General features: G+C 44.9%; 1 pseudogene; it reads right to left on the bottom strand.

The window, feature by feature from the left end:
• Positions 1–17,915: 17,915 nt before the first annotated feature.
• Positions 17,916–50,301, bottom strand: LOC122928763 (annotated as a pseudogene).
• Between the last annotated feature and the right edge of the window lie 21,788 nt (positions 50,302–72,089).

Below are 72,089 nucleotides of genomic sequence, written 5' to 3'. Positions count from 1 at the left end.
CCCTGATGTAGTATATGGCCAAAAAATAAACAGACTATTGCTGGTTAAATGCACTTGGTGTGACAGCTTCACCCTGATGTAGGCTTTAGCCAAAAAACAACCACACCATTGAGGGTTAAATGCACTTGGTCGCAGCTTGTGCTGGCGCACCACAAGACACAAAATGGCCGCCGATCACCCCAGAAAAAAGTGAATGACAAACGGTCTGGGCAGCCTAAAAACAGTGAGCAATTGAGGATCAGCAGCTCAATGATCCACAGCTGCAGATCGATCACTGGATGGAGTCTTTTGAAGGAGTTAATCACTGCCTAATCTTGCAGCTGCAACCTCTCCCTACGCTGATCAGAGCAGAGTGACGGGCGGCGCTATGTGACTCCAGCTTAAATAGAGGCTGGGTCACATGGTGCTCTGGCCAATCACAGCCATGCCAATAGTAGGCATGGCTGTGACGGCCTCTTGGGGCAAGTAGTATGACGCTTGTTGATTGGCTGCTTTGCAGCCTTTCAAAAAGCGCCAAGAAAGCGACGAACACCGAACCCGAACCTGGACTTTTACGAAAATGTCCGGGTTCGGGTCCGTGTCACGGACACCCCAAAATTCGGTACGAACCCGAACTATACAGTTTGGGTTCGCTCATCCCTAATCATGGGCTTTGGACTTGTCCATAAAGTAAGCAGCTCTGGAATGAGGTAGGACTTAGTGGGACTTTGGTAGGAATGAGATATGATCAGGATTTTATAGGGAGTCGAAGTTACCCCGAAACTCTTTATATTTCATTTTGAGGGTGAGGAGAGTAACAAGATCTCTTCCTGGCCTATTTCATTCGATTTGTATGGTAGTTAAAAGATACAGATGTGTCATCGCTACCGCTCCCTTATTTCGCAATTCGTTACTAACTAAACGCGATTTTTATCTCCCACAGTCTATCAATACACACCAATGCCAGTAGATGGCGGTATTGAGTTAAAGTTAATTGTATCTCTATTTTCCATTAAATTTTGTGCAACACCTAAAGGGTTAACAAAGTTTGTAAAATCAGTTTTGAATACTTTGAGGGGTGCAGTTTCTTAGATGGGGTCACTTTTTTGGAGTTTCTACTCTAGGGGTGCATCAGGGGGGCTTCAAATGGGATATGGTGTAAATAAACCAGTCCAGCAAAATCTGCCTTCCAAAAACCATACGGAGCACCTTTCACTCTACGCCCTACTGTGTGCCCGTACAGTAGTTTACGGCCACATATGGGGTGTTTCTGTAAACGGCAGAGTCAGGGCAATAAAGATACAGTCTTGTTTGGCTGTTAACCCTTGCTTTGTTAGTGGAAAAAATGGGTTAAAATGGAAAATTAGGCAAAAAAATGAAATTCTCAAATTTCATCCCCATTTGCCAATAACTACTGTGCAACACCTAAAGGGTTAACAAAGTTTGTAAAATCAGTTTTGAATACCTTGAGGGGTGTAGTTTATAGAATGGGGTCATTTTGGGGCGGTTTCTATAATGTAAGCCTCACAAAGTGACTTCAGACCTGAACTGGTCCCTAAAAATTGGGTTTTTGTAAATTTCTGAAAAGTTTCAAGATTTGCTTCTAAACTTCTAAGCCTTGTAACATCCCCAAAATATAAAATATCATTCCCAAAATGATGCAAACATGAAGTAGACATATGGGGAATGTAAAGTCATCACAATTTTTGAGCGTATTACTATGTATTACAGAAGTAGAAAAACTGAAACTTTGAAATTTGGTAATTTTTCAAAATTTTTGGTAAATTTGGTATTTTTTTTATGCAAAAAAATAACTTTTTTTTACTTCATTTTACCAGTGTCATGAAGTACAATATGTGACGAAAAAACAATCTCAGAATGGCCTGGATAAGTCAAAGCGTTTTAAAGTTATGAGCACTTAAAGTGACTGGTCAGATTTGCAAAAAATGGCCAAGTCCTTAAGGTGAAATAGGGCTGAGTCCTTAAGGGGTTAATCCACTTGATCGCGCAGCCGGCTTCTCTTCTGTCTTCTTCTTTGCTGTGTGCAGGAAAAGGACCTGTGGTGATGTCACTCCGGTCATCACATGATCCATCTCCATGGTAAAAGATCATGTGACGGACCATGTGATGAGCGCAGTGACGTCACCACATTTCCTTTTCCTGCACACAGCAAAGAAGACGACAGAAGAGAAGACGGGCTGCGCGATCAAGTGGATTAAGGTGAGAAATTATTTTTTTATTAATTTTTAACCCCTCCAGCTCTATTTTTCACCCCGCTAGCTGTTCACCAGAGTGCTTTTAATACTGGGGAGGAAGGGAGGGGGGGGGGGGGTCCGCACTGGCCACCAATGCTTTTAATACTGGGGAGGGAGGGAGGGGGGGCCGCACTGCCACCAATCGTTTTAATACTGGGGAGGGAGGGCCGCACTGGCCACCAATGCTTTTAATACTGGGAAGGTAGGGAGGGGGGGGTGCACTGGCCACCAATTCTTTTAATACTGGGGAGAGAGGGGGTCTGGCCCCTGCTGCCTGGCAGCACCCGATCAGGGGGCTGAGATCCACACAATTAACCTCTAAGGTGCGGCACCTGAGGGGTTAATTGTGCGGATCACAGCCCCCTGTAAGAGATCGGATGCTGCCAGGCAGCAGGGGGCAGTCATGTGCACAGTTCTTAGTATATTCTAACTTGAAGCGTCCCCATCACTATGGGAATGCCTCCGTGTTAGAATATACTGTCGGATCTGAGTAAAATTTTTATTTTATTTTTTAACCCCTCCAGCGCTATTGTATTATGCATTCTGTATTCAGAATGCTATTATTTTCCCTTATAACCATGTTATAAGGGAAAATAATAATGATCGGGTCTCCATCCCGATCATCTCCTAGCAACCGTGCGTGAAAATCGCACCGCATCCGCACTTGCTCGCGGATGCTTGCGATTTTCACGCAGCCCCATTCATTTCTATGGGCCTGCATTGCGTGAAAAACGCACAATATAGAGCATGCTGCGATTTTCACGCAACGCACAAGTGATGCGTGAAAATCACCGCTCATGTGCACAGCCCCATAGAAATGAACGGGTCCGGATTCAGTGCGGGTGCAATGCGGTCACCTCACGCATTGCACCCGCGCGGAATACTCGCCCGTGTGAACTCAGCCTTAATGTAATGTCCACATATAAATATTGGCATGGCTTAGGTTCAGAGTGTATCTACTGTATTTATATATATTGCTGGCAATCACGGATCTTGTGTAGTGGTTATCTGCTCACTACAGTACTATTATATGGTAGTAATAAAATGTGCAATTGTATTTTTCTATTTTTTTGTTATCTTTTTCTATGTTTTTTTTTAAATAAGGATACAGGGATTTTAGTGATTTTATGCACAGTAAATTATTAAAAAAATAAATTGATTAATATTTTATATACAGAGCCGACCATCGATCCTATATTTAAATATATGCAAAAGGGTAGGCACAGTACTTTCTTATTTAATCTGTTTTGTCCATAGTGATAGAGCCAACATTACAATAAAAGATGGACACTTTACTTTCAGTGAGTCCGCGATCTCGAGATAACACCTGGTGTTATCAAAATCCAATCCACTTGTACAGTCACAGATCTAAAGACACACTGCACACTAATAGAGCGGTGTATACAGATCTACAATAGAATGGTGGATACAGATACAGTACTGTATATAATAGAGCGGTGTATACAGATACAGTACTGTATATAATAGAGCGGTGTATACAGATCTACAATAGAATGGTGGATACAGATACAGTGCTGTATATAATAGAGCGGTGGATACAGATCTACAATAGAATGGTGGATACAGATACAGTGCTGTATATAATAGAGCGGTGGATACAGATCTACAATAGAATGGTGGATACAGATACAGTGCTGTATATAATAGAGCGGTGGATACAGATCTACAATAGAATGGTGGATACAGATACAGTGCTGTATATAATAGAGCGGTGGATACAGATCTACAATAGAATGGTGGATACAGATACAGTACTGTATATAATAGAGCGGTGGATACAGATCTACAATAGAATGGTGGATACAGATACAGTGCTGTATATAATAGAGCGGTGGATACAGATCTACAATAGAATGGTGGATACAGATACAGTACTGTATATAATGGAGCGGTGTATACAGATATATAATGGAGCGGTGTATACAGATATATAATGGAGCGGTGTATACAGATATATAATGGAGCGGTGTATACAGATATATAATGGAGCGGTGTACAGTATACAGATATATAATGGAGCGGTGTATACAGATATATAATGGAGCGGTGTATACAGATATATAATGGAGCGGTGTACAGTATACAGATATATAATGGAGCGGTGTATACAGATATATAATGGAGCGGTGTATACAGATATATAATGGAGCGGTGTACAGTATACAGATATATAATGGAGCGGTGTATACAGATATTTAATGGAGCGGTGTATACAGATATATAATGGAGCGGTGTACAGTATACAGATATATAATGGAGCGGTGTATACAGATATATAATGGAGCGGTGTATACAGATATATAATGGAGCGGTGTATACAGATATATAATGGAGCGGTATACAGATATATAATGGAGCGGTGTATACAGATATATAATGGAGCGGTGTATACAGATATATAATGGAGCGGTGTATACAGATATATAATGGAGCGGTGTATACAGATATATAATGGAGCGGTGTATACAGATATATAATGGAGCGGTGTACAGTATACAGATATATAATGTAATGGATACAGAGTATTTATTAGCTGTGTTCCTATAGTGGCTGAATGTTAATACTGTATCGAAAAACAACGTGTACAGTACGGATACATTTGTATTTAGCAAAGCCTTTTGATTATTTCCTCCTTGAGGGCAGCCCCCCCCCCCCCTATTCTTGCTATTCTTAATGTTGGATCTCTTTCTTCACAATTGTGCAGTGGAAACCTAATATGAATTATGATGTTAATACTGACACCGTTAAACAAATAATATTGTTACATGAAAACCAAAAATAAATAAATACTACTCCATATTATAGCCTAAACTGTGCCTTTTTAGACTGGGTTAATGCGGTAATAGCAATCACTATTGTGCCGTAATAATCTACATCAATCTATCTGTCTACCTGATTAATGCAGTATCATCGCAGGATCACAGTGGCAGTAGTATAGTAATAAATCAATACAGCTGCAGCGCTGGGTACCTTTTAAAATACACCAAAAGTTAACAGGCAAAAATAGACCAATATATACAGCGTTGCTGCTATATTGATTATTATTTATAAATATATTTATATAAATTTACATATAGTATAATTAGTATAATATTGTATAATTATTTTCTCCATGATCCATATGAGGTATGGTGATTTAGATAGTGTATTGTACGGTATAATGGACATATAGAGATATAGATAGATAACCTCTGTATTATTAAATAATTATACAATATTACACTAATTATACTATATGTAAATGTATATATAATATAAATATATAAAATGTATATATAAATATATTTATAAATAATAATCAATATAGCAGCAACACTGTATATATTGGTCTATTTTTGCCTGTAAACTTCTGGTGGATTTTAAAACGTACCCAGCGCTGCAGCTGTATGGATTTATTTTTGGTTTTTATGTAACAATATTATTTGTTTAACGGTGTCAGTGATAACATCATCATTCATATTAGGTTTCCACTGCACAATTGTGGAGAAAGAGATCCAACATTAAGAATAGCATTATACACTGAAAGGATATAAAAAACTGATGAAAGAAATAATATAGATAGTTTTCTTCAAGTATGTCAGATACACAATCTTATTACTTAAAATTGGGACACTTTTTTTTTAAAAATAACTTTATTAATTTTCTTTAAACAAAAAAACAATATACAAATATAAAAAAGAGGAGTCATAGCACATATAAATTTCCTTTACATTTCTTAGTACATTTCTTAGTACTTGCCCACGATTATATGCAAACTAGCAGGGTTCTAACACAGAACGATAAGTTAATGGATCAATCAACATATAACAACCGTATCAGACAAACCTCTCCCCCCCTCTCCCCACCCTACTATGCCTGGCCTGGCACGGGTGCCGCAAAGGCGGCGGGCGACTCACACCCCAGCTTCAAGTATATCATAGGTCAATATATGAAACAAATTATTTTTAACCTACTGCCGCTGTACGTGAAATCCTCCAATTCTAGATATTATTAACGGCTTATTACCCAAACAATTTAACAACCAGTTAACCAATTACTCAATTAATTAGTTATAGGTAATCAATTCCACTCCGATTACACATCCTTCAATTATAACGGATATTTCTCCCCTCTCTACACTTCATAAGCTCGAATTCTTTTACTCTAGACATTACGTTTTCCCACTCTTGTCTTGTGGGGGCTCTATCTTTCACCCATTTCCTAAGGATTATTACCTTGGCCAATAAAAGACCCTTCAACCAGCAAATCTGCTCACTTTTTGATGTTTTATGTTTAAATTCGGGTGGAAAAAGTCCAAGTATAGCTACTTGAATTGTTAAGGGGGGACTATTTCCAATTATTGCCTCCAACCCCTGAAATATACTATGCCAAAAGATCTTAATAACTGGACAGTCCCACAGCATATGAACATAGCCAGCTTCGGTGAAAGAGCACTTCAAGCAGCAGAATTATTTTCCCTTTTTACCATAGATTTTGAGTAAAAGACTCGGGGTGAAATATAATCAATGTACTATTTTAAATTGTGTCAACCGGTGTTGTCGTGAGAGGGAGGCCTTCTTAATATTATGGTATATTTCCCGCCATTGAAGTGGGTTACATTCCCCTATATCCGCTTTCCATTTATCAATACTTTTAAATTTAATAACATCACTTAGTTCCTCTAGTAATCTCCTATAAATTTGTGAAACCCTAACTTTTTTCCCCACTGAATTATAACAAAAAATAAAAATCGCTGAGTACCTAGTGTTTGAGAAGTTTTATTGTACGTATATGCTAATGCATGTTTTAGTTGATTATATCTATAGTGTTTTAACGCGGTGATTGGTGTCTCATGAAATATTTCCCCTATTAATTTAATTTTTCCCTATGTGCATATATGTGACAACATCGTGATCCCTCTCCGAGTCCAGTAATCATCATCATTTAGAGCTAAAAACTCTGTTAAAGAGGGATTATCCCATAACGGGGTAAATTCCAAGACATATGTGACCTGTGAGAGGGCCTTTATTTTATTCCACACCTTCTGTAACATTAGACCAATAGGGCAGGTACATTCCTCACGTCCCAAAATACCAGATTCCAGTGTGTTAAATATATTCTGTATAGGCCGCTGTTGTTGTCCAGCAAGATAGGATATTAATAGACCACCCCCGTATTAATACACCACTGCAATTGTGAACTTAGATAATACCCTTGGAAGTATGGGAGGCCAAGGCCACCTTTTATTTCAGCCAAGCAGAGATATCGTAACTTAATGCGGACCCTTTTCCTGCCCCATATCAGATCGTTAATCAATCTATCAATCAAGTTGAAAACACTGTCTTCGATCCAGACGGGGCAGGAACTGGCCACAGTATAATATCCAAGGCAATAGAATCATTTTAATCAATGCAATTCTATTAATCTGTGAGAGCGGCAATCTTTGCCAAACCCTAGCCTTCTCCTTACTTTATTCACTAAGGGAAGTAATATTTAATTTATTATATTCCTAAGTTGAGCTACCAATCTTTATCCCGAAATATTCCAAGTGATCTAGTGGGGAGATGATCTTAACCTTTAAATCATTTTGAGGGGGTACACGGTTCAGAGGGAGGAGGACGGATTTAGACCAGTTTATTTCATACCCGGCAACCTGGCCAAACTCCTATTATTTGCATGACACGTGGGACACTTCTCCATCCAACATTCAAATAAAGCAATACATCATCCGCATATAAACTGATCTTGTCCTCCGCCCCCCTTCCCCCGAATCCCACAATGCTCTGCTCAGCTCGAATTCTACATACAAGCGGTTCCATGAAGATTGCGAAAAGAAGTGGGGAAAGTGGACAGCCCTGCCGTGTCCCACGCTGTAGACAGACAGCGGGGGAAATCACCCTATTGATATTGATTCTAGCCACTGGTCCATTGTATAGCATTTTAACCCAACCAATAAATTTTTGAACCAGGTTCATCTTATACATGATCCGCCAGAGAAAGGGCCACTCCACCCTGTCGAAAGCCTTCACGGCATCCAGAGACAGGATGGAGCGGTCCTCTCCCCCCCCCCCATCTGCACATTCAAAAAGGTTCTTCGTACATTGGTTAAACCCTGTCTGATCTGTATGGACTAGGCCGGTTATTACCTTTTTTAACCTATTTGCGAGGGCTTTAGCAATTATCTTATAATCTGCATTGAGCAGGCATATAGGTCGATAGGCCTCTACTTTATTTCCATCCTTCCCCTTCTTCAAAATCAGTGTAATAATTGCCTCAATTAAAGACGGGGGCAACTTTCCACAGTTACTGGATTCATTCAGAACTTGCAATAACCCGGTAGAAGGACCCCCGCATGGCTCTTGTATATACCAAACGGAAGCCCATCTGACCCGGGGACCGAGGAGCCACGAACTCCCTTTATGACCTCCTGTAGCTCCCCCAAAGAAAAGGGGGAGCTCAGGAGAGCCGAATCCAGCTCAGACAGTGCTGGAATCTTAATTTGTTCCAGAAAATCTTCTATGCTAGTCCCCGTGTCATCCAGTTCAGAGCGATAGAGATTATTGAATTATTTTATAAATTCTCCCTCAATTTCCATTGCTTTTTCCAATATCCGACCGTCACATGTTTGAATTTGTCTGATCTTTTGGGGGACCTTTTGATTAGATATTATAGAGACAAGTAATTTACCTGGGGTACCTCCTTCACAAAAATGTTCATAACCTTGGAAAAATTATTGATTCTGTGCTTTTTTCCTCATAAAATTTGTATAGAGGTCCTTAGCAGATTTTAATTTAGTCCGCGTGTTCTCATCGTTATTTATTCTAATCCTCCCCTCCAAATACGCGACCTTTTCTTCCAAACTTTTTTCCTCTTTAAAGAACTCTGTTCTTTTCTTTTTTATTTTACCATAGTATAACCCACGCGTATATGCCTTCATTGCATCCCACACAAAGTGGATATGCGTTGTACCAATGTTTTCTTGCCAGAATTGTGCGAGTTCCTTATTTATTCTCTCTGTGTCATTAATTATAGTTAACCAGTGAGCGTTCAATCTAAACGGTCTGGCAATGGCGGATTGTCGCCCGATCTTCATAGCCAGTAGAATCGGTGAATGATCCGAGATTCCATGAATCTCGTATTTCATTTTCAAGGTTGAATCGAGCATCTCGCTATTGGCCAGGGCAATATCAATTCTGGACATAGCATTGTATGTTTTACTGAAACAGGAAAACACTTGCTTGTTACCATACAGCCATCGCCAGACATCTTTTAACCCTGTCTCCTCACAAAACCCTCGAAATAGGGAGTGCTTTCCCTGGTTATGTTTCCCTACGGTAGATATTCTATCTAACTCAGAGTCTAATACACAGTTAAAGTCTCTGCATATTAACACCAGGCACCGCTCTCTATTATACATAAAAGTCATCAACTGGTTAAGAACTGTCATAGCGAATGGAGGGGGGATGTATAAAAAAGCTAGAACACACTTCCTACCATTCCATCGGGCATAGAGAAAAACAAATCTCCCATCTCTGTCAATCGACTGTTCCAGTGGGTTGAAGTCAACGTTCCTATGGACGTATATACTAATCCCACGGGAATATGTAGAGAATCCGGAGTGGAACTGATGGCCCGCCCATTTCTTCATCAAATATTCTGGTGGTGCATGTGTTTCCAAAAGAGCAACTATTGCGGGGAGATGTCGAATAATCAGGTCAAAAACTATAACCCGTTTTGTTCTATCCCCTAAGCCGCGTACATTCCATGTTATTACTTTATCGTTCATTATGTTATAGAGCTATAGGAGAGTCGTCCACCGCCCCCTAATAACACCCGTAGCCAGGCCCATTCCCACCCACCCCAAACCCACTCCCCCAAACTGGTTCACTGGTGTGTAGAACCCTGTCAACCTCTTCCATTACGCCCACCCGCCAATTGGCACCCTCCCCCCCATCCCCCACCCCGCCACCATTACCCCCGTAGACCTACTGCAACATCAAGTGCTATTTCTCCACGGAGTCCAAGGGCATCTCTGACTTTCTCAAAGAAAAGCACAGTGTCCTTATAGACCACTCTTAATTTCGCGGGGTACATCATTGAGTACTTGATATTTATCTCCCGCAGTCTTTTCTTAATGTCATAGTACTCCCTACGCTTATTTTGGGTATCCCTAGAGAAGTCTGGGTATATCTGTATCATATTTCCATTATATTGAATCTCCTGCAATTCCATCTTGCGCCTAAGCACCCAGTCTCTATCACTTGAGCATAATATTCTCCCGCTGGAGTTTTTTTTAAAGGGAATTCTGTGGGCGCGCTCCACACAAAACATGGTTGAGTCCCCCCCAGTTCCCAGTACTTGTATTAACCATTTTTGTAAAAATCCAGCGGGGCTTTCCCCCTCTACACCTTCAGGGAAGCCCACCACTCTCAAGTTATTCCTACGCGCTCTATCCTCCATGTCTGTCAATTTCATACTGACCGTCCTACTTTCCTTATCTAAGTCGTCTGTCATCTTGGCCATTTGTCTCAGTTTTATTTCCAGCTCAGCCAGTCCGACTTCAACATGTTGAATACTCCCCCGAATTTTATTCATGTCATCTCTGATTAGGATAATGTCCGTCTGTAGGGCCTTCACAGTAGTTGCAATATCTTTCACTGAGTGATTCGTGGTCTGGACTACCCCCAATATGTCCACCAATTTACTATCTATAAAATCCAATCTATCTACATCAGCTTCCCACGCCTTATGGGTTATCTGCTCCACCAACAATGGCGGATCCCTCAAGCCTTCTGCCAACTCCATCGCTTTTTTTCCCCCTCTGGGTTTGGAAGTTGGTGATTTCAGATATTTCTCCATTCGGGCTTGAGGACTACTCCCCCCCCCCAGTTTTGGGTGATCCAGTACCCACCGATTTTCTACTATACTTTGGCGGCATAATGTTATTTTATGTCGCCAATTGGTGGTATCCTGAGGTCGCACAACCAAGAGTAAAACAGCTCTTTCTCTCCCTTTCCCAACTAGAATTCCCAGAGCGACCACAGGGTACCCCCAGGAACGTATCAGCGTGCAACAACACAACACAAAATACTATAGCCACCCAAAAAAAAAAAAACATAAAGCAACGCCCAGGCGCCTCCTGTAGACAATTTGCAACAATATAGAAAAACCAGTGGTTATAGAAAAACCAGTGATCACCCCGATGACCAATAGAGACAATAATTACATAAACAATAATCATAGAGGTGGCCACTCATCATCCGGAATAACAGAATAACAGTATAACTTATGTATAACAGTCAATTAGTTGCTTAGTTGAATTATATATTGGTTCCACATTAGTTTCTCCGGACCTTTCAGGAGGGTGAGTGTGTATAGGGAACTGATATGATGATACCCCCACAACGCACAGCAACTCTCCCCCAGTTCAACCAGACCACCTGACATTAAAACTCTGGGTAATCAGTCAGAGTAAAGCGGTCTATTGGTGGGTAGTAGTCTATATTATCTGGAGGCTATTGTGCACCCGAGTAACCAGTATGAGCAGTTAATGGGTTAACGTCAATTATATTAGTCTCCACAACATCAAATATTTTCCCATATTGTCCGGAGGCAACTATTCACCCCAGATATCCAGTATAAGCAATTGCTATTTTAGCATCACTTATTTTGGTCTCCACCTCGTCACCAATGATGGATCATAAATGGTGTATCTTGGCCAAGTTCTGCGGAGGGTCCAGGGGGCCAATATATACACTCACCTAAAGAATTATTAGGAACACCTGTTCTATTTCTCATTAATGCGATTATCTAGTAAACCAATGACATGGCAGTTGCTTTAATGCATGTAGGGTTGTGGTCCTGGTCAAGACAATCTCCTGAACTCCAAACTGAATGTCAGAATAGGAAAGAAAGGTGGGCTAGAACAGCAGAAGACCCCACCGGGTACCACTCATCTCCACTACAAATAGGAAAAAGAGGCTACAATTTGCACGAGCTCACCAAAATTGGACTGTGGAAGACTGGAAAAATGTTGCCTGGTCTGATGAGTCTCGATTTCTGTTGAGACATTCAAATGGTAGAGTCCGAATTTGGCGTAAACAGAATGAGAACATGTATCCATCATGCCTTGTTACCACTGTGCAGGCTGGTGGTGGTGGTGTAATGGTGTGGGGGAGGTTTTCTGGGCACACTTTAGGCCCCTTAGTGCCAATTGGCCATAGTTTAAATGCCACGGGTTACCTGAGCATTGTTTCTGACCATGTCCATCCCTTCATGACCACCATGTACCCATCCTCTGATGGCTACTTCCAGCAGGATAATGCACCAGGTCACAAAGATCGAATCATTTCAAATTGGATTCTTGAACATGACAATGAGTTCACTGTACTAAAATGGCCCCCACAGTCACCAGATCTCAACCCAATAGAGCATCTTTGGGATGTGGTGGAACGGGAGCTTTGTGCCCTGGATGTGCATCCCTCAAGTCTCCATCAACTGCAAGATGCTATCCTATCAATATGGGCCAACATTTCTAAAGAATGCTATCAGCACCTTGTGGAATCAATGCCACGTAGAATTAAGGCAGTTCTGAAGGCAAAAGAGGGTCCAACACCGTATTAGTATGGTGTTCCTAATAATTCTTTAGGTGAGTGTATATTGAAAGCAGGGGATAACATAAGAAATCCTACCTACTCCCCCCCCTATCAGACCGGAATCAATATGTTATCTGCGCCCCACAAAACCACCAGCTACACCAGGCCCCGTATCCAGAACTTCGTAGAATAGGGTTAAATAACTGCCGGGTGGGCCAATAGAACGTGTTAGAACGTATTAGTCAAGTGTTAACAACATCCGTGGGCAATTCCCATTCTCACCAATCTTCAGCAAGCCGGCCAAGAACAGATGGGCAGCGTCTATCAGGCGGTAAAGGGTCTTAACATCCAGCCTTTGGGAGGCGACGCTGGAGGGGCACTTGACAGCATAATGGTAGTTCTAAGCTTTCACCTGTTGGGCGAATACAATGTAGTTGCAGTCACTTTGGGAGGGGGACGGGGGTGTGATGGCTTATGGGGTCCCGCTTCTCCATTGGCATCCCATCCACTGTGATGAAGCCCGCATCCTTCAAACCCCCAGCTCGCTTACTTCCCTCCTGGTCCTCACACGGTGCCGCTGTTTATTTGAGCCTCTGCCCGGTCCCCGCTATGTACGCGATGTCCACTCCGAGAGCACTCTCGTCCAGCTGCCCAACCAACCGGCACTCCGCACTCACGTCTCCCGGGCAAATCCTCTCAGCCGGCAGTATTTGCACAGCAACCGCCGAACTCAGGTGGAGAGCGAGACCGGAGAACCAAGCGGGCAAAGGAAGCGGCGGGGGAGGGGGGGGGGGTGGAGGTGCCCAGGCGGGCGTGCGGCACACCTACGCAACTACGCCGTCACGTCATGCCGCATTGCTGTCCACTCTATAGTGCGAAATTGGGACATTATCTAATAACTTTCTTATTCCCTAAACACTGAAGGTATTTAGATGCAAATTGCGATTCATGCTAATGCCGCTCTTCATTATCACATGTTTGGCTATTTGTGAACAAGTGAGGGAGTCTGTTTAACACTATATGGTGTTACTTTACACCCTCAGTATGGCTACAATAGGATCTAATACAGACAAGCAGTGGAGCCAACACACAAAAACCCTATACAACCCCATACATATCTTGGGATCGCGGACTCACTGAAAGTAAAGTGTCCATCTTTTATTGTAATGTTGGCTCTATCACTATGGACAAAACTGATTAAATAAGAAAGCTATTGTCCTGAGTTTAGTTAATAAACACGTACTCCACCAGAAGCGCAGTGAAAGGCACCAGCAGTGAAAGGGTCTCCAGCAGGAAAATAACCTGCACTACTGACTGTAGTTCCATGCGCCACCTGGTGTTCACAAACCAACATTGCTCCCTGAATTTTCTCAATGGCTATTTACGCGATTCGGGTTTGCTAAATGAATTGGAAATCGCTCTGCGCTGCCGCGATTCTGAAGGGAGCGCTAGCGATGCTATATCTGTATATACTGCAAATATGGTTACAAAAAGAAATGCCAACAATACATAAAGAGCAATAAAAAAAACGATTTCATATGGAACGCTCAGACATAATGAAATCCAAGCATAGACACACACACAGACTCTCTCAACAGTGGAAATGCTTTATTATCACATATATGTCCGACACAGAAATACAGAACATAATGCAACCTTTTTCTCTAACAGAATGGTATTTGATTGAGCAGATGAAGGGGACATTGGGTAGATTGTTACTACAGCACATGAGCACGAGACCTGCCCAAAATACCTACTAAATAAGGTATCACTGGTTAACACAGGGACGGCCCAAGATAGAGTCAATCGGTAGAAGGAGAGACTGATAGGAGTTTACATCTGAATAGAAGCATTGCTTTTTATAATTGACTGATGCTCAATTGATGTGCTGAGGGGTACCCTAGATTTATATCATACAGTTTGAAGATTTACGGATTTGTTTGGTCTGTAAATAAGTTTAGGGGTTTGCGTACCCCAAATCATAATTATATTTACATATTATAAAAAAAATAGTTTGGGTCTGCGTACCCAGCTGTTATTTAATAATAATAATAATAATTAAAACTACATAAAAGCCCTGCTGATGAGGAGGATCCAGGCGAGCGCGCGTGCCGTGAAGCTTCCTTCTTGTTAATGGGAGGCTACATGTTCCCATAACCTATTAGTATAGTCACATACCATAACATATAGCAATCAAGTCATAAAAATATGTAGGAAAAAATAAATCTGATGGGAGCAGAGAGGCATATACTGAACGATAACATGGATGGACAGATGAACAGCACACATCAATCACAGGAACGAGATAGTAAGAGTAGAAGAACAGGTCTGAATGGTGATGGACCTGCTGTATGGTGCCATCAGATGACAGGAGTCATCACATGTGTGGAGCGGTGATGAAAGCTATATCCAAACTATTGAAGTCGCTTTTAATTGAAGCGTTTAAGATACACTCTGTGGCTACAAATCAAGGTTCCCCAAGGAATTTATATCCACGCGTGGAGAGACTAGACACCGACACAAAGAGGGTCAAGGCAATCTCTTTCTTTATTACAATGTGTTACGCTGTATATACATCTTCAGGCTCATGCCATTATTTCATTAGCTAAGAAGATAAGATAACACTTGGCTTCTGCGCAGGGTGCACTGTCTTACAAACCTTGGTATGTGAACTAATGTGAACATCTGGGTGTCAGCCGCCATCTTGTAATGGCCTCTCACTAATATCAATACTGCATATGTCATATGTGACACTTCAAGGAGGTGCTTTTTATAGGCAGTGAGTATACATGTATATTATATAACTAAGTCATTGGCTCAAGCTTTCTTCTACAGTCTATACATATGTGAGACCAGGGGGCCTTCGATGCTCGCAGCTTCACCCCCTCTTCTCTCTCCAGAGTTGTATACACTTACAGCTTGGCTAGCAAAGGGGGAAGCACTGAAGATAATAAAGAAGCAGCTTAAAGTAAATACATAAGAAAATCATCTAGTTATACAAAAATTATATTCACATCTCTATCACTATAACGAGGATACATCTGTGTAACGAAAATGAGAGGGGGGCTCCACACATCGTATGTTATCATAGCAGGGAAACTAAGGGCTGTTGTTGTCGGGTAGTCAGACACCAGTGTGCAAATGGCTTATTAATATAGGTAAGAACTGAAAATACTCCATTATCATGTAAGCAATCTCTCGGTTTCTTTATGGTAGCTATGGTAAAGGCCTTGAACTACAATCCATTCTCTGTTATATCTTTTATTCACTATACTTCATGTGGCTATTGTTATATTTGTAGAAAATATAAGGTAGTAGGACACACAGGACTGCTAGTCACCAACCAGGGTGCTCACAGTCAAGTAGTATCACCCTACTGATTGAGAACAAATGTATATATAAAAAGACTGGGCACATCTGAGGAAATTTGGTCACTCTTTTTATTAGTTGGGCTAAAAACATAAAAAAAAAAAGAAAAAGAAAAAGGGAATGAAATAATGTACTCGATTGGCGCTTCAGTAAATAGGTATATGTTAGACAGTAGAATAAATAGAATGCAATATATACCACCAATGTATAGGTGATACACAATAAACAGGGTATACAATATATTCAATCAGTTGACCTCCTATAAATAACTAGAATAAAATTAGGACATCAATAAAAATTACAATAAATATAGCAACATATAGCATGTGTTGCAGCGTTAATATAGAAATCTGTAGCAGCATAAATGTCTGTATAGCAGCTTGAAATATTGTCTCCTATAAAAAAATGGGATGGAACCGAATATATAAAGACGGCTGATTGCCTTAGATAGTCACAAGTGAGTTCGTTATCCCGCTGTCACTGAGCCTAGCAGCGTCCCGCTAGAGATGAATAATACAGTTAGTGATCGCTCTAAGGTCAGAACAATCTTACCGATTTCTGAGGACCTCTGCCGTCCTGTAGACTCTATAATGGGATGCTTTCCCCTTGTCTTTCAGGCTGTTCGTTAACCGCGTCGGTGGGTTGTTACCCGTGGGCCAGCCGGTTCAAGTCCAGGCTCCAGCTCACCTCCACCTTCTCCCACGGAATTTAAAAATCAGTTTTTTTGGCACTTGGTCCTATGATGATTATCTGTGGTGCACTAAGGAAGGGGACACGCTAACCCCGAAACACGTCTGGTCAGACCCCCCACCTGAATGTGAGTGCACCACAGATAATCAACATAGGACCAAGTGCCGAAAAAACTGATTTTGAAATTTCATGGGAGAAGGTGGAGGTGAGCTGGAGCCTGGACTTGAACCGGCTGGCCCACGGGTAACAACCCACCGACGCGGTTAACGAACAGCCTGAAAGACAAGGGGAAAGCATCCCATTAGAGAGTCTACAGGACGGCAGAGGTCCTCAGAAATCGGTAAGATTGTTCTGACCAAAGAGCGATCACTAACTGTATTATTCATCTCTAGCGGGACGCCGCTAGGCTCAGTGACAGCGGGACGCCGCTAGGCTCAGTGACAGCGGGACGCCGCTGCGCTCAGTTAAAGCACTGTGACTTTAGATGCACTTGCGACTTTGGTATTGACCTACCGCATAGACTGCAATATTCCATGGTGGAAATAACGGAGATTGTCTGCTGAACTTTGTACATGAACTGATGTTCGGAATGGATACATAATAACGAACTCACTTGTGACCATCTACGGCAATCAGCCGTCTTTATATATTCGGTTCCATCCGATTTTTTTATATTGGAGACAATATTTCAAGCTGCTATACAGACATTTATGCTGCTACAGATTTCTATATTAATGCTGCTACACATGCTATATGCTGCTATATTTATTGTAATTTTTATTAATGTCCTAATTTTATTCTAGTTATTTATAGGAGGTCAACTGATTGAATATATTGTATACCCTGTTTATTGTGTATCACCTATACATTGGTGGTATATATTGCATTCCATTTATTCTACTGTCTAACATATACCTATTTACTGAAGCGCCAATCGAGTACATTATTTCATTCCCTTTTTTTTTTTTTTTTTTTGGGGCTATATGTGTTTTTAGCCCAACTAATAAATAGAGTGACCAAATTTCCTCAGGTGTGCCCAGTCTTTTTATATATACTATTGTTATATTTGGTTTTATGAAGTTATCTATGGTTCTAATTCATATGCTCTTCAAGCTGTAACACCTCGCTCGCTCCCAGTAAATGATTGCTCAGATGCTGTGGTTGCAGTTGGCTACAGCATCTGATGGAATGTCAGCGATCAGAGCTATCTCCAATCATGGACGCTGCTGTGTGAAACCGCACGCATGCTTCGCCTATGGCACTCACTTAACTCTTGAGTGGGCACCATGTTTATATTCCCGACATCCGCCATACATGTATGGAGGATGTTGGGAAGGGGTTAGAACTTCTTCTCCCCTGTATGAATTCTCTGATATTGAACAAGGGCTTATTTCTGAATAAAACTGTTTCCACATTCTGAACATAAACATGGCTGCACCCCTGTGTGACTTCCCTAATGATTCTCAAATTTACATTCTTTAGTAAAACACGTTCTGGGAATTAATATCACTTCTCCTCGGTGTGAGATTTCAGATGATTAACAAGATTTGCTTTCCGAGTATACCATTTTCCACATTCTGGGCAGGAAAATGACCTCTACCCTGTGTGAATTTTTAAATGCTCAGCAAGATAATTTTTCCTAGAAAAACATTTGCCACATTCTGAACATGAATACGGCTTCTCCCCTGTGTGATGTCTTTGATGGCTCTCAAGACTTGATTTCTGAGAAAAACATTTGCCACATTCTGAACATGAATATGGCTTCTCCCCTGTGTGATGTCTTTGATGAATTTCAAGATTTGATTTATGAGAAAAACACTTGCCACATTCTGAACATGAATACGGCTTCTCCCCTGTGTGATGTCTTTGATGGCTCTCAAGACTTGATTTCTGAGAAAAACATTTGCCACATTCTGAACATGAATATGGCTTCTCCCCTGTGTGATGTCTTTGATGAATTTCAAGATGTGATTTCTGAGAAAAACACTTGCCACATTCTGAACATGAATACGGCTTCTCCCCTGTGTGATGTAATTGATGGATATCAAGACTTGATTTCTGAGAAAAACATTTGCCACATTCTGAACATGAATATGGCTTCTCCCCTGTGTGCATTTTCTGATGCCTCTCAAGATTTGATTTATTAGTAAAACATTTGCCACATTCTGGACATGAATACGGCTTCTCCCCTGTGTGATGTCTTTGATGAATTTCAAGATTTGATTTATGAGAAAAACACTTGCCACATTCTGAACATGAATACGGCTTCTCCCCTGTGTGAACTATCTGATGCCTCTCAAAATTGTATTTATGAGTAAAACATTTGCCACATTCTGAACATGAATAAGACTTCTTCCCTTTCTGAGCTCTTTGGGATCCAGCACCACTTCTGTGACTTGCATTCAGCATAACAGTCTTTTTTAAAGGATCAGATGGCAGATTTTTTATTTGAAGGTCTGAGGGTACAACTGGGATAATGGCACATTTTTCATATGTATCTGGTGCGACAACCGAATCATCTGCATCACAATATGTAGGTATCAGGTGTTCCTCTGTGCTCCCAGTACAGTCGTCTGTCAAGATAAAACTTTTAAAAATAATTCTTAAATAATATAATCTTTAAAATGATATTGATTTTTTATAACATAAAAATTCTGATACAAATTGCAAAACATGAAGCAAAATTCTATGATAAATTGACAAAGACAGTAGACCTCAGACCACCAGGGTCGAATACCAAGTGGAAAATCATAAAGGGACCTGCGAGTCAGTGCTATTAGGTGGTGCCCGTGTCCCTGACAGCTACATGCACTGTCGTACAGGGCAGTGGAGAGGAACAGTGCGGTGATATATGAGGAGGCCATGGCTATGGAGCCAGCGTAAGGCTGGATTACCATTCCCTATTAGAATGTTCTCTTCCCTTAAAATAAAAAATTCAGCATTAAAAAGCATGTGTCAGCAGAATCAACTCTGCTAACCCAGATATACTGCCTCTTAGAGTTGATCACACTGAGTGAAACAACCTCTCTCTTCTTGAAATCCAGAGCCCTGTTTTTCAGAAATTATTTAATATGCTAATAAGGTGTTCACAGGGGCGCACTGCCAAATAGGCAATGTGAGGGGATTGTCTACGGCGGTTCCGGGTAGGGTCAATTGGGGGTTGGTGGCACGGACCTGGGCAATGAGCGCTTCCATTGTGGAAGGATTAATCTCTGTATATTTAACTGTAGGATGCCTCCCTGCTCCGCCATCCCCTCTGCAAAGCTACAGACACCAGGCCTGAAGCCCATCAGAGGCCAGCGCAGCTCAGGGCACAGACCAGAAGAGGCCTTCGCATTGTATCCTGACAGCCACATGGAGGTAAGTATTTGATTTCTTTTTCTTTGCAGCATGCTGTTGGGCCAGGTCGGGTGCACATTAGGGCTGCACGATATATCGCAAAATTAATCGAATCGCGATAATCGGCAAATGCGATATGGCGATTTGGCCGACCCGAAAATGCTGAGATTATATATGAAGGGCCCTGCGCACATAACTGGTTTTGTGTGTAAAGTATGTTACTCCTGTGTGATACAATCTCTCTCCTATTGATAACAGGTCCGGCCTCTGTACTCACTGTCACTGTGAATGCACTGCAGCGAGCGGGCCGGCCGGCGCGTGACGTCACTTAGTAACACTCCTGCTTCCTGAAGTGGGAAGAGCGTGACTAAGTGACATCAGTCCCACGCCGGCCGGCCGCTCGCTGCAGTGCATTCATCGTGACAGTGAGTATAGAGGCCGGACCTGTTATCAATAGGAGAGAGATTGTTTCACACAGGAGTAACATACTTTACACACACAGCCAGTTATGTGCGCAGTTTAGGACACATGAGGGGACACATAGGGCCATGAGGGGGACCAGCATAAGATGCTATATGTGTGTCTTATGCTGGCGCCCCTCATGGCCCTATGTGTCATAGCACACATCCCCCATAACAGCGCCCTCCACAGATCCACCCCATAACAGCGCGTCCTCCGCAGATCCACCCCATAACAGCGCGTCCTCCGCAGATCCACCCCATAACAGCGCGTCCTCCGCAGATCCACCCCATAACAGCGCGTCCTCCGCAGATCCACCCCATAACAGCGCGTCCTCCGCAGATCCACCCCATAACAGCGCGTCCTCCGCAGATCCACCCCATAACAGCGCGTCCTCCGCAGATCCACCCCATAACAGCGCGTCCTCCGCAGATCCACCCCATAACAGCGCGTCCTCCGCAGATCCACCCCATAACAGCGCGTCCTCCGCAGATCCACCCCATAACAGCGCGTCCTCCGCAGATCCACCCCATAACAGCGCGTCCTCCGCAGATCCACCCCATAACAGCGCGTCCTCCACAGATCCACCCCATAACAGCGCGTCCTCCACAGATCCACCCCATAACAGCGAGTCCTCCACAGATCCACCCCATAACAGCGCGTCCTCCACAGATCCACCCCATAACAGCGCGTCCTCCACAGATCCACCCCATAACAGCGCGTCCTCCACAGATCCACCCCATAACAGCGCATCCTCCACAGATCCACCCCATAACAGCGCATCCTCCACAGATCCACCCCATAACAGCGCGTCATCCACAGATCCCCCATAACAATGTCATACCCAGCGGCTCATATGGGAAAATCCAAGCAAATAGACCTCTAGCACAATTCCCTTAAAATATCGCATATCGTGATCGCAATTTTTAGGGCCCTAATCGCAATTGCACAAAATTCCCATATCGTGCAGCCCTAGTGCACATTATTATAACTGGGGGTGCTTGAAAAGGGCATTTTTCCACTAGCACACATTATTTAGTGGGTGGGGCACTAGGGGGACAAAGGTTCTGCTAGGGGCACTAAAAAGGGGTATTTTTTGTACTGGCACACATTATAAGGGGGTTACTACTACTGGGGGACTAGAGGAACATGATTTGTATGGGCACAATGCTGACATTATTACTATTGGGGGCACTGAGTGCATTCTGGCAGAGATTTATTACTATTAGTGGGACTTTGGGTAGAAGTATTACTATGGGGGGGCATCCATCTCCGTGCAATTATTTTTGGGGAACATTATGTTTACACTATTAGTGTCGGGGACACTATTTGCTGAGTGCAGTTATTTTTTAGGGCACCGTGTGCCAATAATGTTTGAAGGGGCAATATCTATTTCTACAGTACAGTATTGGGGGTGGCAGGATGGGATGTTGAGAAGGTGGGAGGATGATGGAAAAGTAAGAAACAAAGATTCCCGTTTGTGAAACTCTGCAGAGATAAGAGAGGCTGAAAGAAATCATCATGGCGGTCTGGGGTGAATAGAGAAGATGAGGAAAGAGAACATCTACATCAGAGAAGACCTCACTGGATGTAAGAGGTATGTGGTGCTGTATTACAGATGTCTGCTGGATTCTACTACAATCACTGCTTATTAAACACCAGTCTTGGGCAGTGGCGCATGTCGTAGGAGTCTCGGCAGCGTCCTGAAGCTAAGCGACTTCCTTATTTCTGCATGCTGCCTGCTTAATTATTCTGCATTTATCATATTTTGTATCTTTATCTGAGTACATTATATATAGAAACTACTGGTGCGTTTCCATTTTTACTTCTCATCGTCTGATTACCATCCCCATCCTGGTCCAGTCATCTACAGATGGGTTCCTATCTTCTGGCTTTCTTCTTACCTGCTAGTGCTGCGATATGTGCTTTGTACAGTCCTGATCAAAAGTTTAAGACCACTTGAAAAATGGCAAAAAATCCTATTTAGCACGGCTGGATCTTAACAAGGTTCCAAGTAGAGCTTCAACATGCAACAAGAAGAAATGGGAGTGAGACAAAACATTTTTTGAGCATTCAATTTAATGAAAACAACAAATAAACTGAAACATGCTGTTTTTCAGCTGATCAAAAGTTTAGGACCACGCCTCCCTAAAAAAAACAAAAAAAAAAAAAAACTGAACCCCGCCAAAACATGAACTTAGTAATTAGTAGCCCCGCCGTTTTTGCTTATCACTCCCAAAATTCGTTTCGGCATGCTTGATGCAAGCGTTTCCATGAGGTGAGTGGGAACATTTCTCCAAGTGGTGAAGACGGCCACACGAAGGCCATCTACTGTCTGGAACTGTTGTCCATTTTTGTAAACTTCCCTTCTCATCCATCCCCAAAGGTTCTCCATTGGATTTAGATCAGGAGAACATGCAGGATGGGCCAAAAGAGTGATGTTATTCTCCTGGAAGAAGTCCCTTGTCCTGCAGACATTGTCTACTGTAGCGTTGTCCTGTTGAAAAACCCAGTCGCTACCACACAGACGAGGGCCCTCAGTCATGAGGAATGCTCTCTGCAACATCTGGACATAGCCAGCGGCCGTTTGACGCCCCTGCACTTCCTGAATCTCCATTGTTCCACTGAAGGAAAAAGCACCCCAGACCATTATGGCGCCCCCTCCACTGTGGCGTGTAGAAAACATCTCAAGTGGGATCTGCTTGTCATGCCAGTAATGTTGGAAACCATCAGGACCATCAAGGTAAAAAAAAATCTCATCAGAGAATAAAACTTTCTTGAATTTCTCATGTTTGGTGCTCTCTTGCAAAGTCCAAACGAGCAGTTCTGTGGCGTTCAAGGAGACAAAGTCTTTGAAGAAGTTTTTTGTGTTTGAAGCCCTTCAGTCTCAGATGCCGTCTGATGGTTATGGGGCTTTAGTCCGCACCAGTAAGGGCCTTCATTTAGGTCGAGGATAGTCTAGTGTCTTGACGGACAGCCAATTGGATCCTCCGGCTCAGTGCTGATGAATTTTTTTTGGGTCTTCCACTTGACTTTGTTCCATAACCCTCAGGATCATTTAAGAAATTCCAAATGACTGTCTTACTGCGTCCCACCTCAGCAGCGATGGCGCGCTGTGAGATACCCTGCTTATGCAGTTCAACAACCCGACCACGTTAAAAAAGGGAGAGTTGGGGGGCGTGGCCAACTGCCGGCATGAGCGCACGAGTTTAAGTGCAGCTCCGCTTACCCTCTGCAATCCTCCACCATCCTGACAAACTGCCGACTCCAGGCACAGATTGGACGGTGTGTAAGCGCAAGAGGAGACCCCGCACACCGGCGATGGGGCCCAACAAAGCTCAAACTGCAGCGGAGAAGCTGAAAGAGTTTGCCAGGTCTGAGGCCCAAAATGGCACCGCGATCGCATCACCATCGCACGCGGCGGTTACCCGTGGGCAGGCCGCTCAGCAAGCTGAAGCTGAGGAACCTACCGAGCCTGAATTCACCCTCAAGGCCGCCTATGATCAGCTGCTGATGGCGATTTCGTCATGCCAGTCCTCGCTCACCGGGAAGCTAGAGGAGATGAGGGTGGATGTCAGCCTGCTCCGCCATGACATGCAGCAGTTGCGGGATCGGGTCAAGACCACTGAGGACCGGGTATCCGCCCTGGAAGACCTGACCGATGGAGGGGATGATGCAAGATATGGAGAGAGTGGTGGGTCAGTGGCAACAGAAATGCGACGATCTGGAAAATAGATTGCGTCGCAATAATGTGAGGATCCTGGGCCTACCTGAGAAAGCCGAGGGCAGGGATCCGGCGGCGTTCATGGAAATCTGGTTCAAGGAGCAGTTCCCTGAGGCGCCATTTACTCCTGCTTATGCTGTGGAGAGAGCCCATCGTGTCCCAGCCAGACAACCACCACCTGGAGCTCCCCCAAGACCACTACTGGCGCGCCTTTTGAATTGGAGGGACCGCAATCTTATTCTCAGCCAGGCTAGGAGCAAGCAAAATATACGGCATGATAATGCACGGGTCTCCCTTTTCCCGGATTTCTTGGCGGACCTCCAGAAGAAGAGGGCCACGTTTGTGGCGGTCAAACGCCGTCTCCGTGAGCTAAATTTTCAGTACTCTATTGCCTACCCAGCTCGCCTCAGAGTGATAGATGGCGACAAAACCATCTTCTTCAGCGACCCCAGGGAGGCCGAGGAGTGGGCCTCGAGGATGGCTGCGCGTCCTCCCCCGCGCTGATTTGCTTATCGTCTGCACAGCAAGTATTACTTGTCCCCTCATGTCTGTCACATGCAGGACTTGTCTTGAGAATCTCTGACTTTATTGTGTGTTATAGAGCCCTTCTGCCATGTTGTGTAATGGCTGTGTCACTTAGCTGGTCTTAGGAGAAGGCTCACTCTCAGGGACAACTACGACTTGAACTGTGGACGACAAGTGTTCCATTTTCTTGAGTTAATGTTGGCAGTTTTCATAATCGGGACGTGATGAAGAGGGGAGCATTACCTGTGTGGTATTAACAACTATCTACACCATACAGGTCCCCGAGCTTAGGGCCACTCGGATAGCTGGTCCTGTACCTGACACACTCAGGTCGTTTATGTTACTGTTATATGCTGTGTTATTGTATGTTCCTGTTTGCGTGTATCAAGTATGGCTAAATTCATTCAGTACTCTTGCAGAGAGGATGATGCGCTGGGGGGTCAGTTGCATGAACTTGCGATAATTGGAATGTATGAGGGGGTATGTGTCCTTGATGCCACAATAGAGTTATTATGGCCCCCTTGAGAGTTATGTCATGGAATGTCAGAGGTTTGGGTGATCCTAAAAAGAGAATGGCAGTGTTTTCCCAGGTCCGGTCCTTTAATCCTCATATATTGGGGCTTCAGGAGACCGATCTCATCCCGGAGACGGGAAATAGGCTAAAAAAAACCTGGGCTCAGCATCTATTTAGCAGTTCGCATTCCAGAGGAGTTGCATTGCTATTTCATAGAAGCCTTCGGTGTGAAATTCACCACTCGGTAGTGGACCCAGGGGGTCAGTACATTTTTAGATATGCCCACATTGACTGCGTGCCCTATGTGATTGTCAATTTGTACAACTCGCCGCCTGCATCTCTTTCCCTGCTGCAAGCAGTTGTGGGATTTGTGACTAAATATCCCACTGCTCGATTTGTATGTATGGGGGACTTCAATCAGGTGATGAGTGAGGACTTGGACAGATTTAGCGGTAGGACTGACAGAGGTGGGTGGGGAGGGGACTGTACGACCCTTGCTAGGATATCTCAGGAGATGGGTTGGATAGATATGTGGAAGGCTAGGAACCCACATGCTAGGGAATATTCTTGCTTCACACCATCCAGGGGTGCTTTATCAAGGATAGACTATTTATTTGGCAACTCCATGGTATATACTGATTTAGTGGACATTCGCTTTGGACCCCAGGGGCCCTCTGACCATGCCCCTGTGTTGGTTGAGTTGGTGACATCTAGCTCCCTAAGCTCGGGCAGTAAAATGCGTGTTCACCCTTTCTGGCTTACCCTATTTGGCTTAACCGACAGAATCCCTGACCAGCTGAAAGGGTTTTTCGAGATACAGGACGTCTCCACTGACCCCTTATTGTTGTGGGAAACCTTAAAGGCGTATCTTAGGGGTTGCCTTAAGTCCTCCATATCATATGTTAAGGAAGAAGCACAGCGTAAGGAGGAGGAATTATATACTAGCTGTAAAGTGGCGGAGAGGGAGTTTACCGAGTCCCCCACGGAGGAGCGTAGAGTGGAGTGGATGTCTAAAGGTAGACAGTACATGTTGCATCTGGAAGAATAGAGCAAGAGAAAGCTTTTTTTCCTTGAGCAACAGGCGTTTGAGACAGGCAATCAGGCAGGGAAGCTACTTGCCCATATAGCACGTGCCAACACTATGGCTCCACCAGTTCTTCGCCTAAGAGAGACTGATGGACGCATAGTGGAGTCGGTTCAAGGTATATTAACATGCCTCCATGGCTTTTATGTGGATCTATATAGGTCGGTTTCTACATATTCAGAGCAGGAATTAGATTCATATCTTAGTGAAGTTTCCTACCCTAGACTAAACGACCTGGACAGGGGCATCATGGAGGGAGATATCACTTTGGAGGAGGTGGAGAAAGCTATTATGGATTTGCCATCAGGGAAGGCCCCGGGTCCGGATGGCATTCCTGTGGAAGTGTACTCTAGATATAGGGAGAGTTTGGGCCCTCAGTTGCTGAAGCTATACAAAGCTGCGCACTCTGGCGGATCACTGCCGGAATCGATGTATGACGCCTCCATTGTTGTGATTTTAAAACCCGGCAAGGATCCTTTGGACTGCGAATCTTACCGTCCAATTTCGCTTTTGAACTTGGACTATAAAATTCTGACAAGGATTCTGGCCAACAGATTAAATAAGGTGGTAACGTCGGTGATACACTCTGATCAATCTGGTTTTATGCCCGGGAGGTCCACTTCGGATAACATCAGGAGAGCACAGGTGATTGCGCAGGTGGGGGCTGCCGGAAAAGCAAGGTGGGCACTGGCCTCTCTAGACACGGCTAAAGCTTTTGACTCTCTAGAATGGCCCTTTTTAACAGCTGTGCTGAGGAACTTTGGCTTAGGTCCCAATTTTATTAAATGGGTGGGTATACTTTATAACAGCCCTTCTGCACGTATTCAGCTCAATGGCTCATATTCCGAAAAGATTTCTTTACTTAGGGGTACGAGACAGGGCTGCCCACTCTCGCCTCTTTTGTTCGCAATAGCGATAGAACACCTGGCAATAAGAATTAGGCAGGATCCTATGTACACAGGAGTGACGGCGGGGGACAAGGAGGATAGAATAGGACTGTATGCGGATAATTTGATTCTGTTTATGTCTGATCCGGAAACATCCCTCCCGAGAGCGGTTGAAGTCATTGCATCCTTTGGGCGATATTCTGGATTACACATAAATTGGGGCAAATCTGCTATCATGCCTCTATGGGACCACGATTGGCCAGATTGCCACTATAATTTACCAGTAGTCGATAGGTTCAAATACCTGGGGGTGGTGATCAATAGGGTGCCGCAGCTTTCCTATACTTTGAATATTGAGCCCCTGGAATTGCTGTTTCAGGATAAATTTAAAACGTGGGAATCCCTCCCATTGTCAGCTATGGGAAGATTAAACGTGGTGAAAATGGTTTTGCCACCCAAGGGTCTATACCTGTTGTCTCATGCCTGTACCCCGATTCCCCGGGTTTTTTTTTTTAAGCGCATTCATGCCCTGATCACGGCTTTTGTCTGGGGTAAGGCCAGAAGGAAGCTCTCACTTCCGGTTCTTCAAAGGTCAAAACTGCAAGGGGGTGCCGCCCTTCCTGACTTCTTTTTATACTTTATTGCCAGTCAGTTGCGTTTTTTGAGAAGCTGGGTCACGGAGGCTCCACGGCCCAATCCGGAAGTCTATCTGCACGAGCACCTACAAGTCCCTACGCTATGGCCCGTACTAGAAGGCTCTAGACATTTACAGAGGTGCACCCTTCCAATTCATAAATTAGCCCATCAGATATGGCAGGCGTCCAAGTTGAACATATATAAGGATTTACCTAGCGAGATCCCCATATGGGATAACTGCATGTTTCCCCATCTATCTCAACTGGAAGGGGTGTCAGATTGGAGGAGATATGGGATTCGCATACTGGGAGATATATATGAGGGAGGCCAGTTGATCACATTTACGCAGATCCAAGACAGGTTTCTGATGCCAGCTGCGACATGCACTATAGGCCCAATTTCGAGGTGACAATAGGTGCATATCTAAGTATCCTGTCATTGGTGTTCTGAGATCTCAGGGACCTAGAGGGATAGTATCAGCTCTCTACACTCATCTGCTAGATCGTCGAATGCTGGCGACCCCGCTGGCTGTGGAGGCCAGATGGAAGATCCTCATACCCTCTCTTACATCTGAGGAATGGGAGGAGGCTCTAATAGCCCCTTCTTCTAACAACAGACTGATACAGCTTTTTATCCTACATTACAGCTATCTAACTCCCTCTAGACTTCATAAGATGGGTAGGTTGGATCATTTCAGGTGTCATAGATGTAGTACGGAGGGTGCTAATTTCTGGCACATGATCTGGGATTGTCCAATTATTCATCGGTATTGGATATCGGTACTGGAGGTTCTCAGGGCCCTGGTCCCTCCGACGCTGTTACTGTGTCCCAAGATGTGCATCTTGGGTATAGTGGATGAGGAGTCTTGGTCGCATTATCACAGAATCTTCTTGGAGAAAACGCTGTTTCTGGCTAGGAAGGCGATTGCCCTGCGCTGGATGGGAGACTCTCCCCCCTCAAAGGGACAATGACTCTCGCTAGTAAATAATGCGGTCTCCATGGAGAAGATAGTTTACAAGCATAGGGGTTGCCCGCAAAAATTTGACAAGGTTTGGAGGGACTGGTGTTCATCTTCACTCACTCTGCACACTCCGCGCCCGGTGGCTGGAGACCCTTAGGGGTTCTTCTGTCACGTAAAGGAGATGCCTGGTGAATGGTGCAGCATCCAATACTAGCGGTCCTTTTGAGCATGTACTGAGGCTGTATCGACCCGTCGTACAATTGCATTGGCTGAGTAACCGTCGTGTATAACCCATATATGTCATTCCAGTTACATGTCATGATATTTTGGCCTTTATATTGCATTGATTCTGCATTTCTGATTAACCCTGCGTGGGTCCTTGTGATGTCATATGTGTGCCATACTTGTTTTGTTATCCTATATAAAACGAGTTAAAAAAAAGAAAAAAGGGAGTTTTTTTGCCTTTGCCATCACAACGTGTGACTACCTGACAGAAAATGAATATGAATCCACATCTTTGCACAGATTTGGCCTTTTAAAAGCATGTGGCCCTAAAATTTGGATCAGCTGAAAAACAGCCTGTTTCAGTTTAATCGTTATTTTCAATTAATTAAATGCTGAAATTTTTTTTGGTCTCACTCTCATTTCTTCTTGTTGCATGTTGAAGCTCTACTTGGAACCTTGTTAAATATCCAACAATGTAAAATATGATTTTTTCCATTTTTCAAGTGGTCTTAAACTTTTGATCAGGACTGTATTACACAGTTTGGTCCTACTGCAAGTCCTGGGGGTATCTGAGTACTGGGGGACACCAAGTACCTGGGGAAGGTGCCTGCTATAGGGGAAGTCCAGTTCAGGGTAGTTACAGTTACAGACTCATCTCTGCCTCATTTAGTGGTCACTACTCACCTGGGCGTTTATCTGTAGGAATGTCCTCCTTATACTGTTCATCACCCCTCACATCTGTCTCTGTAGGAATGTCCTCCTCGTATCTCTCATCAACCCTCACATCTGTCTCTGTAGGAATGTCCTCCTCGTATCTCTCATCAACCCTCACATCTGTCTCTGTAGGAATGTCCTCCTCGTATCTCTCATCACCCCTCACATCTGTCTCTGTAGGAATGTCCTCCTTACACTGGTCATCGCCCCTCACATCTGTCTCTGTAGGAATGTCCTCCTTACACTGGTCATCACCCCTCACATCTGTCTCTGTAGGGATATCCTCCTTATACTGGTCATCACCCCTCACATCTGTCTCTGTAGGAATGTCCTCCTTACACTGGTCATCACCCCTCACATCTGTCTCTGTAGGAATGTCCTCCTTACACTGGTCATCACCCCTCACATCTGTCTCTGTAGGAATGTCCTCCTTATATCTCTCATCACCCCTCACATCTGTCTCTGTAGGAATGTCCTCCTTACACTGGTCATCGCCCCTCACATCTGTCTCTGTAGGAATGTCCTCCTTATACTGGTCATCACCCCTCACATCTGTCTCTGTAGGAATGTCCTCCTCACACTGGTCATCACCCCTCACATGTGTCTCTGTATGAATGTCCTCCTAACACTGATCATCACTCCTCACATCTGTCTCTGTAGGAATGTCCTCCTTACACTGATCATCACCCCTCACATCTGTCTCTGTAGCATTAACATTCTTTATCCTGTTATAAATTATGTTAAATACTGTAAAAATCAGTGCATTGTCTAAAAAAATCTGCATGGAAAATGAAAAACTGGGAGTAAAGCATGCCAATATTTGGAGTACAACTATGCAAAAAGTGCTGCTCTCCAGTGTAAGTTTCATCCTAGTTCGCTTCTTTACTCCCTCCTCTGCAGCTCTGGTCTCTTTATTTTACCAAGGGAGGCAGGAGCTCGTCCCATGTGACTATCAAGCACCTGCATCTCCCAGAAGTGCGCTGCAGCCAGCTCTTTTTAGGCCCTTCTCCCGATTTCCTCTTCCTCACACACAGCCCCAGCGAGTCCCATAATAGATGCCCCCCTCCCCTCTAGCCCCACTGTCTAGAGAGATACAGCTATATACCTCCATGAATATACAAGTAGGGATGAAGTAAAGGAGTCTGCACTGCTTCTCCACGAGATGACTGCACCGGCACTGACAGGAGGAGGGAGCAGAGAAGATACTGAGCATGTGTCCATCCCTGAATGCAGGACCAGAATTTTAGCCAAAAGGATAAACAGCAGGGGGCGCTACCAGAAGGAAAGTGTAAAGTACAAAATAATGCAAACAATATTATTACAGCATGTACATTGTATTTAACCCTTTCTACGCCAGGCCAGTTTTCCCCTTCCTGCCCAGGCCATTTTTTGCAAATATGATGTGTCACTTTATGTAGTGAGTTCTATGGCACTGGTCGGGAAGTCACTTCTCACAGCTCCGTAATTTTACAGCGCTGGTCGGAAAGGGGTTAAACTCCATAAAACCTTATCATTGCACAGTTATACTTTTCAACCCTTTTAAGGCCTCATTTACACAACCATATAAGTTTTACAGTCTGCAAACTGCAGATCTGCGAAATATGAGTCAGGTCTGTGTGTCGCCGACCTGTGCACTTTGCAGCATCCGTATTTTCATTCCCAAAACAGTGGGAACATGTCCTATACTGGTCTGCAAAACGTGGACTCATAGTTCATGCGATCACAAAAAATGGCGGATGGCACATGGGCTGCATCCGTATTTTGTAGTTTCACCGTTTGTACACCGCACAATGGATACAGCCCAGTGCAGGGGGCCTAATTATCATGACAACCAAAAATAGAAACACAGAAGATTGACGGCAGAAAATGATGATTACTTACCGTTAATTCGATTTTCCACAGCGCATGACAGCACCACAAGAGGAGAGAGGATCCGCCCCCACAGACAGGAAACCTGCAGAATAAAAGGACGTACACTCTTCTCCTCAGTGTGATATCCAAGCATCGGAGGAAGGCCACCAACATAACGTTAGACAGTCAATAATAAATTCAGTTTAATAAGATTCTATATTTTTTTTTTTTGCTACACCCGTGTGAACATAAGATATCCATAAAGAACCAAAGAGAGGGAATATAAGGGTGCTGTCATGGGCTCTGGAAAATCTAATTACCGGTAAGTAATCATCATTTTTCCCTTCGCCCATGACAGCACCACGAGAGAATTACCAGAGGAAATTTCAGGGTGGGAGAGTAGAAAGAAGCACCTTTTCCCCAAAGGATGACCCAGAAGGAGAGGAGTTTAAATCAAGCCGATAGTGCTTAAAAAAGGTTGAAGGCGAAGACCAGGTGGCAGCTCTGCAAATATTCTCTATGGGAACCGAGGATCTTTCCGCCCAGGAGGTAGCCACTGCCCTGGTAGAGTGTGCCTTGAGAAACCGCTGGAGGAGATAACCCCCAAAGACAGGCAAGACAAGGAAATAGCTGAAACAATCCACCTAGCAATATAACTTTTAGAGGCTGCAAAACCCTTATTCACTCCTTGAAAAAGAATAAAGAGTGAAGAAGATTTGCGCCAATCTTTAGTGCGAGAAAGATAGTTAATCAAAGCCCTTCTGACGTCTAGGCAGTGAAGGGATTTCTCTTCTGACCCAGGGTTTTTAAACAGGGTAGGAAGAATATTCTCCTAATATCTATAAAATTTGGAAACAACTTTTGGAAGAAAAGTCGGATCTGGACGTATCACAACCTTGTCCTCTAAAATTGTGGTATAAGGAGGATTCATGGAAATGGCCTGAATCTCATTAATCCTGCGAGCAGATGTTAAAGCTATTAGGAGACATAACTTCAAGGTGAGACATTTTATGGAGCTGGATTCTATAGGTTCAAATGGAGGACGAGTTAAAGCCTTTAAAACTACATCTAAATCCCAAAGCGGAGGTCTAACTGAAGCTATCGGGGTGGATCTGTCCACTGCTCTAAAGAATCTAGATACCCATGGGCATCCTGCAATGTCCTGATTAAAAAGGGCCGACAGAGCTGAGACATGTACTTTTAAGGTATTTCCTGCTAGTCCCAGATCTAGACCCTTCTGAAGGAACTCCAATATTAGATAAATGGGAGCAGAAGATGGGATGTCATTAATCTGGATATGCGCAAAATCAAAAAATTTCTGCCACACTCTGGCGTAGATGGCTACTGTTACTTTCTTCCTACTCTTAAGAAGAGTCAAAATCAAGGCATCGGAAAATCCCTTCCTCCCTAGCATGTACCTTTCGAGTTCCAGGCAGTTAAGTGGAGATTTTTTTATGTCTGGATAGAATACTGAACCTTGGCTCAACTGACCCCGGATCTCTGGAAGGACCCATGGATCCAGGATTGACATGATCAGGAGCCACATGAACCAAGACTTTCTTGGCTAGAATGAAGCAATGAGGATAACCCTCGCCCCTTCTTCCCTGATTTTCCATAACACACGAGGAATCAAAGGAAGAGGAGGAAAGGCGTAGGGTCAGGGGAAATTTCCATTTCTGCATCAAGGAATCAGACAGATCTTTGTCCAGCTGTCCCCAGAGGGGTGTTATCTTCTTGAAAATGGATAGGTCTAGAGACCACTCGCCCTGAGAGAGAGGGTGACGACTGAGAAAGTCCGCCTGTCTGTTTTCCACGCCCCTCATATGTACCGCTGAGATCGACGCACATTCTTTTTCTGCTAGTAAGAGGATACTGTGGGCTTTCTGCATTAGAGTTCTGCACCTTGTGCCCCCGTTTGTTTAGGTACGAGACTACCATCTTGTTGTCCATCATAATTCTTAGATTTTTTTCCTCTTATTCTTGGAAGAGCAGAATTCATCGCTATAAAAGGGAAAAGAGAAAAGAGAGGAGGCAGCGCCTCTTGTCTAGAACCTCACAGCACTCGGTATAGACACAGAAGTTACTGGTTATGCTTTCCAGAAGGGGTTGTGAATGGTCACAACGCCTCCGAATAGCCTCGCTGGATGATTACCTGTCCAGTTTGCGGGAAAGGAGAGAACTGCGTCTGCTGCCCCTGGTCTGTATCCCTTGCCGTGGTCCGGTTGTCAGGATAGGTTTATGCAGAAAAGTGGAGAAAAATTAGACCATTCTCGGTGGCGCTGGTGCAGTAAAGGACTCGATGCTCAAGAAGTACCAATCAAGGTAATCTTTTTATTAAAGTTGGTCTACGCGTTTCGGGGGTAGAACACCCCCCTTCCTCAGGACAATAAAACTTATTACATTTAAAATACAGTGTTTCTAGTTCTTTTATGCACTCAGTTTGAGCGCAATGTGTGCAGGTCACATGGGCGGAGGGGAGGCCGGGGGAGTGAGTGTTTGTCCGGTCGCTAGGATACCCGACACTCCCCCAGGGGCAGGTGGCCAATCGTTTTTCTTTTTGGGTTGTTCTGGTGCCCTATAGTCCCTCCTCCTGGCGTGTCATAGGTGGTAGTTGTCCCGATTGGTCTAGCATCCGTGTGACGTCCCTGGGGTGGTGCTTGGATGACGTGGCTGGGGCCGCCCATCGATGATGTCAGTGGGCCGATCTTTCTGTGCGGCATCTGGATCGCATCAGAGGGAGAGGCGGTGCTCAGCTGACGTGTTATTTCTGGTCTGCCGCTGGTCCAACCAGCGGCAGCCCAGAACTTACACGTCAGCTGAGCACCGCCTCTCCCTCTGATGCGATCCAGATGCCGCACAGAAAGATCGGCCCACTGACATCATCGATGGGCGGCCCCAGCCACGTCATCCAAGCACCGCCCCAGGGACGTCACACGGATGCTAGACCAATCGGGACAACTACCACCTATGACACGCCAGGAGGAGGGACTATAGGGCACCAGAACAACCCAAAAAGAAAAACGATTGGCCACCTGCCCCTGGGGGAGTGTCGGGTATCCTAGCGACCAGACAAACACTCACTCCCCCGACCTCCCCTCCGCCCATGTGACCTGCACACATTGCGCTCAAACTGAGTGCATAAAAGAACTAGAAACACTGTATTTTAAATGTAATAAGTTTTATTGTCCTGAGGAAGGGGGATGTTCTACCCCCGAAACGCGTAGACCAACTTTAATAAAAAGATTACCTTGATTGGTACTTATTGCGCATCGAGTCCTTTACTGCACCAGCGCCACCGAGAATGGTCTAATTTTTCTCCAGAATTAATCGCTAGGCTCACGGCCATCAGCTCCTTCAGGTTGATGGAGCCTCTTTCTTGGATACTTTCCCAACAATCTTGAAGGGAGATCTCCTGAATGCGATCTCCCCACCCCCAGGGACTTGCGTTCGTAGTCAGACAAATCAGATCTTCAAGCTTCCACGGAACACCCTGAATTAGATTTTCCCTCTCCAGCCATGTCAAGCTTTGAAGAGTCTGATCTGATATCCTTATTTTTACATCTAGGGAGCTGTTTTCCTCCGAAAGAGACAGGATTTCCCACTGGAGCGCCCTTGAGTGGAGTTGTGCCCATCTTACCGCTGGAATACAAGATGTGAGGGATCCAAGGATAGACATCCCTTTCCTTATTGAGGTCACCGGATTTCTGATCAGGAGCCTAGTTTTTTTGTGGATGAGAATTACTTTTTCTTCTGGCAAAAAACAGCTCTGGCAAGAAGAATCTAAAATCAATCCCAGAAAAGACTGTCTTCTGGTGGGATGCGGTCTTGATTTTTCTTGATTTAAAATCCATCCTAATCTGTTCAGGATCTCTGATACCGCAGCTACTGCTTTTTTACAGGCATTTTCTGTTTTTCCTACAATCAGAAAATCATCCAGGTATGGTATGAAAAGAATATCCCTCTCCCTTATATGAGCCGCCATCTCTGCGATTATTTTCGTAAACACTCTTGGAGCCATGGATAGGCCAAAGAACTGAATCTAAAAATGCCGTAACTGACCCCCTATTCTGACTGCGACTCTTAGGAATTTCTGATGCCCTGCAAAAATTGGAACGTGATAGTATGCGTCCTTGAGATCGAGTACTGCCATGAAGCAGCGAGGAGAAAGAAGCTTTATGACCGATTTTATAGTTTCCATTTAGAACTTTTTGATCTGAAGAAAATGATTCAATCTCTTTAGGTTTATTATAGTTCTGAATGAACCATCCTTTTTTTTATTTTTTACTAAAAACGGAGGGAATAAAATACCTCGCCTTTTTCCTCCTCTGCTACCGGGAATAAAATCGATTTTTCTACAAATTTTAGAACCTCGCTTTCCATGGCCGAATTTCCTAGAGCTGATACTTGATCTTTTAGTAACATAGTATATAAGGCAGAAAAAAGACATTCGTCCATCCAGTTCGGCCTGTTATCCTGCAAGTTGATCCAGGAGGAAGGCAAAAAAACCCTGTGAGGTAGAAGCCAATTTTCCTCACTTTAGGGGAATAAAAAGTCCTTCCCGACTCCAATCAGGCAATCAGAATAACTCCCTGGATCCCCGACCCCTCTCTAGTAGCTATAGCCTGTAATATTATTACACTCCAGAAATACATCCAGGCCCCTCCTGAATTCCTTTATTGTACTCACCATCACCACCTCCTCAGGCAGAGAGCTCCATAGTCTCACTGCTCTTACCGTAAAGAGTCCATAGTCTCACTGCTCTTACCGTAAAGAGTCCATAGTCTCACTGCTCTTACAGTATAGAGTCCATAGTCTCACTGCTCTTACAGTATAGAGTCCATAGTCTCACTGCTCTTACAGTATAGAGTCCATAGTCTCACTGCTCTTACAGTAAAGAGTCCATAGTCTCACTGCTCTTACAGTATAGAGTCCATAGTCTCACTGCTCTTACAGTAAAGAGTCCATAGTCTCACTGCTCTTACCGTAAAGAATCCTCTTCTATGTTTGTGTACAAACCTTCTTTCCTCCAGACGCAGAGGATGTCCCCTCGTCACAGTCACAGTCCTGGGGATAAATAGATGATGGGATAGATCTCTGTACTGATCCCTGATATATTTATACATATTAATTAGATCTCCTCTCAGTCGTCTTTTTTCTAAAGTGAATAACCCTAATTTTGATAATCTTTCAGGGTACTGTAGTTGCCCCATTCCAGTTATTACTTTAGTTGCCCTCCTCTGGACCCTCTCCAGCTCTGCTATGTCTGCCTTGTTTACAGGAGCCCAGAACTGTACACAGTCCTCCATGTGTGGTCTGACCAGTGATGTGTACAGTGGTAGGACTATGTTCTCATCACGGGCATCTATGCCCCTTTTGATGCAACCCATTATCTTATTGGCCTTGGCAGCAGCTGCCTGACACTGGTTTTTGCAGCTTAGTTTGCTGTTTATTAAAATTCCTAGATCTTTTTCCATGTCAGTGTTACCGAGTGTTTTACCATTTAGTATGTACGGGTGACTTGCATTATTCCTTCCCATGTGCATAACTTTACATTTGTCAGTGTTAAACCTCATCTGCCACTTATCTGCCCAAGCCTCCAATCTATCCAGATCGCTCTGTAGTATATATATATATATATATATATATACACACACACACACACACAGTATACTGTCCTCTGTAGTATATATATATATATATATATATACACACACACACACAGTATACTGTCCTCTGTAGTATATATATACAGTATACTATCCTCTGTAGTGTATATATACACAGTATACTGTCCTCTTCAGTATTAATTACTTTACACAGTTTAGTGTCATCTGCAAAAATTGATACTTTACTATGCAAGCCTTCTACAAGATCATTAATAAATATATTGAAGAGAATAGGGCCCAATACTGACCCCTGAGGTACCCCACTAGTGACAGTGACCCCTCCAGTACTGACCCCTGAGGTACCCCACTAGTGACAGTGACCCCTCCAGTACTGACCCCTGAGGTACCCCACTAGTGACAGTGACCCAATCTGAGTATGTACCATTAATAACCACCCTCTGTTTTCTATCATTGAGCCAGTTACTTACCCACATACAGACGTTTTCTCCCAGTCCGAGCATTCTCATTTTATATACTAACCTTTTATGTGGTTCAGTGTCAAATGCTTTGGAGAAGTCCAGATATACGACATCCATTGATTCGCCGCTGTCAAGTCTAGAACTTACCTCCTCATAGAAACTGATTACATTAGTCTGACATGACCGATCCCTCATGAAGCCATGATGATATGGCGGTATTTGCTTATTTCCATTGAGATGCTCTAATATAGCATCCCTCAGAAAACCTTCAAACAGTTTACCCACAACAGATGTTAAACTTACCGGCCTATAGTTTCCAGGCTCTGTCTTTGGCCCCTTTTTGAATATTGGCACCACATTTGCCATGCGCCAATCCTGTGGGACATTCCCTGTCAGTATAGAATCTGCAAATATCAGAAATAAGGGTCTGGCTATGACATTACTTAATTCCCTTAGGATACGGGGGTGTATGCCATCCGGTCCTGGCGATTTGTCTATTTTAATCTTTTTAAGTCGCTGATGTACTTCTTCCTGGGTCAGACAGGACACTTTTAATGGGGAATTTATTTCAACATTCGGCATGTCATCTGACAATTTATTTTCCTCAGTGAATACATTGGAGAAAAAAATATTTAACAGCTTTGCTTTCTCCTCGTCGCTCTCTGCGACTCCCCCCTCATTACTCTTTAACGGGCCGACACCTTCAGATTTATACTTTTTAACATTTATATAATTGAAGAACATTTTAGGGTTAGTTTTACTCTCTTTGGCAATTAATCTCTCAGTCTCTAGTTTGGCCGCTTTTATTAGTTTTTTACATGTTCTATAGTTTTTCAATGCTTCCTCGCTCCCCTCCTGTTTTAGTGTTTTATATGCTTTCTTTTTGTCATTTATTGCTTTCTTTACAGTTCTGTTTATCCACATTGGTTTCTTTTTGTTCCTTAACCTTTTATTCCCATACGGTATGTACCTCTCACAATGAGATTTTAGGATGCTTTTAAAGATATCCCATTTTGTGGCTGTATTTTTATTTGTGAGGACTTTGTCCCATTTAGTTAGGCCTATGGCCTTTGTTAGTTGGCTAAATTTAGCTTTTTTGACGTTTGGTATTTTTGTTCCTCCCTGTAGAAACACTCTTTTGAATGATAATTGGAAGGTTATTACTTTGTGGTCACTATTTCCCAGGTGTCCCCCGACCTGCACGTCTGTTGTTCTGTCAGGCCTATTGGTTAATACTAAGTCCAGTATGGCCGTCCCTCTAGTCGGGTCCTGAACCAGTTGGGAGACGTAATTGTCTTTGGTTATTGCCAAGAACCTGTTTCCTTTATGAGATGTACAGCTCTCAGTTTCCCAGTCTATATCTGGGTAGTTGAAGTCCCCCATAATAACCACCTCATTATGATTTGCCGCCTCGTCTATCTCGTTTAGTAGTAGATTTTCTGTGGACTCCGGTATATTAGGTGGTTTATAGTAAACTCCTATTAGTAATTTATTATTGTTTTTGCCTCCATGTATTTCTACCCACAGTGACTCCACATGTTCATGTCCCTCACTTATATCTTCTCGGACTGTGGGCTTTAGACAGGACTTTACATAAAGGCAGACCCCCCCCCCCCCCCTCTCCGGTTTTGACGATCCTTTCTAAACAGACTGTAACCTTGTACATTAACTGCCCAGTCATAGCTATCATCTAGCCATGTCTCAGTTATTCCCCACTGTCATAGCTATCATCCAGCCGTGTCTCAGTTATTCCCACTGTCATAGCCATCATCCAGCCGTGTCTCAGTTATTCCCACTGTCATAGCTATCATCCAGCCGTGTCTCAGTTATCCCCACTGTCATAGCTATCATCCAGCCGTGTCTCAGTTATCCCCACTGTCATAGCTATCATCCAGCCGTGTCTCAGTTATCCCCACTGTCATAGCTATCATCCAGCCGTGTCTCAGTTATCCCCACTGTCATAGCTATCATCCAGCCGTGTCTCAGTTATTCCCACTGTCATAGCCATCATCCAGCCGTGTCTCAGTTATTCCCACTATGTCATAGTCCTCCTCACACATCACTAACTCCAGTTAACCAGTTTTATTAGTCAGGCTTCTGGCATTAATATACATACATTTGAGAGGTTTATGTATATTTTTTACTCTACACCTTTCCTTCTGAACTGTTCTAGTCCCTCCTTCCATTCCTCCCCCAGTCTCTATCTGCACTATCTTCCCATTCTATAACATAATTACCCTCCCCCCCAGTCCCTAGTTTAAACACTCCTCCAACCTTCTAGCCATCTTCTTCCCCAACACAGATGCCCCTTCCCCATTGAGGTGCAGCCCGTCCCTACGATAGAGCCTGTAGCCGATAGAGAAGTCGGCCCAGTTCTCCAGGAACCCAAACCCCTCCTTCCTACACCAGTTCTTGAGCCACTTGTTAATTTCCCTAATCTCCTGCTGCCTCTCTTGTGTGGCCCATGGTACAGGTAGTATTTCGGAAAATACTACCTTGGAGGTCCTTGCCCTCAGCTTTTCTAATTCAGAATCTTACTGGAGCAGCCAGATGGAATTTTAATTTTAACCCATTGAGAATGGAGTCTAGAATTCACTAACTTAACAAAATCTGGGACCAGGCTGCAGAGAAATTTTTTAATCTGCCCCCACCTGACTTCCGGCATCATTGTTGATCCTGTTTATTTTTATCTCCAAAGGACTGATTGAAGAAATAACTTCTACCTCTCCTTTGGTTCTGGAACCTGTCCTTCCTGGACTTTTTATCTGATTCCTGCTTACTTTTGAAGAGGCGAAAGGAACGGTTAAACCTATTCTTAGAGGGGAAAGAGCTCTGGAACCCCGGAAATTTTCTCTTTTTATCCGCAGCCTTATCTAATAAGTCATCCAGAGTTGACCCGAACAGGTATTCCCCTTCACAGGGGACACCACATAGTTTGTTGTCAGATGGGAGATCTCCGCCCCAATTGTTTAACCAAAGCGCTCTTTGTGCCGAATTTGACAAGGCGGCAGATTTGGCCTCCAATCTGACAGAATCAGCAGAGGCATCTGCCAGGAAGTCAGACGCTTTTTAATTGTTGGCAGGGATGATAAATGATCTCTTCCCTGGGGCATCTGTTCTTTAGCTGATTTTCTAATTCAGAGAGCGAGACTATAAGGGACCGGGCCATACAGGTAGAGGCTATACTTGGTCTGAAGGAAGAAGTGGATGCCTCCCAAGCCCCTTTTAAAAAAGGTATCGGCTTTTCTATCTAATGGGTCCTTCAAAATCCCCATATCATTAAAGGGAAGAGCCGTCTTCCTTGAAACTTTAGAGATCGCTACAACTATCCTGGGAGCCTTATTCCATGTAGCAGAATCTTCTTCTTTAAAGGGGTATTTACTCTTAATATTTTCTGAGATGTAAACCTTCCTGTTAGGCTTTCTCCATTCTCCTTTTATTAGGGCAGAAACATTCTTGTGAACTGGGAAAGTGCTGTGGTGTCTGGATTCTAGACCACCAAACATAATGTCCTGTATAGACCAGGGCTCTTTTGTCTCCTCAATGCCCATAGTCGAGCGTACAGCTTTCAGGAGTTTTTCCGTATCTTCTATGGGAAAACATGGTCTACCACTAATCTCACCATCTGCAGAGGAAGATAGAGATGAATCATCATAATGTCCAAATAAAGAAAAGTGTATCTCCTCTTCCTCAGAGTCAGATGATAAATGTTCTTGTACAGACTCATGGCGCCTCATTTTAGGATCTTTCTCCCCCAAGACTTTTTTGGATGACAGTAGAATTAACCTCTGATCTGACTAATGCCTGGAGACATTTATAAAAAGATGGCGATTCTTCAGCCACTGTTCTATCAATCCAGGACTGACACATTTTCTTTTCCCAATCCGAAGACAACCCAGTTTTACACAGAGCAAATTCCTTATTCTTCCTCTTAGTGACCACTTTCCTAGGTTTTGTCTGAAATTACATTAATACAACTGTATCAGCATAAGGAAGCATAACATAATGCCCCAAAACACTCACCCCCTCAGAGGTACCAACACTGGAGGGACTGCAGACTCCTCAGTGAGTTTGTCCTTCTCCATGCTTCCTGTTGCTGGTAACTAAAGCGCTGCTTAGGACGCCAGTCTGTACCTCAAAGCGCGCCCTACTCATAGGGGCTCCTGAGATAATGTCACATCCAATCAGGGTGGATAAAAATCAATGATTTAAAAAAAATAAATAAAAAAAAATCTGATTTGTTTTATTTAAATCAGATTTTTTTATATAAAATGCTTTTCGAGGAAAATATATTACCATCCAAAGGTTATTTCATTATGAAATAAAGATTACCTTTTTTAATTATGTAGAATAAGGCTGTATATGTTAAATTTTTTGTTAAATCCCATTAATCCATTCACGATGTCATGCTCTTCCAGAGGTTTTTGTAAGATTACTGGGTAGTTTCTCTGCCTACAAGATATTATCACAGATGCTTGGTTTAATTTTGGAGTTCTCAAAACTGAATTTATAACATGAAAAGAGTTGAGAAAAAGATCTTAATCCTAACTTCTACAAACCTATAAATACAGAATCAACCCCTTCAGTGCCTAAGTTTAAAGTTCAGTGAATAGAATATAAACAATATTTTTCTGATTGTTTGGAGTGGAATAGATCTGCACAAGAAGAAAGTGAAACTAAGTGTAAGGAGGAAAAGGCAAGCAGACAAGGAGTACTACAAAATGAAAGTGAACTTTCTGAGCACAGTACTGCACAGCCACAGACAGACAAGTCTTTGGATCTTTTTGTGTGTATGACCTGAGGTTTATCACATTCTTTCCTTGGAGGAAAAAAAACTATAATGGCAGCAGGCCGTAAAAGAGACCCAGTTTGGCAATATTTTATTGAAGTTCCTTTACCCATCGGTAAGGCAGGCATGCGTGCAAAATGCAAACACTGCAACAAAGAAATGCAAGGCCTGGTGGCCCGAATGAGGCAACATCACGAGATGTGCTGTGATGAAGATGACCAAAGAAACACATTTTTCTCCTTCCTAAGTACAACAGAAAAATTGTCCAAATATGAATCTTTATGTAAAAAACTATGAATTAAATCAAGCCTTACTGACTAGTGATTTAAATCGCGATTTAAATCGGTTTGATTTAAATCAAATCCACCCTGCATCCAACGCTGCGAGACGATCACGTGACCTCCCTGCTTTCCCTGAAATTCTCACTGCCGGAAGCTCCTCTTCTTCCCCCTGGGGTTCAGCGTCTGTGCTTCTGGACCATTTATCTAGTGCGGATGAATCTTCTCCATGTTACAAACCCCTCCAGGAACGTCAACCCTCTTACATACTCAGAATGCACCCCATTAACAACAAGCCTCTGATATCTGTCCAACAGCCGAGCGCAGATCCACTGGACTATCCGCGGATTAAGTCCAATCTTCAGCCATTTATCTGTCAGCTTTGGCTGTGGCTTTGTATCAAAGGCTTTGCTAAAATCCAGGCCAGCAACATCCATGGAACCTTCTTCGTAGTCAAAGAAATCTATAAGATTAGTCTGACATGATCGGCCCTCGGAGCAGCCATGCTGTTTTACGGCCAGTACATTGTTAGTTTTTAGGTGGTCGATTATCTTCTTTTTCAGAAGGGTTTCCATCATTTTACTACTACAGATGTTAGGCTCACTGGTCTGTGTTTTCTCCCCGCACCCGGTTGTAGCTCTCAATAACTGATGGAAATTACTGAAGTGTGAACTCGGCCTAAGAGGGACTGGTTAAACAAATCAAGTCACAGACTGGAGTTCTTTAAGAACTCAGATGCCATCTGGCCCCATGGCCTTGTTAGACTTTAAAGGGGGTTATCTCATCTCAGACATTGGGGGCATATCGCTAGGATATGCTCCCATTGTCTTATAGGTGCGGGTCCCACCGCTGGGACCCGCACCTATATCGCGAACGAAGTCATGCAAGGTGGTAGCTGGAGGTCTCCGGTCCAGCCACCACCAAGCCCGGTCCCCATAGAAGTGAATGGGAGCACACCACGCATGACTGCCCATCGCTCCCATTCACTTCTATGGGCTCAAGGAAAATAGCTATTTTTGCCGGCCCCATAGAAAATGAATGGAGGGCAAATACGCATGCACAGTGCGCTCTCCTTCACTTTCGGAGCTCCGTGTCCCAGCGGTTGGACCCGCACCTATAAAAAAAATGGGGGCATACCCTAGCAATACGCCCCCATTGTTTGTCATGAGACAACCCCTTTGAGCCTCTGAAATCCCTGAAGCTCCTCTCTTACGACTGTAACTGCCCTGCCCATACAAGTGACGATTCTAAGAGCTGCCGACTCAAAATATTAAACAAAAGGAGATATTCAGACGCTCAGCCATAGCCTGATCCCCATTTCTGATTGTTGTAATGGTAGTTTTTCTTCTATCACTGATAGACCTGAAGAAGGCTTTATCTCTTGGCTTCACTTCTAGTCTTTAGACTTCCTATATGCTTCTTCTCATCTTTTACTATATTTGTTACTTCTCTAGTAAACCTGGGAGGGCTCTTCTTCCTTTTACTAATCTGTCTGACATATAGTTTGGTTGCCTTTAAGACGACCACTTTTAATGGAGTCCACTGGGTGCTCGCTCCTGCTGCTTTATCCTCCCCCAATTCCTTGAAGTTCTTCTTTCTAAAGTCTAATACTTTGGTTGTAGTGTAGGATCGTTCCCATAAACATTAGTCATCGCTGGAACCCAAATGTTCCTCCACATGAACCTCCGACACCAGATCTCTACGACTAGTTTCACACTAGCATTGGAAGATCCGGCAGGGAACAGCCTACTGGGTCTCTCTGGATCTGCCAAAAGCCACTGCGTTCCCGTCCGGGCTACTTACCGCTGCACGCAGTGGATTCCAGCAATGCCGGATCCAGAGAGACCCGCAGACTGTTCTCCGGATCTCACAATACTAGCGTGAAGCTAGCCTAAACCTAGAACGTCCTCTCCTCTGTGGGGGATGTGACGAGCTGCTGCTCCTGTAAGTGCATCCATTAGATTCCTGCTCCTACATGTAAGAGCACTGGAAATATCCCAGTCTACACCAGTCACCCATAACTACAAGATCCCCCTTTAATGCCATTTCAAAAATGTCATCCACCAAGTTGATATGGTAATCCTTACTTTGCCCTGGAGGCCAATACCCCCCCCCCCCCCCGCACCAGTTCTAATATAACTCCCTCCTTCATCTGCATCCAGCTCTGAACTACCCCCCCGACAACCTGAGCCGACTGTCTGCAGGTCTCCCAGAAGCTGCACCTAGATGGCGGCTCACAGCCAAAAACCTTGTACACATGCATCCTCGGCAAAGCTGGACACACAGGCGTGTCGGGGGCGGGGGTGGCGCTTCTATCAATACAGATGGAAGTGTTTATTGCTAGAGCCCCAATAAACTTCTCGCTGACCGATCTGCTCCCCGCGCTCCTTCCCTTCTCTGCTTCAACATTCAGACACAGATCGCGCTGCCGGACCGTGTAGGAGGATACGGTAATCTGGTTGTGCTCCTCCCACACAGCACTGCAGCGCCAGCTGTGCCAACAGGGGAGCACAGAGAGGGCATTACCACTCTCAGGGGGGGGGGCACAGAGAGGGCATCACCACTCTCAGGGGGGGCACAGAAAGGGCATTACCACTCAGGGGGGGCACAGAAAGGGCATTACCACTCTCAGGGGGGCACAGAGAGGGCATTACCACTCTCAGGGGGGGCACAGAGAGGGCATTACTACTCTCAGGGGGGGCACAGAGAGGGCATCACCACTCTCAGGGGGGGCACAGAGAGGGCATTACCACTCAGGGGGGGCACAGAGAGGGCATTACCACTCTCAGGGGGGGCACAGAGAGGGCATTACCACTCTCAGGGGGGCACAGAGAGGGCATTACCACTCTCAGGGGGGGCACAGAGAGGGCATTACCACTCTCAGGGGGGGCACAGAGAGGGCATTACCACTCTCAGGGGGGGCACAGAGAGGGCATTACCACTCTCAGGGGGGGCACAGAGAGGGCATTACCACTCTCAGGGGGGGCACAGAGAGGGCATTACCACTCTCAGGGGGGGCACAGAGAGGGCATTACCACTCTCAGGGGGGGCACAGAGAGGGCATTACCACTCTCAGGGGGGCACAGAGAGGGCATTACCACTCTCAGGGGGCACAGAGAGGGCATTACCACTGTTCGGTGGGCAAAAAGAGGGCATTAGTACTCTGTGGGGGCACAGAGGGGACATTACTACTCTGTGGGGGCACAGAGGGGGCATTACTACTCTGTGGGGGGCATAGAGAAGGCATTACTACTCTGTGGGGGGCACAGAGAAGGCATTACTACTCTGTGGGGGGCACAGAGAAGGCATTACTACTCTGTGGGGGGCACAGAGAAGGCATTACTACTCTGTGGGGGGCACAGAGAAGGCATTACTACTCTGTGGGGGGCACAGAGAAGGCATTACTACTCTGTGGGGGGCACAGAGAAGGCATTACTACTCTGTGGGGGGCACAGAGAAGGCATTACTACTCTGTGGGGGGCACAGAGAAGGCATTACTACTCTGTGGGGGGCACAGAGAAGGCATTACTACTGTATAGAGGCACAGAGAGGGCATTACTACTCTGAGGGGAGCTGTCATGGCCTTTGGTTTGCGCTGTGACACTGTTGCCACACTTGCGGTTGCCGGTGGTAACGTGTGGTTTGGTATGCTTGTGTGTGCACTTCCCCTTTAAGTGGCTTCTTTCCTCTGTCTGGTGTTGGAAGGGTTAACTCCTTTCCTAGTGTTTTGTGAACACTGGGTCTATGTGTGTGCGGCTGCTTGGGCTATTTAGCCTCTGCTGGATGCCTGAAGCTGGGTTTTCCTCCAGCCTTGGTGTGTGCTGGTGGTTCACTGTTCCTGGCTTTTACCATCTGTCCAGTGAGGGGCCCCCTTGTGATTACTGATGTTATTATGGTGTCTCTTTCCCTTCTTATCTGTTGGTTTGTGTGGGTTATGTTCAGGGCGTGTTGTATGTCTTATGTTGTGTTATATGGCTGGTGATGTTTGGTGTCCAGCATGTTTGCTAGACTTTCCCCTGTCTCACGTTTATTGCAGCTATGGGTGTCCTGGGTTCCTGTGTGGTTGTGGTTTGTGCTGTGTCCTTTAATGTTGGTGTGGACACCAGCACTAGTGCACGGGTTCCAGTCAGTGTGTCTGTGGCAGGTAAGTGTGTTACTGGTCTTGCTTACCTGCCTACTCCATATGCTGTATGTGTTCCCCTCTCCTGGCAGCCTGGCCTCAGAGAGAGACTCCTGTTCCTCCATGACTGGGATGAACAGGTTGTCTCTTCCCGGCTCCTTGGTCAGGGATTACCAGGGCGACTCAGAGTCTCTAGGAAACCAGAGCATGAGCCGTCCTACCATCGGGGTCCGCTCATATGGTGAGGAGTCAGGGAGAGGATTAGGTACGCTGTAGGAGGTGACCTGCTCCCTTATTACTCCTTTTGGCCAGGCTGATCCCCTTTTACCCTTTGACACCGTACGGTCGGGGGTTTCCCCCACTCCCCACCGTGACAGGGGCACAGAGAGGGCATTACTACTGAGAGGGGCACAGAGCAGGCATTACTACTAAGAGGGGCACAGAGAGGGCATTACTACTGAGAGGGGCACAGAGCGGGCATTACTACTGAGAGGGGCACAGAGCGGGCATTACTACTGAGAGGGGCACAGAGCGGGCATTACTACTGAGAGGGGCACAGAGCGGGCATTACTACTGAGAGGGGCACAGAGCGGGCATTACTACTGAGAGGGGCACAGAGCGGGCATTACTAATGTGTAGGGGCACAAATGTGAACAGACATATTTAAATTAATGGGTATATTTGCAGTCAATGGAAAATGTGGACAGCGCACATCAGTGAAAAACGGAAATGTGGACGAGGGCTGAGGCACGCCACTGGCCGGACATGCTGCAGGTGGTTTCCGTGGAAGAGATCGGCTTCTACCAGATGCATCCGGACTTGTTCCTCTCAGGGACATAAACCTATTGGCTCCTTATTCCCACCATGGGTCTCCATAGTCAAAGACTTGTAGGAAGAAGCAGAGAACATGGAGCGTCTGTGGTCGGCTGTAATCCCGCCATCTCCAGCTCATTACACCAGTATAAACCTAGAATAGTACTGGATAAAACAAGAGCACAAGGCGTCCTCCTACAGAGGACGGTGACATCTCCATTACCTGACCGTCCTGTGGAAGGAGAGGACGCGGACATCTCTCTGGTGTTGTCCTCTGACTGGATCTCTCTGCAGGAGACACAGAGACTGGACTCAGACTTTACAGACAAAGAATTCCAGGACATTTGTATTTAGTCCTGTCCGTTACCTGGAGATGTGAGGGGCTGGCCCTCCTCCATCATCAGCTCCTTCTACAGCCCTCCTGTCCTCCTCCATCATCAGCTCCTTCTACAGCCCTCCTGTCCTCCTCCATCATCACCTCCTTCTACAGCCCTCCTGTCCTCCTCCATCATCACCTCCTTCTACAGCCCTCCTGTCCTCCTCCATCATCACCTCCTTCTACAGCCCTCCTGTCCTCCTCCATCATCACCTCCTTCTACAGCCCTCCTGTCCTCCTCCATCATCACCTCCTTCTACAGCCCTCCTGTCCTCCTCCATCATCACCTCCTTCTACAGCCCTCCTGTCCTCCTCCATCATCACCTCCTTCTACAGCCCTCCTGTCCTCCTCCATCATCACCTCCTTCTACAGCCCTCCTGTCCTCCTCCATCATCACCTCCTTCTACAGCCCTCCTGTCCTCCTCCATCATCACCTCCTTCTACAGCCCTCCTGCCCTCCTCCATCATCACCTCCTTCTACAGCCCTCCTGCCCTCCTCCATCATCACCTCCTTCTACAGCCCTCCTGCCCTCCTCCATCATCACCTCCTTCTACAGCCCTCCTGCCCTCCTCCATCATCACCTCCTTCTACAGCCCTCCTGCCCTCCTCCATCATCACCTCCTTCTACAGCCCTCCTGCCCTCCTCCATCATCACCTCCTTCTACAGCCCTCCTGCCCTCCTCCATCTTCACCTCCTTCTACAGCCCTCCTGCCCTCCTCCATCATCACCTCCTTCTACAGCCCTCCTGTCCTCCTCCATCATCACCTCCTTCTACAGCCCTCCTGTCCTCCTCCATCATCACCTCCTTCTACAGCCCTCCTGTCCTCCTCCATCATCACCTCCTTCTACAGCCCTCCTGTCCTCCTCCATCATCACCTCCTTCTACAGCCCTCCTGTCCTCCTCCATCATCACCTCCTTCTACAGCCCTCCTGTCCTCCTCCTTCTACAGCCCTCCTGTCCTCCTCCATCATCACCTCCTTCTACAGCCCTCCTGTCCTCCTCCTTCTACAGCCCTCCTGTCCTCCTCCATCATCACCTCCTTCTACAGCCCTCCTGTCCTCCTCCATCATCACCTCCTTCTACAGCCCTCCTGTCCTCCTCCATCATCACCTCCTTCTACAGCCCTCCTGTCCTCCTCCATCATCACCTCCTTCTACAGCCCTCCTGTCCTCCTCCATCATCACCTCCTTCTACAGCCCTCCTGTCCTCCTCCATCATCACCTCCTTCTACAGCCCTCCTGTCCTCCTCCATCATCACCTCCTTCTACAGCCCTCCTGTCCTCCTCCATCATCACCTCCTTCTACAGCCCTCCTGTCCTCCTCCATCATCACCTCCTTCTACAGCCCTCCTGTCCTCCTCCATCATCACCTCCTTCTACAGCCCTCCTGTCCTCCTCCATCATCACCTCCTTCTACAGCCCTCCTGTCCTCCTCCTCCCGCTGTCTGGACATCATACACTGCACTACTGACGCATCAGCTGCCACAGACATCATACACTGCACTACTGAAGCATCAACTGCCACAGACATCATACACTGCACTACTGAAGCATCAACTGCCACAGACATCATACACTGCACTACTGAAGCATCAGCTGTGACAGACATCATACACTGCACTACTGAAGCATCAGCTGTGACAGACATCACACACTGCACTACTGAAGCATCAGCTGTGACAGACATCACACACTGCACTACTGAAGCATCAGCTGTGACAGACATCACACACTGCACTACTGAAGCATCAGCTGTGACAGACATCACACACTGCACTACTGAAGCATCAGCTGTGACAGACATCACACACTGCACTACTGAAGCATCAACTGCGACAGACATCATACACTGCACTACTGAAGCACCAGCTGTGACAGACATCACACACTGCACTACTGCCTGCGGCTCCCGGCCCCCCGGTACCTACTCCTCATGCCGGGGCTCTCCCTCCCGCTGTCCAGACATCAGAGCCTTTTTACAGGACGTTTCCAGCAGAACTTCCTCTTTCCCTCAGGTTCCTGGAGTTTTCCTCTCCCAGCATGCTTTGCGGTGTGACGTCACAGGGCTGGCCCCGCCCGGCACACTGGTCAGTCAGCACTAGCCCCGCCCCCTACACCTCCGGCGGCCATGTTAGTACACCCAGACATGGCTCCTGCTCCTCTCCTCACATCATTGAGGGCCACAGGCGCTTCCCTCACCCTCTCCAGAGCCCCAAACACCGGGAGCGGCCAGCACAGCCGTATCTAAGCCTCTCATGTGAGATACAGCCTGCTGAGCCTGGATCACAGCTTCTCTTGTGTGATACTGTCTGCTGAGCTGTGTATCTAATCCTATTCTGTGTGATACTGTCTGCTGAGCTGTGTATCTAATCCTATCCTGTGTGATACAGTCTGCTGAGCTGTGTATCTAATCCTATCCCGTGTGATACTGTCTGCTGCGCTGTGTATCAAATCCTCTCCCGTGTGATACTGTCTGCTGAGCTGTGTATCTAATCCTATCCTGTGTGATACTGTCTGCTGAGCTGTGTATCTAATCCTCTCCTGTGTAATACTGTCTGCTGAGCTGTGTATCTAATCCTATCCCGTGTGATACTGTCTGCTGAGCTGTGTATCTAATCCTATCCCGTGTGATACTGTCTGCTGAGCTGTGTATCTAATCCTATCCCGTGTGATACTGTCTGCTGAGCTGTGTATCTAATCCTCTCCTGTGTGATACTGTCTGCTGAGCTGTGTATCTAATCCTCTCCCGTGTGATACTGTCTGCTGAGCTGTGTATCTAATCCTCTCCCGTGTGATACTGTCTGCTGAGCTGTGTATCTAATCCTCTCCCGTGTGATACTGTCTGCTGAGCTGTGTATCTAATCCTGTCCTGTGTGATACTGTCTGCTGAGCTGTGTATCTAATCCTATCTCGTGTGATACTACCTGCTGAGCTGTGTATCTAATCCTCTCCTGTGTGATACTGTCTGCTGAGCTGTGTATCTAATCCTATCCTGTGTGATACTGTCTGCTGAGCTGTGTGTCTAATCCTATCCTGTGTGATACTGTCTGCTGAGCTGTGTATCTAATCCTATCCTGTGTGATACTGTCTGCTGAGCTGTGTGTCTAATCCTATCCTGTGTGATACTCCCTGCTGAGCTGTGTATCTAATCCTGTCCTGTGTGATACTGTCTGCTGAGCTGTGTGTCTAATCCTATCCTGTGTGATACTGACTGCTGAGCTGTGTATCTAATCCTGTCCTGTGTGATACTGTCTGCTGAGCTGTGTATCTAATCCTATCCTGTGTGATACTGACTGCTGAGCTGTGTATCTAATCCTGTCCTGTGTGATACTGTCTGCTGAGCTGTGTATCTAATCCTATCCTGTGTGATACTGTCTGCTGAGCTGTGTATCTAATCCTATCCTGTGTGATACTGTCTGCTGAGCTGTGTATCTAATCCTATCCTGTGTGATACTGTCTGCTGAGCTGTGTATCTAATCCTATCCTGTGTGATACTGTCTGCTGAGCTGTGTATCTAATCCTATCCCGTGTGATACTGTCTGCTGAGCGGTGTATCTAATCCTGTCCCGTGTGATACTGTCTGCTGAGCTGTGTATCTAATCCTATCCCGTGTGATACTGTCTGCTGAGCTGTGTATCTAATCCTGTCCCGTGTGATACTGTCTGCTGAGCTGTGTATCTAATCCTATCCTGTGTGATACTGTCTGCTGAGCTGTGTATCTAATCCTCTCCTGTGTGATACTGCCTGCTGAGCTGTGTATCTAATCCTATCCTGTGTGATACTGACTGCTGAGCTGTGTATCTAATCCTATCCTGTGTGGTACAGTCTGCTGAGCTGTGTATCTAATCCTGTCCTGTGTGATACTGTCTGCTGAGCTGTGTATCTAATCCTATCCCGTGTGATACTGTCTGCTGAGCTGTGTATCTAATCCTGTCCCGTGTGATACTGTCTGCTGAGCTGTGTATCTAATCCTCTCCTGTGTGATACTGCCTGCTGAGCTGTGTATCTAATCCTATCCTGTGTGATACTGACTGCTGAGCTGTGTATCTAATCCTATCCTGTGTGGTACTGTCTGCTGAGCTGTGTATCTAATCCTATCCTGTGTGATACTGTCTGCTGAGCTGTGTATCTAATCCTATCCTGTGTGATAATGTCTGCTGAGCTGTGTATCTAATCCTATCCTGTGTGATACTGTCTGCTGAGCTGTGTATCTAATCCTATCCTGTGTGATAATGTCTGCTGAGCTGTGTATCTAATCCTATCCCGTGTGATACTGTCTGCTGAGCTGTGTATCTAATCCTGTCCTGTGTGATACTGTCCACATGCACCACAAAGGCATCCTACAAAAAACGGACCATTGTGCGGGTGAAAAAATATAAATATATAAATCACAAAAAAAAATGCACCAAACGGATATGCCACTGACTATACTAGCTACTACGCTAACTAGGGGTCTGAAGGTGATGAAATGGGATTTATATATATATATGACCAAATTGCGCTTAATCGGAACGTCCAGGTTTCTATGCCGAGGTAAAATGACCGTTCTTTAGAGAGATTCTAGAATTGCGATGTCTCTCATGGTCGCCAATTAGTTGATCGCAGGGTTAATGCAGTCCGTCCCTTCTCTCCGATTGGTGGGATAGTAATCTGTGACGATAGTAGCTCACAATACAGTTGGTACGGTTAGTCATGTTGTTCCAGAGCCAGACTGCAGTATTTCTGCTGTTAATTAGTCACTGCAGCTGGTCTTACAGTCCGGTTGTGATCCGAATAATATATACGGCAAAAACTTGCGAAAACGAATGAATCTGTTGCAAAAAGGACACTTTATGTGTTAGTCAATTAAAGTTCATCTGCAATGTTGCCACTTCATAAGTGGTCCGACGTCAGAGACAATGGATACAGAGGAGTGGTCTTTTACCCACTATTTAGTCGGTAGGCAATACCGCTGTGGCGTCCCACGTGGTTGCGCTTACCTAACTTGATGCGAGTCTTTCTATAGGATCTTTGCGGTGTCAGTTAGCAGATTCAGCCCGAATTCTGTCTGCGCTAGATGTTGGCGTCTCACGTGTTCCACTCTACATCTCGCGAGACAAGATATTTAGATTTAATGTTAGTGTGTCTCTGATCCTGTGGGCATAACTACTGTATTGGGGCATAATGTGGGTATAATTACTATGAGAGGGCACAATGTGAGAATAACTACTGTGTCGGGCCACAACAGAAACATAACTACTGTGTCGGGCCACAACAGAAACATAACTACTGTGTGGGGACACAATGGAGGCATAACTACCATGTGAGGGCACCGTGTGGGCATAACTACTGTGAGAAGAACAATGTGGGCATATCTACTATATTGGGGCACAATGTGGATATAACTACTGTTTTGGGTAACAATCGAAGCACAACTACTGTTTTGGGTAACAATGGAAGCACAACTACTGTATGGGGGCACAAGGTGGGCATAACTACTGTATGGGAGCACAGTGTGGGTATATCTACTGTATAAGGGCACAATGTGGGAATAACTAGTTTCTGAGGGCAAAGTGTAGGCATAACTATTGTGTGAGAGCACCATGTAGGCATAACTACTGTGTGAGAGCATAATGCAAGCATAACTACTGTGTGAGGGCACAATGTGAGAATAACTACTGTTTCAGGGCACAATGGAGGCATAACTGCTATGTGGGGGCACAATGAAGGCACAACTACCATGTAGTGGCACAATAACTACTGTGTGGGACACAATGAAGGCATAACCACTGTGTTGGGGCACAATGTGGGTATAACTACTGTGTGGGGGCACAATGGAGGCATAACTACCATGTGAGGGCACAGTGTGGGCATAACTACTGTGTGAAGAACAATTTGGGCATAACTACTATATCGGGGCACAATGGGGATATAACTACTGTTTTGTGGTACAATGGAAGCATAACTAATGTATGGGAGGCACAATATGGGCATAAATACTGTATGGGGGCACAATGTGGGCATAACTACTGTATGGGGACACAATGTGGTGTAACGGGATTAGCTCACGTGACCGCCGTCTCCTGGGATAGACTGGCACTATAGGCTCACAAATCACAGTCCAGTCCACACAAGTTTGATGCCTCCGCCAGTTTTATAGACTTTTTAAGAAAAATAATTAAACAAAAACAGTTGAAAATAAATAGCAGTAGTCCCTAACTACATGAAACTGAGCCTTGTGCCCAGCGACATCAACAAAACACACGGTTGTTTTCACTCACATAGCAGGTTCTTCCCAGGAGCAGAGCCATCAGCTAGTGAGCTGTCTGCCCTTTTATAACCCCCCAGGTTCCAAGGCGATTAGCCACAGTTACCCTGAATACCTGGAGTGGCTAACTGCATGATTCTCCTATTTTATGACGTAAAGTCATGATTTTATGAAAGACATGGAGGCGAGTATTGCTTATATCTTTCTTTACTGTCCACCACAGCAGCAAAGAAAAAGAACAAAGACATTAGAATAATACCATGACAACAGGCCCCTCCCATGTCGAACCAGTATATAAAGTCCATATTTCCCTAAATCCTCCTCTTTCTTAGCAGGGTGCCACCGAGACGAGTGCATAAACTCTGGATAATTTCCAAACACGAACTGGAGAAAACCGGAACAGAGGAAACTATAACGTGAATAACTCCGGAATCTGCAGACCTCCTCTCAAGCTCCGCACGCCATCAAGACATCATCCTGCAAATACAGAAACACGTGAAAAGGACGTTACGAAGCCTCTCTCGCGGAGTGAGCCTTAAAAATTGATGTGTCCACCCCTGCCAAGGTCATGATCCATTTAACCCAACGCGCCAGAGTGGTGCTAGTGACCGGAGCAAACGGGCAGTGGAAGGAGAGAAATAGATGGGGAACAGCGGAAGATCGATGCGCCAACGTCTTCAAGCAGGCCACCGGGCAGAGTGATGGGGAAGAAGAAAACCTGCGATACAAGACCGATCGAATGTGAGTTTTAGTACGATGGGTGATATTAAAGGAAACCCCTCCAGGGGTAAAAGATCTGGCATTGTGATCCAGGACGCGGACGTCTGAAACCCTCTTACAGGAAATGAGGCAAAACAGAGTAACCAATTAAGCTGACAACTGGCGCAACGACAGGTCTTAATTAGACTGCCAAGCGGAAAAAAAAGGAATAGAACGCAGGAGACATCCCACGTAGTGGAGAACTTCGGTCTCAAAGGACTAGACAGATGCGAGCCCCACAGCAAACGGCACACCAATGGGTGCTGGCCCGCCGGGCAACCATCGAACCCCTGATGAGCGGAGGAAATGGCCAATCTAAACAAATTAATCATGCGGTAAGCCTTACCGTCCTCGAATAACGACGTAAGGATGTGTAGAACCTCCATTACAGGTGCCGAATTGGGATCCAAATCCCGAGCCAAGCACCAGCCAAGATCTCCAGGCTGCTCTATAAGCTCGTATTGTGCCAGGAGCCCACGCATCATCCAGAAGTCTTCTAGTCGCATCCGAAAGTCCTTGGACTCCCCAGGAGTCCCTGAAATTTTGCATGCTAGAAGCCGCAGGGAGCAGTCCAAAAGAAGGGGATGCTCCAGACGAAACAGTCCTTGAAGGAGACCTGGAATTTCTGACAGAAGAAAGGGGATCTCTACCATCAGCTCCAGTAACTGAGGAAACCAGGACTATTACCAGATGGTCCCTCTGTTGCCGGTGAAGCTGGCTCCGGACCTGCGGGATCATGGCCAATGGCGGAAACGCGTACATTAGGGATCCGGACCAATCCTGGAGGAAGGCATCTACTGCTTCTGCGTCTGGATCCGGGCACCAACTGTAGAATCGGGGAAGCTGCACATTGAAACAGGAGGTGAAGAGGTCAATAGAGAAAGGACCCCAAAGAGACGAGATAGCAGAGAACACCTTCTCGTCCAACTTCCAGTCGCTGCCATCCGAGAGATTACGAGAACTCCAATCCGCCTGTGAGTTGTGTAGGCCCGGGAGATACTCCGCCAGCACAGTAATGTCTCTGGGAAGACACTACGACGAAAAATCCGTCGCTAGATGAGTAAGCATGGCCGAGTGTGTACCTCCCATGGTGTTGACGTAACGGACAGCCAAGGTGTTGTCCATGCGCAGCCTGATGCAAGCCCTGGCCATGCCGTTTGAGAAACTCCAAATAGCAAACGAGCCCGCCAGAAGCTCCAGGGCATTGATGTGAAGTCTGGATTCATCTTATGACCAGCATCCTCCTGTGGTTACACCATCCCAATGCGCGCCCCAACCTTGAAGACTGGCGTCTGACTCCACCGTAAAGTTTGGTCGTAGACCGCAAATCTCCTTGCCATTCCAAGCAGAGAGATTGTGGATCCACCAGGTCAGTTCATCCCTGGTCTCCGAATCCAAAGATATTAGGTCCACATACGAAGCTCCGGAGTGGAGATGAGCAGTCTTCAGACGTTGAAGGGCCCGGTAATGGAGTGGGGCTGGGAAGACCACTTGGATAGAAGAACACAGGAGGCCGATGATCCGGGCCAGGTGACGAAGAGAGATCTGTGACATTGCCAACGCCCTGCGCAATTCCTTGCAGATCGCTCAGACCATCGCTGGAGGGAGGCTTAAAGTCTCCGTTAAGGAGTCTACCGTAAAGCTTAGGAATTCTATGGTCTGAGATGGGACCAGCAGAGACTTCTCGCGATTGAGTAGGAAGCCTAATCGGGAGAGGAGGTTCACCGTCCAATTCAGATATTTCAGCAGAACAGAACGATCCTGAGCTAAGATGAGAATATCATCCAGGTAAATCAGCAGGCGCACTCCTCAACTGCAGAGCCACGCCATAGCTGGTCACATCACCTTGGTGAAATACCAAGGGGCAGATGAAAGACCGAAAGGAAGACAGGTTAAACATCAGACCTCCCCTTTCCATAAGAAGCGAAGGAGGTCTCTGCGACCGGAACAGTCAGGTACGCATCATTGAGATCGAGTTTCACCATCCAATCCCCCTGAAGAAATAAGTCTCTGAGGAGGTGAATACCTTCCATCTTGAAATGTTGGTATCGGAAAAACCTGTTCAAGGCCCGGAGGTTGATAACGGGGTGCATCTGACCCCCTTTCTTCTCCACCAGAAAGATGTTGCTAAGAACCCCTGAATGCAAGTCTGGAGCTCGCTCCACCGCCTCTTTTTTGGCAAAGGTCTGACATCTCCCTGTCTATCAAAAGTTGAGATGACCCCGAGAGAACCTGAGGGTGGGGAAAAGGAAATGATGCGGGCAGTCTACCAGCTCTATGCGGAACCCCCGGACTGTGGACAGGACCCACTGGTCCAAGGTGATGCATGACCAGGCGCAAGAAAAATTACAGAGTCTGCCCCCTACACAAGCATTCGAAAAATGTTGAGGTAGGATGCTTACCGCAAGGTCGTCTTGAATTCGTGGTCCCTCTGTAACCTCTAGCGTGATCTGATCCACCTCTGGTAGGGACGAATCCCGATGGTTGTCGGGCCTCCTGGTAAGAGGATCTTGGTGCAAAGGAAGATCTATGCGAGTAGGAGCCTTGACCCGAGCCTCGGGTCTGGTATGAAGAACGGCCGGACAGACGGCCCCTTGAACTGCCGGCCCTGGTGAAAACCCTACCATGAAAAACCCTCTTCATAGAGGACTGGGCTTTGTCAAGAGCCGTAAAGACGCCCACAAACTGGCTCAAATCTTTAATAAAGGAGTCTCCAAAAAGCAAACCTTGTGCCTCCTTGCCTGCCTCAGTAAGGGCAAGATTGGCAGCTTAGACTCAATCTTGAACAGAATGGCCTTGCGTCTTTCAATGGAAAGGGACGTGTTGACATTGCCGGCTATACAAATGGCCCTTTGGATCCAACCCCGAAGCTCTTCCGGGTCCACCTTTCTATTGTCCACCCTAGCAGATTCCGCCAATTAAAAAATTCTGGCTAAGGGGCCAAAGATATCCAGGAGCTTATCCTGGCAGGCTTTAAGGGCCAACTCCAGGCCCTTGCGGGGATTCCAACCCGACCTAGACAGGAACTCTGCCGTCTTTGGGTCTACTACCGGGGTATCGCAGACCTTGTTGGGCACTAGCGGTCTAGGACATTTCGCCCTAAGTTTGTTGCGAGCCTCCTTACCAAGAGGGCAACGCACCCGGGCCTCTAAATACTTGGCCACATGGTCCACCGGGAGCCACTCTGCCAATCTCGGATGATGGAGGATGTCCGGATCGAAAAGTGGTTCGCCGGATGGATCTATCAAGGAGACCGGGGCGTCAGTAGCGGCTTCAGCTAAGGAACTGCTACCGGCAATAAAGGCTGGGGCTGGGATGGCTTTTTCCCCCATCCTACCTGGAAATTCCTCATCTGAGTCAAACAAAACATCTGACTTAGCCTCCTCATCAGATCCGACCTCGGATTCAGATTCAGTGTCAGGCTGTGCTCTGGCACATTTCCAATGTCATGCCTTTTCTGCCTGGCGCGGATAGGCTCTTTTGAGCGTTATGGGTGCGCTATCTTGGGTGGTAAAAGAAGCACCATTCACAGAGTTTCTGGAGGCAGAGTTTCTGGATGCACAAGGGTCTTGTGTTTGCGGCTGAGATACGCAAGCACTGGGGTGACCCTGACCCCTGGATGGCTGGGTCCGAAAGGACTCAGAAATGGACCTAGAGAGGGTATGCGACATAGACCCCATGGCCGCAATAGTCGTGTTCGAGACCCACGCTGAATGGCCGCCGCCTGGGACTCATCCAACAAAGGGATGTCATCCCCTGTGGATGGATGAGGAGCCAGGTTGTGGGATAGGTTCTCAATATCCGGATCCTCAGGGGCCTGAGGACTAAGGGGGGTCCACTGCCTAGAGATAATAGAGAGATTGGCTATGGAGTAGCAAAAATTTAAATATATATAAAATTATATGTCTAATATAAGCTAGTGGGAGTAAGTCACGTCCCACAAGCTCTGGCACGGGCGGATAATAATAAGCCAAGGTCCCCAAAACCTACAAAATCACCCTCGCTGGCAGAAGGACGCTGAGTGAAGATGAACTAACGCGCGAGCACAAATGCGTCACAGAAGGGGGGGTGGCCGCCAAAAGGCAAGGAGATGCGTCACAAGAATAGGAGTTAGCGCAATGTAAGAGCTAGCCTATAGCAGAGTGGCGTGAGTAGCGGAAGCAGAGGAGGAGAAAAAGAGAATCCAAGATGGCGGCAGAAGTCTCGCTATATTTCATGCGCGCCAACAGACTGGATGAAAAGGCCACAGCGCAGGAAGCGGGACGAGGCGGGCGCCGACCGGTAAGAGTGGAGATAACCCACGCCAGTCCACCAAGGGGAAGGGGGGGGTAAAAAGGAGAAAACGGTCAGAAAACAAAAGACCCCAAAGAAGAAGGGGTAAAGAAAAGGGAATACAGCTCAGGAGGGCTAAAAGGGGAAAAACTGGAAATGGAGACCCAATATATCTATATATATATATATATATATATATATATATCTATCAGGCCCTATATATATATATATATACAGTACAGACCAAAAGTTTGGACACACCTTCTCATTCAAAGAGTTTTCTTTATTTTCATGACTATGAAAATTGTAGATTCACACTGAAGGCATCAAAACTATGAATTAACACATGTGGAATTATATACATAACAAAAAAGTGTGAAACAACTGAAAATATGTCATATTCTAGGTTCTTCATAGTAGCCACCTTTTGCTTTGATTACTGCTTTGCACACTCTTGGCGAGCTTCAAGAGGTAGTCACCTGAAATGGTTTTCACTTCACAGGTGTGCCCTGTCAGGTTTAATAAGTGGGATTTCTTGCCTTATAAATGGGGTTGGGACCATCAGTTGCTTTGTGGAGAAGTCAGGTGGATACACAGCTGATAGTCCTACTGAATAGACTGTTAGAATTTGTATTCTGGCAAGAAAAAAGCAGCTAAGTAAGAAAAACGAGTGGCCATCATTACTTTAAGAAATCTACAGAGCACTAGTGAGACCTCATTTGGAGTATTGTGCTCAGTACTGGAGACCATATCTCCAGAAGGATATTGATACTTTGGAGAGAGTTCAGAGAAGAGCTACTAAACTGGTACATGGATTGCAGGATAAAACTTACCAGGAAAGATGAAAGGACCTTAACATGTAGAGCTTGGAAGAAAGACGAGACAGAGGGGATATGATAGAAACTTTTAAATACATAAAGGGAATCAACAAGGTAAAAGAGGAAAGAATATTTCAAAGAATAAAAAAATGCTACAAGAGGACATTTTAAATTAGAGGGGCAAAGGTTTAAAAGTAATATCAGGAAGTACAAACCGGATTCCCAAAAAGTTGGGACACTAAACAAATTGTGAATAAAAACTGAATGCAATGATGTGGAGATGGCAAATGTCAATATTTTATTTGTAATAGAACGTAGATGACAGATCAAACGTTTAATCCGAGTAAATGTATAATTTAAAGGAAAAATACGTTGATTCAAATTTTCACGGTGTCAACAAATCCCAAAAAAGTTGGGACAAGTAGCAATAAGAGGCTGGAAAAAGTAAATTTGAGCATAACGAAGAGCTGGAAGACCAATTAACACTAATTGGGTCAATTGGCAACATGATTGGGTATAAAAAGAGCTTCTCAGAGTGGCAGTGTCTCTCAGAAGCCAAGACGGGTAGAGGATCACCAATTCCCACAATGTTGCGCAGAAAGATAGTGGAGCAATATCAGAAAGGTGTTACCCAGCGAAACATTGCAAAGACTTTGCATCTATCATCATCAACTGTGCATAACATCATCCGAAGATTCAGAGAATCTGGAACAATCTCTGTGCGTAAGGGTCAAGGCCGTAAAACCATACTGGATGCCCGTGATCTCCGGGCCCTTAAACGACACTGCACCACAAACAGGAATGCTACTGTAAAGGAAATCCCAGAATGGGCTCAGGAATACTTCCAGAAACCATTGTCAGTAAACACAATCCACCGTGCCATCCGCCGCTGCCAGCTGAAACTCTACAGTGCAAAGAAGAAGCCATTTCTAGGCAAGATCCACAAGCTCAGGCGTTCTCACTGGGCCAGGGATCATTTACAATGGAGTGCGTCATTGTCCTGTTGAAAAATAAATGATGGTCCAACTAAACGCAAACCGGATGGAATAGCATGCCGCTGCAAGATGCTGTGGTAGCCATGCTGGTTCAGTATGCCTTCAATTTTGAATAAATCCCCAACAGTGTCACCAGCAAAGCACCCCCACACCATCACACCTCCTCCTCCATGCTTCACGGTGGGAACCAGGCATGTAGAGTCCATCCGTTCACCTTTTCTGCGTCGCACAAAGACACGGTGGTTGGAACCAAAGATCTCAAATTTGGACTCATCAGACCAAAGCACAGATTTCCACTGGTCTAATGTCCATTCCTTGGGTTCTTTAGCCCAAACAAGTCTCTTCTGCTTGTTGCCTGTCCTTAGCAGTGGTTTCCTAGCAGATATTCTACCATGAAGGCCTGATTCACACAGTCTCCTCTTAAGGCTGAGTTCACACGAGCGTGACAGATTAGGTCCGGATGCGTTCAGGGTGCGTTCAGTTAAACTCGCACCATTTTGCAAGCAAGTTCAGTCAGTTTTGTCTGCAATTGCGTTTAGTTGTTCAGTTTTTTCCGCGCGGGTGCAATGCGTTTTGATGCGTTTTTCACGCACGTGATAAAAAACTGAAGGTTTACAAACAACATCTCTTAGCAACCATCAGTGAAAAACGCATCGCACCCGCACTTGCTTGCGGATGCAATGCGTTATTAACGCATCCCCATTCACTTCTATGGGGCCTGTCCTGCGTTACAAACGCAGAATATAGAGCATGCTGCGATTTCAAAGCATTGCAGAAGTGATGCATGAAAAAAAACGCTCATGTACACAGCCCCATTGAAATGAATGGTGCCGGATTCAGTGCGGGTGCAATACGTTCACCTAATGCATTGCACCCGCGCGGAAATCTCGCCCGTGTGAACTCAGCCTAACAGTTGTTCTAGAGATGTGTCTGCTGCTAGAACTCTGTGTGGCATTGACCTGGTCTCTAATCTGAGCTGCTGTTAACCTGCGATTTCTGAGGCTGGTGACTCGGATGAACTTCTCCTCCGCAGCAGAGGTGACTCTTGGTCTTCCTTTCCTGGGGCGGTCCGCATGTGAGCCAGTTTCTTTGTAGCGCTTCATGGTTTTTGTGACTGCACTTGGGGACACTTTCAAAGTTTTCCCAATTTTTCGGACTGACTGACCTTCATTTCTTAAAGTAATGATGGCCACTCGTTTTTCTTTACTTAGCTGCTTTTTTCTTGCCATAATACAAATTCTAACAGTCTATTCAGTAGGACTATCAGCTGTGTATCCACCTGACTTCTCCACAACGCAACTGATGGTCCCAACCCCATTTATAAGGCAAGAAATCCCACTTATTACACCTGACAGGGCACACCTGTGAAGTGAAGACCATTTCAGGTGACTACCTCTTGAAGCTCATCAAGAGAATGCCAAGAGTGTGCAAAGCAGTAATCAAAGCAAAAGGTGGCTACTTTGAAGAAGCTAGAATATGACATTTTCAGTTGTTTCACACTTTTTTGTTATGTATATAATTCCACATGTGTTAATTCATAGTTTTGATGCCTTCAGTGTGAATCTACAATTTTCATAGTCATGAAAATAAAGAAAACTCTTTGAATGAGAAGGTGTGTCCAAACTTTTGGTCTGTACTGTATAGCGGACTGGATTAATGGGACGAGTCACTATTCGGATTTGTCCTTGGAAAAGGGATTAAACAATCCATACTTATAAAGAACACTATAGCAACCTGGAGAATATTACGGAAACGATAGTGGTTGTCGTATAGAATATCTAAACATCTCCCGCTATGGAATAACCCAGAGTTCATACATAGTCACACTAATAGCCTATTTGCAGAGTGGAAATCTAAAGGATTATTCAGGTTAAGCACGTGTTGCATGACCTGGAGCCCAGAAGGCGTCAAGAGAAAGAACTAATAGACCAATTCTCTCTGCGCCCTTTTCAGACTATTACGTTTGCTCAGATCAAAGCAGCTCTTATTTCACACCTAATAGCGGTACACAAGGAAATGAATCAAAACATACTAGATACAATTCTGGAGTTGGGAGGAGGGAGGGTTTCAGTCTCTTCTATATATTATAGAATGAGAGAAGCCGACTCTCAGAGAGGACTGGGGACTTCAAAAAAATGGGAAGAGCAGTTAGGAGTGGAGAACATTACTCAAGTGATACAAAAAGGATGGATGCGAGTGAGAAGGCATATTCTAAATGAAGCATGGAGAGACACGCAATTGAGAATAACACACAGAGCCATTTATGGCTTCAACATACCTCCACACCCAGAAAAACCTGACCGAATAACAAATTGTCCCAAATGTGGTCAAGGATATACTGACTTATATCATGGGCTTTGGACTTGTCCAAAAAGTAAGCAGCTCTGGAATGAGGTAGGACTTACTGGGACTTTGGTAGGAATGAGATATGATCAGGATTTTATAGGGAGTCGAAGTTACCCCGCAACTCTTTATATTTCATTTTGAGGGTGAGGAGAGTAACAAGATCTCTTCCTGGCCTATTTCATTCGATTTGTATGGTAGTTAAAAGATACAGATGTCATCGCTACCGCGCCCCCCCCCCTCCCTCCCCAGTATTAAAAGCACTCTGGTGAACAGCTAGCGGGGTTAAAAATAGGGCTGGAGGGGTTAAAAATTTATAAAAAATAATTTAACTCATCTTAACCCCTTAAGGACTCAGGGCGTACCGGTACGTCCTAACTTTAAATAGATATTTTGGCGCTGCAGGGGTTAATCGCAACGGGATGCCGGCTGAAAGGTTTCAGCCGGAATCCTGTCACAACGCCAGGACCCCCCCCCCCCGTATCGGCGATCGCCGATTCAATTCAGACCTGCGGTTTGCTGCGCTTTCTGCAGTTTCTGACCTCCGCGATCAGAAACTTTAAAATGCCCAAAGTGCGATCCCCGCACGCCTCCCCTTGAAAATTAGTTGGCGTCTAGTGGTTATACCAGGGTGTCAGCACCATGCTGACACCCTGGTATAAACGGCTGACATCTGTGCAGATGTCAGCCGTTTAACCCTTTCCATACCGCGGTCCGTACGGACCGCTGTATGGAAAAGGTTAACTGTCAGGGAGCTCCCTCCCTCTCCCATTGGGGGGCTGCTGTGCCTTTGCCAGCCCTGTCCTCACCCTTCCCCGTCTGCGAAGTTGTGGCAGACGGGGAAGGTTCCCATGGCAACAGGATGCCTTCTCAGGCGTCCTGCTGTCCATGGTGCTGAACAGATCTATGCTAAAGGCATAGATCTGTTCAGACAAAGTGTAAAGTAAAATACAGTACAGTACCCTATATAGAGTACTGTACTGTATTATACAGACATCAGACCCACTGGATCTTCAAGAACCAAGTGGGTCTGGGTCAAAAAAAATGTAAAAAAAAAAATGTAAAAAAAGTTAAGATAAATAAAAACACATTTATCACTGAATAAAAATAAAATATACTACACATAATTAGGTATCGCCGCGTCCGTAACGACCTGATCTATAAAACGGTCATGTTACTTTCCCCGCACGGTGAACGCCATAAAAATAAAAAAATAAAAACTATGATAAAATTGAAATTTTGCCCACCTTACTTCCCAAAAAAGGTAATAAAAGTGATAAAAAAGTTGCATGTACGACAAAATAGTACCAATCAAACCGTCATCTAATCCCACAAAAATATCACATGACCTAACCCCTCAGGTGACCACCGTAAAAAAATTAAAATAAAAACGGTGTAAAAAAAGCCATTTTTTGGCATCTTACGTCACAAAAAGTCATATGCACCCCAAAATAGTGCCAATCAAACCGTCATCTCATCCCGCAAAAAATGAGACCCTACTTAAGATAATTGCCCAAAAAACGGAAAAAACTATGGCTCTTAGACTATGGAGACACAAAAACATTTTTTTGGTTTTAAAAATGAAGTCATTGTATAAAACTTATATAAATAAAAAAAATTGTATACATATTAGGTATCACCGCGTCCGTGACAACCTGCTCTATAAAATTACCACATGATCTAACCTGTCAGATGAATGTTGCAAATAACAAAAAAAAAAAGTGCCAAAAAAGCTATTTCTTGTTACCTTGCCTCACAAAAAGTGTAATATAGAGCAACCGAAAATCATATGTACCCTAAACTAGTACCAACAAAACTGCCACCCTATCCCGTAGTTTCTAAAATGGGGTCACTTTTGGGAGTTTCTACTCTAGGGGTGCAACAGGGGGGCTTCAAATGGGACATGGTGTCAAAAAAAACCAGTCCAGCAAAATCTGCCTTCCAAAAACCGTATGGCATTCCTTTCCTTCTGCGCCCTGCCCTGTGCCCGTACAGCAGTTTACGACCACATATGGGGTGTTTCTGTAAACTACAGAATTAGGGCCATAAATAATGAGTTTTGTTTGGCTGTTAACCCTTGCTTTGTAACTGGAAAAAAAATATTAAAATGGAAAATCTGCCAAAAAAGTGAAATTTTGAAATTGTATCTCTATTTTCCATTAAATTTTGTGCAACACCTAAAGGGTTAACAAAGTTTGTAAAATCAGTTTTGAATACTTTGAGGGGTGCAGTTTCTTAGATGGGGTCACTTTTTTGGAGTTTCTACTCTAGGGGTGCATCAGGGGGCTTCAAATGGGATATGGTGTAAATAAACCAGTCCAGCAAAATCTGCCTTCCAAAAACCATACGGAGCACCTTTCCCTCTACGCCCTACTGTGTGCCCGTACAGTAGTTTACGGCCACATATGGGGTGTTTCTGTAAACGGCAGAGTCAGGGCAATAAAGATACAGTCTTGTTTGGCTGTTAACCCTTGCTTTGTTAGTGGAAAAAAATGGGTTAAAATGGAAAATTAGGCAAAAAAATGAAATTCTCAAATTTCATCCCCATTTGCCAATAACTACTGTGCAACACCTAAAGGGTTAACAAAGTTTGTAAAATCAGTTTTGAATACCTTGAGGGGTGTAGTTTATAGAATGGGGTCATTTTGGGGTGGTTTCTATTATGTAAGCCTCACAAAGTGACTTCAGACCTGAACTGGTCCCTAAAAATTGGGCTTTTGTAAATTTCTGAAAAGTTTCAAGATTTGCTTCTAAACTTCTAAGCCTTGTAACATCCCCAAAATATAAAATATCATTCCCAAAATGCAGCAAACATGAAGTAGACATATGGGGAATGTAAAGTCATTTTTTACTTTTTTTTACTTCATTTTACCAGTGTCATGAAGTACAATATGTGACGAAAAAAGAATCTCAGAATGGCCTGGATAAGTCAAAGCGTTTTAAAGTTATGAGCACTTAAAGTGACTGGTCAGATTTGCAAAAAATGGCCAAGTCCTTAAGGTGAAATAGGGCCGAGTCCTTAAGGGGTTAATCCACTTGATCGCGCAGACGGCTTCTCTTCTGTCTTCTTTGCTGTGCGCAGGAATAGGACCTGTGGTGATGTCACTCCGGTCATCACATGATCCATCTCCATGGTAAAAGATCATGTGACGGACCATGTGATGAGTGCAGTGACGTCACCACAGGTCCTTTACCTGCACACAGCAAAGAATAATACAGAAGAGAAGATGGGCTGCGCGATCAAGTGGATTAAGGTGAGATAAATTATATTTTTATTAATTTTTAACCCCTCCAGCTCTATTTTTAACCCCACTAGCTGTTTACCAGAGTGCTTTTAATACTGGGGAGGGAGGGGGGGGGCCACACTGCCACCAATCGTTTTAATACTGGGGAGGGAGGGAGGGCCGCACTGGCCACCAATGCTTTTAATACTGGGAAGGTAGGGAGGGGGGGTGCACTGGCCACCAATTCTTTTAATACTGGGGAGAGAGGGGGTCTGGCCCCTGCTGCCTGGCAGCCCCCGATCAGGGGGCTGAGATCCACACAATTAACCCCTAAGGTGCGGCACCTGAGGGGTTAATTGTGCGGATCACAGCCCCTGTAAGAGATCGGGTGCTGCCAGGCAGCAGGGGGCAGTCATGTGCACAGTTCTTAGTATATTCTAACTTGAAGCGTCCCTATCACTATGGGAACAGCTCTGTGTTAGAATATACTGTCGGATCTGAGTAAATTATTTTTTATATTTTTTTAACCCCTCCAGCGGTATTGTATTATGCATTCTGTATTCAGAATGCTATTTTTTTCCCTTATAACCACGTTATAAGGGAAAATAATAATGATCGGGTCTCCATCCCGATCGTCTCCTAGCAACCGTGCGTGAAAATCGCACCGCATCCGCACTTGCTTGCGGATGCTTGCGATTTTCACGCAGCCACATTTACTTCTATGGGGCCTGCGTTACGTGGAAAACGCACAATATAGAGCATGCTGTGATTTTCACGCAACGCACAAGTGATGCGTGAAAATCACCGCTCGTGTGCACAGCCCCATAGAAAAGAACGGGTCCGGATTCAGTGCGGGTGCAATGCGGTCACCTCACGCATTGCACCCGCGCGGAATACTCGCCCGTGTGAACTCAGCCTTAATGTAATGTCCACATATAAATATTGGCATGGCTTAGGTTCAGAGTGTATATACTGTACAGTGTATCTACTGTATTTATATATATTGCTGGCTCTTGTGTAGTGGTTATCTGCTCACTACAGTACTATTATATGGTAGTAATAAAATGTGCAATTGTATTTTTCAATTTTTTTTGTTATCTTTTTCTATGTTTTTTTTAAATAAGGATACAGGGATTTTTGTGATTTTATGCACAGTAAATTATTTAAAAAATAAATAGATTAATATTTTATATACAGAGCCGACCATGGATCCTATATTTAAAGGGAACCTGTCACCGGGATTTTGTGTATAGAGCTGAGGACATGGGTTGCTAGATGGCCGCTAGCACAACCACAATACCCAGTCCCCATAGCTCTGTGTGCTTTTATTGTGTAAAAAAACGGAATTGATACATATGCAAACTAACCTGAGATGAGTCCTGTCCCCGACTCATCTCAGGTTAATTTGCATATGTATCAAATCGTTTTTTTACACAATAAAAGCACACAGAGCTATGGGGACTGGGTATTGCAGATGTGCTAGCGGCGCTCTAGCAGCCCATGTCCTCAGCTCTATACCCAAAATCCCGGTGACAGGTTCCCTTTAAATATATGCAAAAGGGTAGGCACAGTACTTTCTTATTTAATCTGTTTTGTCCATAGTGATAGAGCCAACATTACAATGAAAGATGGACACTTTAGGCCTCTTTCACACTTGCGTTGTCCGGATCCGGCGTGTACTCCACTTGCCGGAATTACACGCCGGATCCGGAAAAACGCAAGTGTACTGAAAGCATTTGAAGACGGATCCGTCTTCAAAATGCTTTCAGTGTTACTATGGCACCCAGGACGCTATTAAAGTCCTGGTTGCCATAGTAGTAGTGGGGAGCGGGGAGCAGCATACTTACAGTCCGTGCGGCTCCCGGGGCGCTCCAGAATGACGTCAGAGCGCCCCATGCGCATGGATCATGTGATCCATGCGATCACGTCATCCATGCGCCTGGGGCGCCCTGACGTCACTCTGGAGCGCCCCGGGAGCCGCACGGACGGTAAGTATGCTGCTCCCCGCTCCCCACTACAGTTTACCATGGCTGCAAGGACTTTAGCGTCCCGGCAGCCATGGTAACCATTGAGAAAAAGCTAAACGTCGCATCCGGCAATGCGCCGAAACGACGTTTAGCTTAAGGCCGGATCCGGATCAATGCCTTTCAATGGGCATTAATTCCGGATCCGGCCTTGCGGCAAGTGTTCCGGATTTTTGGCCGGAGCAAAAAGCGCAGCATGCTGCGCTATTTGCTGCGGCCAAAAAACGTTCCGTTCCGGAATGGAAGACATCCTGATGCATCCTGAAGGACGGACTGTCCATTCAGAATGCATTAGGATAATCCTGATCAGTATTCTTCCGGCATAGAGCCCCGACGACGGAACTCTATGCCGGAAGACTATAACGCAGGTGTGAAAGGGCCCTTACTTTCAGTGAGTCCGCGATCTCGAGATAACACCTGGTGTTATCAAAATCCAATCCACTTGTACAGTCACAGATCTAAAGACACACTGCACACTAATAGAGCGGTGTATACAGATCTACAATAGAATAGTGGATACAGATACAGTACTGCACACTAATAGAGCGGTGGATACAGATCTACAATAGAATAGTGGATACAGATACAGTGCTGTATATAATAGAGCGGTGTATACAGATCTACAATAGAATGGTGGATACAGATACAGTACTGCACACTAATAGAGCGGTGGATACAGATCTACAATAGAATGGTGGATACAGATACAGTACTGCACACTAATAGAGCGGTGGATACAGATCTACAATAGAATAGTGGATACAGATACAGTGCTGTATATAATAGAGCGGTGTATACAGATCTACAATAGAATGGTGGATACAGATACAGTACTGCACACTAATAGAGCGGTGGATACAGATCTACAATAGAATGGTGGATACAGATACAGTACTGTATATAATTGAGCGGTGGATACAGATCTACAATAGAATGGTGGATACAGATACAGTACTGTATATAATTGAGCGGTGGATACAGATCTACAATAGAATGGTGGATACAGATACAGTACTGTATATAATAGAGCGGTGTATACAGATCTACAATAGAATGGTGGATACAGATACAGTACTGTATATAATAGAGCGGTGTATACAGATCTACAATAGAATGGTGGATACAGATACAGTACTGTATATAATAGAGCGGTGTATACAGATCTACAATAGAATGGTGGATACAGATACAGTACTGTATATAATAGAGCGGTGTATACAGATATATAATTGAGCGGTGTATACAGATATGTAATGGAGCAGTGTACAGTATACAGATATATAATTGAGCGGTGTATACAGATATATAATGGAGCGGTGTGTACAGATATATAATGGAGCGGTGTATACAGATATATAATGAAGTGTTGTATACAGATATGTAATGGAGCAGTGTACAGTATACACTGCCAGGACAATTCCCACACCTATTCTTGCTATTCTTTATGCTGGATCTCTTTCTCCACAATTGTGCAGTGGAAACCTAATATGAATTATGATGTTATCACTGACACCGTTAAACAAATAATATTGTTACATGAAAACCAAAAATAAATAAATAAAACTCCATATTACCATATTATAGCCTAAACTGTGCTTTTTTAGACTGGGTTAATGCGGTAATAGCAGTCACCATTGTGCCGTAATAATCTACATCAATCTATCTGTCTACCTGATTAATGCAGTATCATCGCAGGATCACAGTGGCAGTAGTATAGTAATAAATCCATACAGCTGCAGCGCTGGGTGCGTTTTAAAATACACCAAAAGTTAACAGGCAAAAATAGACCAATATATACAGCGTTGCTGCTATATTGATTATTATTTATAAATATATTTATATAAATTTACATATAGTATAATTAGTATAATATTGTATAATTATTTTCTCCATGATCCATATGAGGTATGGTGATTTAGATAGTGTATTGTACGGTATAATGGACATATAGAGATATAGATAGATAGTAAGATAGATAACCTCTGTATTAAATAATTATACAATATTACACTAATTATACTATTTGTAAATGTATATATAATATAAATATATAAAATATATATATAAATATATTTATATATAATAAATCAATATAGCAGCAACTCTGTACACTACGTGCAGAATTATTAGGCAAATGAGTATTTTGACCACATCATCCTCTGTATGCATGTTGTCTTACTCCAAGCTGTATAGGCTCGAAAGCCTACTACCAATTAAGCATATTAGGTGATGTGCATCTCTGTAATGAGAAGGGGTGTGGTCTAATAACATCAACACCCTATATCAGGTGTGCATAATTATTAGGCAACTTCCTTTCCTTTGGCAAAATGGGTCAAAAGAAGGACTTGACAGGCTCAGAAAAGTCAGAAATAGTGAGATATCTTGCAGAGGGATGCAGCACTCTTAAAATGGCAAAGCTTCTGAAGCGTGATCATCGAACAATCAAGCGTTTCATTCAAAATAGTCAACAGGGTCGCAAGAAGCGTGTGGAAAAACCAAGGCGCAAAATAACTGCCCATGAACTGAGAAAAGTCAAGCGTGCAGCTGCCAAGATGCCACTTGCCACCAGTTTGGCCATATTTCAGAGCTGCAACATCACTGGAGTGCCCAAAAGCACAAGGTGTGCAATACTCAGAGACATGGCCAAGGTAAGAAAGGCTGAAAGACGACCACCACTGAACAAGACACACAAGCTGAAACGTCAAGACTGGGCCAAGAAATATCTCAAGACTGATTTTTCTAAGGTTTTATGGACTGATGAAATGAGAGTGAGTCTTGATGGGCCAGATGGATGGATTGGTAAAGGGCAGAGAGCTCCAGTCCGACTCAGACGCCAGCAAGGTGGAGGTGGAGTACTGGTTTGGGCTAGTATCATCAAAGATGAGCTTGTGGGGCCTTTTTGGGTTGAGGATGGAGTCAAGCTCAACTCCCAGTCCTACTGCCAGTTTCTGGAAGACACCTTCTTCAAGCAGTGGTACAGGAAGAAGTCTGCAAGGTAAGAAAAACATGATTTTCATGCAGGACAATGCTCTATCACACGCGTCCAAGTACTCCACAACGTGGCTGGCAAGAAAGGGTATAAAAGAAGAAAATCTAATGACATGGCCTCCTTGTTCACCTGATCTGAACCCCATTG

The sequence above is a fragment of the Bufo gargarizans genome, chromosome 2 (genome assembly GCF_014858855.1).
Source record: "Bufo gargarizans isolate SCDJY-AF-19 chromosome 2, ASM1485885v1, whole genome shotgun sequence".
NCBI lineage: Eukaryota > Metazoa > Chordata > Amphibia > Anura > Bufonidae > Bufo > Bufo gargarizans.
The sequence above is the reverse complement of the archived record's forward strand: the minus strand, read 5'-3'. Positions and strand labels throughout refer to the sequence as shown.